This window comes from Lactuca serriola, chromosome 9 (genome assembly GCF_051521515.1).
Source record: "Lactuca serriola cultivar US96UC23 chromosome 9, Lser_US96UC23_V15, whole genome shotgun sequence".
Classification (NCBI taxonomy): Eukaryota; Viridiplantae; Streptophyta; class Magnoliopsida; order Asterales; family Asteraceae; genus Lactuca; species Lactuca serriola.
In genome coordinates this window covers 195828549-195899783 of record NC_136416.1, presented here as the reverse complement: position 1 = coordinate 195899783, position 71235 = coordinate 195828549, and the positions used below count along the sequence as shown (strand labels likewise).

General features: G+C 36.3%; 4 protein-coding genes, 2 non-coding genes and 1 pseudogene across 10 annotated transcripts; 2 read left to right on the top strand and 5 right to left on the bottom strand.

Moving 5' to 3' along the window:
- Positions 1-1332: 1332 nt before the first annotated feature.
- Positions 1333-3927, top strand: LOC145077017 (serine/threonine-protein kinase SRK2E-like). Its single transcript, XM_079022801.1, has 9 exons — positions 1333-1932; positions 2023-2097; positions 2180-2281; positions 2372-2425; positions 2521-2613; positions 2691-2783; positions 2878-2982; positions 3077-3175; positions 3391-3927. Exons 1-9 carry the CDS (start codon positions 1756-1758, stop codon positions 3679-3681), a joined length of 1089 nt encoding a protein of 362 aa, XP_078878927.1. The 5' UTR covers positions 1333-1755; the 3' UTR covers positions 3682-3927.
- A 4276-nt stretch (positions 3928-8203) lies between these two features.
- Positions 8204-13165, top strand: CSTF77 (Tetratricopeptide repeat (TPR)-like superfamily protein). Of its 2 annotated transcripts, XM_079019885.1 has the most exons (22): positions 8204-8331; positions 8379-8516; positions 8606-8668; positions 8873-8982; positions 9070-9170; positions 9281-9342; positions 9428-9568; positions 9642-9770; positions 9879-9925; positions 9993-10056; positions 10142-10262; positions 10354-10412; positions 10504-10572; positions 10671-10811; positions 10890-10954; positions 11039-11135; positions 11251-11310; positions 11381-11536; positions 11631-11787; positions 11929-12090; positions 12394-12531; positions 12736-13165. In XM_079019885.1, the coding sequence occupies exons 2-22, from the start codon at positions 8463-8465 to the stop codon at positions 12951-12953; spliced, it is 2214 nt and encodes a 737-aa protein (XP_078876011.1). In that variant the 5' UTR covers positions 8204-8331; positions 8379-8462; the 3' UTR covers positions 12954-13165. The 2 variants fall into 2 exon arrangements, with proteins under 2 accessions (XP_078876011.1, XP_078876010.1); XM_079019884.1 differs by having other exon boundaries at positions 8331-8516.
- Positions 13166-17610: 4445 nt separating this feature from the next.
- On the bottom strand, positions 17611-18453 carry LOC145076429 (uncharacterized; annotated as a pseudogene).
- An 886-nt stretch (positions 18454-19339) lies between these two features.
- On the bottom strand, positions 19340-19411 carry TRNAW-CCA (transfer RNA tryptophan (anticodon CCA)). Its single transcript has one exon. It is a non-coding gene; the product is annotated as a tRNA-Trp (tRNA).
- Positions 19412-49548: 30137 nt separating this feature from the next.
- Positions 49549-49620, bottom strand: TRNAW-CCA (transfer RNA tryptophan (anticodon CCA)). Its single transcript has one exon. It is a non-coding gene; the product is annotated as a tRNA-Trp (tRNA).
- A 492-nt stretch (positions 49621-50112) lies between these two features.
- Positions 50113-53416, bottom strand: LOC145074738 (Putative N-acetyl-gamma-glutamyl-phosphate reductase). 2 transcript variants are annotated; one of them, XM_079021080.1, is made up of 13 exons: positions 53256-53416; positions 52907-53012; positions 52710-52835; positions 52528-52635; positions 52360-52446; positions 52220-52270; positions 52062-52133; positions 51768-51948; positions 51254-51334; positions 50954-51033; positions 50744-50833; positions 50435-50563; positions 50113-50359 (listed from the first exon to the last, which is right to left on the bottom strand). In XM_079021080.1, exons 2-13 carry the CDS (start codon positions 52967-52969, stop codon positions 50252-50254), a joined length of 1176 nt encoding a protein of 391 aa, XP_078877206.1. In that variant the 5' UTR covers positions 52970-53012; positions 53256-53416; the 3' UTR covers positions 50113-50251. The 2 variants fall into 2 exon arrangements, with proteins under 2 accessions (XP_078877206.1, XP_078877205.1); XM_079021079.1 differs by having other exon boundaries at positions 52907-52986; positions 53256-53415.
- Positions 53417-54886: 1470 nt separating this feature from the next.
- Positions 54887-66910, bottom strand: POK2 (phragmoplast orienting kinesin 2). Of its 3 annotated transcripts, none has more exons than XM_079022764.1 (37): positions 66668-66910; positions 65890-66580; positions 65646-65801; positions 65472-65555; positions 65266-65385; positions 65059-65172; positions 64895-64987; positions 64648-64808; positions 64461-64535; positions 64297-64384; positions 64145-64203; positions 63978-64041; positions 63837-63902; positions 63582-63722; positions 63306-63410; positions 62995-63230; positions 62824-62893; positions 62702-62749; positions 62576-62620; positions 62332-62493; positions 61090-62232; positions 60677-60994; positions 58220-60574; positions 58031-58138; positions 57819-57940; positions 57652-57739; positions 57480-57554; positions 57151-57399; positions 56970-57068; positions 56781-56855; positions 56639-56697; positions 56332-56443; positions 56143-56253; positions 55882-56052; positions 55561-55626; positions 55303-55422; positions 54887-55193 (listed from the first exon to the last, which is right to left on the bottom strand). In XM_079022764.1, the coding sequence occupies exons 2-37, from the start codon at positions 66577-66579 to the stop codon at positions 55068-55070; spliced, it is 7974 nt and encodes a 2657-aa protein (XP_078878890.1). In that variant the 5' UTR covers position 66580; positions 66668-66910; the 3' UTR covers positions 54887-55067. The 3 variants fall into 3 exon arrangements, with proteins under 3 accessions (XP_078878890.1, XP_078878891.1, XP_078878892.1); XM_079022765.1 differs by having other exon boundaries at positions 55885-56052; XM_079022766.1 differs by having other exon boundaries at positions 60677-60991.
- Positions 66911-71235: the final 4325 nt, after the last annotated feature.

Sequence of the window (71235 nt, the reverse complement as noted above, 5' to 3'; positions counted from 1 at the left end):
CAAACATACAAACATTCCTCGGGCTTGCCCCAACATCGGACCAAAGTCCAGAAACATATAACTACATCGGGCTAACCCCGACATTGCTAACATACATGAACATGCCGACCTTGGTGCCTTAGACCCGTTCCTACTGGAAGAGGACTCAACAAGAGAAAGTAATGCCATTAGGATTTCCCTCGTTTGTAGAACAATCTGGAAGGCATACCTACCAACACAAAGTCACAAATAATAATGTCATCATAACAAATAAAAAAAAATTACAAGTTTCTCAACATAACATGCATACCGTTTATGTAAGCATTTTTGATTCTTCAAGTCATCCATCATTTTCTTCACAAAATCTAAAGTTACCACATCTCCATCTATTCTTGCTCTAGTATATTGTGGCTCCACATCTACATTTCACAATAAATAAATAAAAACCTCATTATTATAAAAATAAACAAATTTAAGGCGCATAATTTAATCCAAGCCTAAGATAGAAGCTTTTATATGGATGAGGGGAATTGGGAAGGAAGAAAATATAAAAGTCATAACACACAAGTGCATACTAATCATGAGTCTTATATTCTAAGATTTGAATCTTTCATGGGGTTGTTTATATGTGATTAATTTTTAAGTTTTATTTTTTTTATGATCCTTACTAAGTTCAAACCTATGTTAAGTACTTGACTCTTGGTTAAGAAACCAGGAGTGGAGCCATCCTCCCACCAAGTCCAACCAGAGTTGTTGAGTTTGACCACCAAAATAGTTGTGATTGTTGAAAATGTCACCACAGTGGCTGCAATGGGCCCCACCACCAACATCACTACAGTAACGTATTTTTTTGGTGTCAGGGTGCCCTAGAGACGACGATTAAGAGCAAGGAATTCTCCGAAGGATTCAAGAGGCGACAGTTAAGAGTAAGGAATGTGTCACCAACCCTCCTGTGCAGTGTGTTTATGTTCCCTCGGTCTTTGGGTATGTTTGTCCTCAATGGTGCATTGGAATTCTGGTTCGTAGCAGACTTGGCTTTGACAACCTTCAAGATTGTCTTATTACTCTTATAAGTCATTATCTCAAATAAAAATCTACAAACAACTAATTGGATGGTCACCACATAAAATTAAGTTATTTCAAAAAATTCATAAAAATTTAGCTTATTTTATGAAAAACCTTATAAATATATAACTATTTAATATTTTATCAAAAATAAAATAAAAATAAGTTACTAATTTTTATTGTGTGTAGTAGTTGTAGACTATCCTAGCTAAAAAAAGAAAAAGAAAAAGGGGGGACGTATCACAATAAATAAATAAAGGTCCCTTGTGTTTTGTGAACCTTATCCATCCATGTTCCCATGCCCAACGTTAAAGGGTAAATACGTCATTTCACTACTTCCCGGGAAAAAGTCCGTATTTCCCGTTCATCGTCGTCGCCATCCCTCATCACCACCAAAAAAAAAAAAAATTAAGAAATTAAAACCCTAAGCGTTTGTGGTTGAGCGAAGTAAAGATTCACGAGGTTTCAGATTTCAACCCACTTTTGGTATTCAGTCTCTATCTCACTTCACCAACCAAAATCAACTCTCAATCCCCTCCCCAATCCATGTGATCGGTATCTTGCCACGTTGTTCGACGTTCAACTGTTTGATTGTGATGATCTCCTCCTGATCAGATGAAAATCGACTAGTTATTTCTGTGAATGATTACCACGTGGCTGGAGGACTTTTGATTTGGGTTTTTAGGGTTTTGATTGCTGTGGAAGAATAAGATGGATCGATCGGCACTTACGATGGGTCCAGGTATGGATATGCCGATTATGCATGATAGTGATCGATATGAGCTTGTACGAGACATTGGTTCAGGTAATTTTGGCGTCGCGAGGTTGATGAGGGATAAACTGACTAACGAGCTTGTTGCAGTCAAGTATATCGAGAGAGGTGAGAAGGTCAGTCTTCAAATCGAGTTCTTTTACTCCATTTTTAATTTCTTCACTGTTTTTCAAAATCGTTGATACCCTTTACCACGAATCCAACAGATAGACGAAAATGTGCAAAGGGAAATTATCAACCACAGATCACTCAGGCACCCCAACATTGTTAGATTCAAAGAGGTTCTTTCTTCAAACTTTAGAATAATAATTATATCAGGAACCAAAAAGGGCTTTTTAGTAATGATTTTCTATTGATTTCCAGGTCATTTTGACACCAACTCATCTTGCTATTGTAATGGAATATGCATCTGGTGGAGAATTGTTTGAGCGCATATGTAATGCTGGGAGGTTTCCAGAAGATGAGGTTCGTAACTTTGTATATGATGCATTTATTTATAATAACATCTGTATTCATATTTGCTTTAAAGAATTAGTGATAACTGTGTTGTTGCAGGCGCGATTCTTTTTCCAGCAGCTCGTTTCAGGAGTGGGTTATTGTCATAATATGGTATTTTATAAAATTATAACTATTACTATTTTCATATATTTTGTAAATTTAATAGCAGAAAATAATGTAATACCATATGTTCGTGTATTATGTAGCAAGTATGTCATCGCGACTTGAAACTGGAAAACACACTTTTAGATGGCAGCCAAGCTCCCAGGCTCAAAATTTGTGATTTCGGATATTCCAAGGTATAAAATCAATGTAACATTTTTTTAATCCATTAATGTTTTGAAAATTAATATTATGTGGTTCTTGATTGAATCAGTCATCTGTTCTGCATTCACAACCGAAATCAACGGTTGGAACACCTGCATATATTGCTCCTGAAGTCTTACTAAAGAAAGAATATGATGGCAAGGTTAGCGATACTGTAAAAGCAACATTTTTCTTCTTTTATGTATCACATGATTTAGGGCATATAATAAGAAGGGCGTTTGCGTCTTTTTGCACAGATGGCAGATGTGTGGTCATGTGGTGTAACATTATATGTAATGCTTGTGGGAGCTTACCCTTTTGAAGACCCTGAAGAACCTAAGAATTTTCGCAAGACAATACAGGTAATTACTAATTAGTAATTACACAGTAGTTTTTTGGCAGCTTCCCATTTGCAAATACAAATACTTGACTGGAGTGATAGAATTTTTTTTGCAGCGAATTCTTAACGTTCAGTACTCGATTCCAGCCTATGTTCATATTTCCACTGGATGCCGCCATTTGATCTCCAGAATCTTTGTAGCTGAACCTTCTAAGGTTCTCTTCCACCTTTTTGTGTGTTTGAGACAAAAAAAAAAGTTCAATTTTTTTTATCTAATTAACATCAGTCACAAGTCACAATCACACCTTTTTTAGTACACACAGTCAGTCACCTTTTTGTGTGGGACAAAAAAGGTGCAGTTTATGTCCCTTTGACAATGTATGTTTTGTCTTGTGCAACATAACAAATGCGCCTGATTTGTTTATTACAGAGAATAACGATGGATGAGATTAGAAACCATGAATGGTTTATGAGGAACCTTCCGGGAGACCTTATGAATGATAATGCAATAGATCAATTTGGAGGGCCGGAGCAACCCACACAAAGTGTTGATGAAATTATGCAGATAATAGCGGAAGCTACAATTCCCCCAGCTGGGGCCCACAACCTCAACCAGTATCTGACTGGCAGCCTGGACATCGATGATGACATGGACGAGGATCTTGAAAGTGATCCGGATCTTGATATTGACAGCAGTGGGGAGATTGTATACGCCATGTAAGATTATAGATACTTTCATAATCCTTGTAATTTATCATCATCATCATCATATACCACGAAAGACGGGGTTTTATCGTGTTTGGTCAACGTATTGTTGTGAAACATATGATTGTTGTATTGTATGTTTTTGCCCAGTTAATCGGCATATATGTACTCATAAAAAGATTGTAAATTGTTGTATGACAGATTTACACTTGCTTTGTTTGTAAAAAGTTACATCTTAATGGGGAAAGTCTTGTTTTCTTGATTTTCTGCATTAAGTCGAAAAGGAAACACCATGTTATGGAACTCATGTATGGGATCCATTCACTTTTAGTAGTATGTTATGGAACTCAAGTATTTTTTTCGAATTGAAGTCAAATAGTTAGTTTTAAGTTGATACAGTGTTTTGATATGTTGGGTGTTTGGGATTTACTTATTTAAAACGATTTGTCTTTTTGTAAAATTGTTATCTGCATATCTGGTGTCGATAATGTGTATGTAATAGGCTGATAAGTTATGTTTTAGTGTTTATCAAAGTTTATTTATACATGTAAAATAACCAAAAATAACATCTTACATTGCTGTTAACTTTTTTTTTTAAATATAACGATTTATTTCTTTATCATTTATAACAAAAAGTTGATATTTTATATCAATAAATTTAAAAAAGATAATTTCATGAAATGGTCATATGGTTTTTAGACAAAAGTGTCGACTTAAGATGACGTTGTTCAAGATTACATCACTCGTCATGCGGTTTTCAAATCAAACATGTTTTCTCCTCTTCCTTTTTAGCTAATTATGTTTACCTTTAGCTGCCATCTGTTTCGTGATATGATTATTTTTCAAATATTTATTTACAGTTTGATTTTAAGCAAGTGTTTTGATATATGGTCACATAATTTGTAGATTTGAACATTTAAAAACTACTTGCGTCTGTTGACAGTGATTCATGGTGCTCACTCCAAAGGCAAATACATGAGAAATATGTTCTTAGTGGTTGCCATGAATGTAAACAACCAAATCTTACATATGGTTCTCATAGCAAGAAAAATAGAATGTAGATTCATGAGTTTGATTTTAATTGAGGCTAAACAAATGTATTAAATAGATGGGGAATTTAGCCATCATACCAGTTCTAGCCAATTCTATTGACACGAACACATAGACTTTAATGTTGATATTTGCTCATGAATTTGCGATCAAAGATCAGAAAAAAAAAATCAAATAGTGGAAATGGTGTTTTGCGAGACATGCAAGGCATATAGAATGTCTAACTTTCATATGTTCAACCATTCGTTCGTTTACTATGATGCCAAATGATGCACAAACGATCAGATTGAATGACAAAGTACAACCAACAAGAACACAAAGAACAAAGATAACTCCAAAAATGGATTCTTTATAAAATAATCAAAAAAACTCTCTAACAAACAATGAAAACGAGATACTTATAAGGAGGAGATGATAAATTTCATTCCTTAACACTAGCATATCATAATTGATTAGGAAAAGATAAATCTCATTCCTCATCCATGTGTTAGCTCTCATCCATGTGTTAGCTCCGGGTGAATGGGAATACCTATATGAAGTGATCAAAGTTAAATAACCATTAATGTTGATGGATAAACATTGAGTTGGATGCCTAAGAAAGGTTAAGTGTGTTCCATCCCAAGGTCAAGGGAAGGGTCCCATAATCAAAACATGCAATAGTTGTCACAAAATGGGACAAACACACATTATGTATTGCGTGTTGATCCGAGAAAGCCATGATCATAAAGTAGGAGCAAGTCTTGGTCTAAGGTGAATGCTAGTCAACAACATAGTCAAAAATATCATACATTTTATTTAAATAACCCGTAGAATTATACGTTTATCGAATTGAATGTTATTTGGTGTTCACAAAATAAAAAATACCGTGATATTCATCTAAGTATGTATCATACTTCAAACATCATACTCATCATTTAATAAGAAGTAATAAGACAAATGAATATATATATATATATATATATATATATATATATATATATATATATATATATATATATATATATATATATATAAATGGGTGTGTGTGTGTAAGATTTTAGTGATCCGTGTAAGTGATTCTACCTTGAAGCTAAACGTTCGCATTCTTAAACGAAACTTTTGTTTAAATCGATTTTTTTTTGTCAAAAAAAAAAATTGGAAGCTCTCAAACATTTGCTACCAAACGTATCTCGTGAAAAACCATTGTATTGAGCTTTTAAGAAAATGATTATATATAATTCTGGAAGATATGTAGAATATTTTCGTTTATGTATTTATGTAATAAATTTTGTTTAGCCGAGTGATGCTAAATACTTATCTTATATCTTATACTATATATAAAACATATTAGTCATATCTTGAATTTTAAGAGGTACAAGATACAACGTTTTTTTGTACAAATCAATTATCCATAGCAAAACCATTAATACTTGCCAAAACTTTAAAGGCTTGAATTAAGGAAGATTATTAAAAAAATTAATTTGAAGCAAAATAACAATTTTAAAATATTAAATCCATCAATATAAGTTAATTTACATTTCTTAAACTAGATACCAATAATAATTAATTTACATCAAATGTATTAAGATACAATATAAATAAAAGTTCTAAACATAATTATTTTAATTAAAAATGGTAATTTTCTTATTACAAAATCTAATAATTATTTTCCCGTAAGAAAACTATTCTCCATAAAAAATTATTTATCGCCGCTACTTTGCGCGGGCACACATCTAGTATTTAGTTAAGATTTTTGGTGTTAAATTTATGATTTAATTTTGTAACAATTTATTAGCATTCACTATAGTCGATTCTTGGATTTTGACAGCGTTTTTTTTTCTTCAATAAATGACTTCAAAACTTAATTTGAATGTGATTATCATATAATTTTTCTGTAACAACGGTTTAAATTAGCAACATTTGTTGCATTAGAATTTAATTGGTGTATTCTAATAATTATTCTAAAAATATTTGACATCTTGATATGTATGAAAGAAAACATCTCTATTCTAATAAATGAATAATTTTTTATTTATTTTTTTTTTTTTTTGAAAAGAGGGCAATGCCTCCGGCAAATGCATTAAAAAGAAATTGAAGAACAAATACAATACAAGCTAGAAGGAAAGACCGACTAGCAAAGAGTTAGTCCAAACCCCAAACCACGACATAATTAAGAAAATTACAAAGAAAAATACTGATACTCATAAAGCCCACAAGCCATAAGATTAGACCGTCGGGAATAAACCACGACCCCTCAACCAAATTAAGTACCATGACCATTTTCATTGACTGGCAGCTAATTGCTAGGCCTAGGAATTTTCCATCTTTTGTATACCTCTTCCATATGAGCCGACCATTTGAAAGGAACACCACAAAACCGAGTTTTCAGAGAGTTGAGAACTTGATTCACCAATTTTGCTTGGGAAGCAGTGCTTCCATTGTGATGACGAGAGTTCCTTTCTCTCCAAATGAAATAGATCGTGGCAGCCAAAGCAAGTTTCTCAAATTCTGTTTGTAAGTGATTGCTTTGAAGGCTAGGAATTTGGTACTCGATTATTTGTTTCAACCTGAAATCCGGGAATTAGATATTACACATATCACATACTTTAGTCCAGGCCTCATGCAAAAACTAACATTCAAAGAATAAATGGGTCGTCGAGTTAGGCACCATCTTACAAAACATACACTTGAGGTTCGTCGCGTTTTGTCATATTTGCATTCGTTCCTGTGTCATCAATCTATCATGAATGGCTAGCCAAAGAATGAAAGCATGGCTTGGAATGTTGAGCTTAAACCAAACCACCTTACACCAAGGAACGACCGGGCTAACTATCCTGATATCCTTCCACACTTGAGTAGGGGAAAACTCAACACTCTTTCCCTCCAAGTCCCGCCAATAAACCCCATCATCTTTATTTATTTCGAGATTAGGAAAACCTTGGAGTTGGGTATTAGGGAACCGAACTCCCCATTCCCAAGGCCATCCCGAGCTATGATTACTACAAAACTGATGCAACGTGAGGTCGTTGGGTAGCCCATGAATAGTTTTAATTTCCTTTTGTCAAGTGTCAATATTATATCATATGTCATGTAGATATATTACACAACTAATTTCAAAATTTAAATTTATATTTTCTAATTATATGTTAAATTTGAAGTTATAATAACTTTAAAAATTTAATATATTTTTTAATTAATAATTATAAATTTTTATTATGAAATTTTAATTAATTTTTTAACACGTGGTTACATATGTTATAAACTAATGTAATTATAATTAAAGTCTCTCCTTACTCCCCACACACACACACGAAAAAAAAAATTAAGAAAAAAAAAAAAACTTTAATAAAACAAAAATAGAATACCATGAACTTCCTTAATCAAAAGACGATAAAACTCGCTACCTTGGCTCCTCTTTTCCGCCGCCGCAACACGGCGGATGCACCATCACAACCTTCCTTTTATCGGCCCACATACTTTTCAAGTGTCAAACGTTTACCTACATTGATTCTTAACTTCATGGATTCAATTTAAGCTCGACAATCACTGAAAACCATCACATTCTTGATTAAATTAGTGTGCAGGGTGTCTCTTCCTCTAAACCCTAGTGATTCAATTCCAATTCTCCAAGCACCACCTATTGGGCAGTTTCTAGTGATTCAATTCCAATTCTCCAAGCACCACCTATTGGGCAGTTTTCTTGATTATCAAGACGCACATATAGTTATATACACATAATTACTTCATCGCGGCTTTTTAACCGGGTTTATGGAAGACAAATACAGTGTTGAATCTGCAGAAGCACTTGCGAACGAAGCATTGGTAAGACACATGAAAATTTGCATGAAATTATAAAGTCACTATCTTGTTTTTGTTTTTAATCTCATGAGTTCCCCTTTGTTATTTATCAGCGGTTGCCAATATCGGAGGCAGTGCCTATCTATGAGCAGCTATTGGCCACGTTTCCCACAGCGGTAAGTTCATGATTACTCTTTTCTTAAAAACAATCATATGAATTTCTTAACTTACAACAAGTAACCACGTCAAATCTTGTAAGAAGTGATAAGCAATTATATCCAGAAATTTAAGGGTGTTCAGATTGTAATGCAATCGCCTCAATTTTCATATTAGGGTTTCGTATTAAAAGATCAACTGTTTGATTGTGTGTTGCTTCTTAGGCAAAATATTGGAAGCAATATGTAGAAGCACATATAGCTGTCAATAATGATGATGCAACAAAACAGATATTCAGCAGATGCCTATTGAATTGCTTGCAGATACCTCTTTGGTATGAGTTTTCTCTATAATTTTACTTTCACCATTCAATGTTGCCAATATGGATTATGTTACAAACTTTCAATAATCTATCTTGCAGGCGTTGCTATATAAATTTCATCAGAAAAGCCAATGAGAAAAAGGGGTTAGAGGGTCAAGAGGAAACTAGGAAAGCTTTTGACTTTATGTTGAGTTATGTTGGTATGATTCATGCTTTCATTCTACTATTGTTTACTTAATTGGCTTTCTTTCTTTCTTTCTTTCTTTCTTTCTTTCTTTTTGTTAATGTTTGTTTATTTCTTCATGATCAGGATCTGATATTGCTTCTGGGCCTGTGTGGACTGAATATATTAACTTCTTGAAATCTTTACCGGTTAGTAACTATTCTTGTTTACACAAGAAAAATAAAAACTTTTTAATTTTTTCATCATTATTTCACTTAATTGTCTATGGTGTAGGCTCAAAATCCACAAGAAGAATCACAAAGAATGATTGCTGTAAGAAAAGTATACCAAAAAGCTATTGTGACTCCTACTCATCATGTTGAACAACATTGGAGAGACTATGAGAATTTTGAAAATTCAGTTAGCCGTGCTCTGGTAACTTTCTTGATATATGATTTTTTGTTATAAAAAATATATATATCTTGGCTAATGATATTATATTATATAGGCGAAAGGATTGGTATCTGAGTATCAACCAAAATATAATAGTGCAAGGGCTGTTTATAGAGAGAGAAAGAAGTATGTTGATGAGATTGATTGGAATTTGGTTGCTGTTCCACCTTCTGGTTCTCTTAAGGCAATTTCATATCTCTTTTTTCTTTTTTTATCTTTATTCTTTATATGATTAATGATTTATGATTTTGAATCATTGTATAAAGCTGACTATTTCCTTCATCTGATACAGGAAGAATTGCAATGGACAGCATGGAAAAGATTCTTAGCATTCGAAAAGTAAGAAAAGAAAATGTTTTATATAATTTGTATGCTAATAATATTAACATGACTTATGTGTAATCAGGGAGAATCCTCAAAGGATAGACAGTGTGTCTGCTAACAAGCGCATATCATTTACTTATGAGCAGGTATATTAAGTTAATTATTTTTAATATTATTAGCATTAAACATTTAAACTACAATTATTAGGTTATAATATGCATCAATTTGCAGTGCCTCATGTATCTATATCATTACCCTGATATATGGTTTGATTATGCCACATGGCATGCAAAAAGTGGATCAATAGACTCTGCTATCAAAGTATATCAACGTTCTTTAAAAGCTCTTCCTGGTAATTTTAATTAATTTATCTTCTTCATTTAAATGTACAACTATATTATATATCTTTTATGTAAATTATCCAAAATCCATTGTTTTTTTAGATTGTGCGATGCTAAGGTATGCTTATGCTGAGCTTGAGGAGTCCCGAGGGGCAATTCAGGTATTTTAAAAATGGAATGTTTCCTGATAGCTTGTGTATTCTTTTGTTCATATCCATGTATCTAACTTCATTGACTTTCATTGACTTTTAGGCTGCAAAAAAAGTATACGAAAGCCTTTTAGGAGATGATGCCAATGCAACTGCATTATCACATATACAAGTATGATCATATATTTTAAGAAAGTAAATTGATTTTGTTTATTATTAATATTTTTTTTAATGGGTTATAAATATGTATAATTATATGTTTACATGCAGTTTATTAGATTCTTGAGAAGAACAGAAGGTGTTGAAGCAGCTCGCAAGCATTTTATGGATGCAAGAAAATCTCCAAATTGTACTTACCATGTTTATGTTGCTTATGCAACAATGGCATTTTGTATGGACAAGGACGCAAAGGTAATTTTGTTTAAAGCTAGTGTGTTTCTAGGTTTATCTCAATTGTGTTGATAAGTTTATCTTACTCTTAATTTACAGATTGCACATAATGTGTTTGAAGCAGGGTTGAAAAGATACATGCATGAGCCTGGATACATTCTTGAGTAAGTATGCAATAGTTATAAATCTTTATGCCATTTGTGTAATATTTATAAATCTTCTTACTTTTTTTTCTTCCATATTTGTAGATATGCAGATTTTTTGTCTCGCTTAAATGATGATAGAAACATTAGGGCTTTATTTGAACGTGCATTGAGCTCGCTTCCACCTGAAGAGTCTATCGAGGTATATATATAAAATACTATAAAATAGAATTGTTTAATTATATTTTTTTTTTCAATTCCTAGTTCTTTATTATAGTTTCTAGCTACATGTATAAAATTAATTGATTTTGTTCTAGGTTTGGAAGAGGTTTTCTCAGTTTGAGCAGACATATGGAGATCTCGTTAGCATGTTGAAGGTAATATAGTTTTATAATATTCATACAAAATGAAAATGTGGGTCCCATTGTAAATTTATTTTATAAAAAGGTGGAGCAAAGAAGGAAAGAAGCTCTTGCTAGAACAGGTGAAAATGGGGCATCATTAGCTTTAGAGAATTCTTTACAAGATGTTGTATCAAGATACAGTTTTATGGATTTATGGCCTTGCTCTTCAAAAGAACTCGATCATTTATCTCGCCAAGATGTATGATTTTCTTTTATTATTATTTTTTTTAATCTTTAATATAATTGTTAGATATAAAGTTTATAAATTTGTGAGAGTTTTCGATTCTTTTCAGTGGCTTTCAAGTAATGGAAACAAGAAAGTTGAGAAATCAAGTCTTGTTAATGCAGATAAAAATTCAGGAGGACAAATTTTATTGAATGTATCTTCTAAAGTTATTTATCCAGATACTTCAAGAATGGTGGTATATGATCCTACTAAACAAAAGCCTGGTATGCAACTAACTATATGAATAAAAAAATTTAAAAATACAAAAATATTTTACATTTTTAACAAGGGACAATCAAAATCTATATTAAGGAAAAAAGTTATAAAGTAGGGTGTTATTTATTATATTTATAATCTTCCCACAGGTGTAAGTATAAGCACTCCTGTTCTTCCTTCTATATCTACCACATTGCTTAGTTCTAGTGTGTTAGCCACTGGAGGGGCGCCAAGTGTCCCTATTGTCATCCCAAAACCCCTCCCCCCTGCCTTGTCAGCATTTATAGCAAGTTTGCCTCCTGTTGTCGAGGGTAAAATCCGAAACTAGTGTTAATTCTTATTCATCTTTTTTTAAGGATTTATAATTTAGAATAAGTTACGCTTTTGGTCCCCACAAATGTTCTCTTGCAATTTTGGTCCTTATTTGAGGCTCTTGAAACGTTTTTTGGTCCTTGTTCCAACTATTTTTGGCTTCTGATTATAGCCATTAATGAAAAAACGTTACAAAAAACTTGAATAAGGACCAAAATTGCAAGAATCAACTATATCCAGGGACCAAAAGTGTAATTTACTCTATAATTTATTAAAATTACTTATATTGGTTTTGACTTTAGGTCCGGTTCCTGATGTTGACTATGTTCTATCAATATGTTTACAAAGCAATCTACCAATTATGGAACAACCTGCCTCCATTGATGTCAACAAATTTAAACCAAGAGACAGACAACATGGAAAGAGAAAAGATGCTGACAGTATATAGCTTCTTCCTTTTTTTTATCATTTTCGGTCCTTGAATATTTCTGATTTTTTCAACTTTGGTCCCAAAAAGTTTTCTCTTGCAAATTTTGGTCCTCATTTGTTGTTTTTGTAACGTTATGGGACAAAATTGCAAAAATCAGATATACCGAGGGACCAAATTTGTAATTTGTGATTTTTTTTTTCTTTAATGTGTGTAGGACAAGACGAGGATGAGAGTAATACGTTGGTTCAAAGTCAAGTACAAGCGCCTAAAGATGCATTTAAGATAAGACAAATGAGAAAATCACGAGTTGGTGTTGGAGTTGGTGGGGCCCAAAGTGGAAGCGCTGTGTCATATGCTACTGGTAGTGTACAAACTGGATCGGCTTCGTATGGTAGTGGCTTTTCAGGGGAACATTCTGGAAGCTTTGGTTGATGAAATTAAACTATAATAATAATACTAATAATAATGCTATAATTGGATAGATTTTTTTTTTATATAAATGGGAGTTTACCATTTTTACTTTTACTTTGTATATGGTTGTAGGTAAGAGAGTAAGAGAGTGAGAGTCAAGTTGTAACATATAATATGATCCTGCTTGCTTGTTACTATTAAGAAAAGAAAGAAAGCTTCTTCTAATTCAAAAATCTCTTACTCAGCATTTTTTTTTGTCTTATTATTGATCGACTACTTCTTGCTTCTTATTGTGTGAGTAATTCTTCTAGGTTTTTTAAGCTGAAGTATTATTTGATGGAACTTGTGTGTGCCTTCAATTTTGTGTTAATTATGTTGACACCTTCTTTAGTTGTTCAAAAAACCTAAACAAATGGAATCGGTATGCTTTTACAGCTTTGAGTTTTAGTGAAGAAGTGGAGAGCGACACCAGACACAAGAGAAAAAATGAGAAGAGTGCGTGAAAGTAATTGAAGGTATTTTTGTAAAAAAGTTTTTGTTCCATCTAGTTCCATCTTTTTGGATGAGACTCAAAATAAGAAATTTAGTCTTTCTTCCATCTAGTCTTTGTTCCATGTATACCAAACAACACCTTAAATTTTTTTGTTCTGTTCTATCCAGTCCAGTACCATCTACCAAACGCTACCTTAGAGAGTTAACTCTACTATTAATGGTTGTCAAAATCACGATCCTGATCGTAGGATCGATCCTACGATCCTAGGTATGAAAAACAATCCAGATCGTAAACGGATCGTATTTGGGGTAGGATCGCAGGTAGGATTGTAAGATCGTAAGTAGGATCATAGGATCGAGATCCGATCCGATCCGATCCTACATTCCCTTGATTTTTTATTTTTATTTATTTATTTATTTATTTTTTTGCAAATGAAGATTATTTTTACCACCTAATAGCTTTTACCATTTACTAATTTACCGTTAATAATTTTTTGTTGTGGCTTATGACTAATATTTTGAAGTTTTTATTACTTTTGAACGAAAAATTAAATGTTTGAAATATTTTTCATGTTTAAAAAGTATAAATTAAAATTATGTTTTATTTTGTGGGATCTTAGGATCCCGATCCCGATCTTCCAAACCCAAAAACAATCTAACCTAGGATCTCGATCTTGACAACCTTGTTACTATCCAAATCAGGCTGGTTCACCCAAATCTTCGATGTAAGAAATTATAACTTTTTCTTGAATCGAATCAAATTGTGACTCCCATAATCACATGTACATCCAAAGCCACATTTACAACATCATCAAAGCATCCATTCCAATCAATGAATAGAGTACGAGATTAATGACGTATATTAAATTATCATATAGATCACATGTTTCGTAAAGGTGATTATACACAATTATGTTATTAATGGTCATATATTCTTCATAATTTCATAGAAAAGTAACTTTGCATAAAACAATTAAACTTTTTGCAAAATCATTTTCTATTTGGGTGTTATTATGTATACCCATCCCTCACTTAAAAAAAAACAAACATGACCACTCACACACTCACGCATGGGTACAACAAGCAATTGGGCCTTAAACAATCAATTTAGATTTAAACATTAAGTTGATTTGAATGTACAAACTTTAATCTTGATGCAGTCCAAAAAAAAAAAGATCATTTCATGTTGTGAAAAAACTGGTACGACTCTCTTTTGTATTAAGTTTTCAAATATATACTTAAAGGCAAACCGTTTATGACTTATGGAATAAGTCATCGTTGGTAAGTGAATAATCTTATGATCATATTAAATTCAAATGCATAACATGTAAGAAAACTATAGGGTTTATGGTGGAGATCTGGATACCAACTTGGATCGTGAAAGCATTTTCCAAACTGATATTTCTACCTTATGCCTAAATTTCAAAAAATTCAGCATAAGATAATCCAAGTGGACACTTACGATTCTAGGCATAGAAATCGTAAGCCCATTTTCTAGAGAGATTTTGTAAGAGTCTAATGAAAATGAGAGCTAAAATTGGTCACCCTCTTCTGAGATTGAAGAGCCGTTTATATATTAAACGAGATTAGGGTTTTATTAGGGTTAGATCGTCATTAGTTGCTTTGGAAGCAAGTCAGGATAATCCAGATTTAATGAAGATTTAGGGTTACCAAAACTAAGGAGTTTCGTTAGTTTTACCATAATCACCCTCAAGAAATTGAAATTTTCACTATGTTCCCATATGTAAATTTCGGTGAGGTTTTGGGGCGCTGCCCCTCGACCCCGTCCGCTGACTTGGCAACGGGACCCCAGCCAGGGGCTCTGCCCCTTTGACCCCACTAGGGGTGCTGCCTCTAGACCCCACCAAAGGGGCGCTGCCCCTTTGGAAACCTCAGACCCAAGGTGTAACGACCCAATTTTCACGTCCAAAAATTTCGTTTTTAAAACATTACTTTAGAAAACATTAATAATTAAAACATTGTTTGATCAAACCACATCACAACGTAAATCATGTCTAAAAGCCAAATCATACAATCCAATCGAAATATCAGAGTATAAATCCAAGAGAAATCTCGTAAATGTGGAAACCAGTGTGTGTGCATGATGTGCCGCTACCGCGCCAGCTCCTTCCCCTTTGATGAAGAGGTACCTGAAACCAAAACTGTAAACTGTAAGCACAAAGCTTAGTGAGTTCGCCCACTGTACCACATACCATATAATCACATAACATACATATATTGTAAGGCATATCTGGGTGCCCGACCTACCCCTTTGGTCCTCTCGACCGGACGTTGCCTAGCATACCTGGGTGCTGGCCTCCCCTTCGGTCCTCTCGACTGGATACTGCCTAGCATATCTGGGTGCTGGCCTCCCCTTCGGTCCTCTCGACCGGATGCTGGGGAACTAGTTCTCCCCTCTTCTACTACCACATAACATGTATCACAATATCGGAATCTATCTAATATGGCTGGGTATGACTACCCCTTCGGCCCTACCGACTGGATATCTCGGGGACTATCTCCCCCTACTGTCACTAGCACATAGCATCATATCATACTAGCACATAAACATAACACAGGTAGTAGTAATCCCTAGATGAATATCACAGAGACAATCATCTACATACAACTCCTACTGGTGGGCCGGCAATGTGGCTGTAGACCCACCGCTACTGGAAGGTAACTCACCTCAAAGTAGCTGCTGATTTGATCGGGAACTGACTGCCTACTGCTGCTGCTGCTGCTCCGGAAATTCTCCAGCTGTAATTCCCACAACATACTCAATCAAACACTGCTAACTGTCCTTTGGGTAAAATGACCATTTTACCCCTGATCATGCCCTAAGTCAAAGTCAGAGTCAACTTTCAGTTGACCCGACTCTCCGAGTTGGCTCGCCAACTCGCTGAGTCCCTGTCCAATCGACTGACCTGGATCTCGTCTCTACTCGTCGATTTAGGCGTTGACTCGACGAGTTCTCCTTCTAAACTGATGTTCAAGGCCTTCATCTTACTTGCCGAGTTGTATGAACAACTCGTCGAGTTCATCTTCATCTGATGAACACTTATGCTGCGACTCGCCGAGTTTGATCTTGATCCAAGGAGATTGCCTTGAACTCGCCGAGTCAGGGCATTGACTCGCCGAGTTCCTTCATGGATGAGTTCGGCTTCCAACTCACTGAGTCACACCCCGTGACTCACTACTCTACTCGACACAACGAAAAGGGGACAAACTCGGAGACTCGCGAGCAGACTCGCCGAGTCGCTACCATGCAGTCTCTATATGGTCGATTTTGCATGAATCCAGCTTATGCTATCCACAGATCTGGGTTCCTAGAGCATGAATAACACGTAAAGTTTCCAACTTTACGTGTAGATACTCACTAATGGGGAGTTTTAGGGCTCAAAATGCACCAAAAAGGGTAGATATAGGGTGTACATGCAACATGGGTCCATAAAGGCAGTAGATCCAAGCTCCTGGAGCTCGATATCACCTAGATCTAGGAGTTACCCAGCTTATTACGAGTCCACAAGCATACATAAGCTTGGAAATGGATCAAAAGGGCTTTAATGGAGTTATAAGGAACAATAAGCATGAAAACAGAGGGGGAAATCGAGTTTTACCTCAAGGGAAACTCTGAGATTGCTCAAAGATGGCTGACCTCCTCCTCTTCTTCTTGATCCACTCTTCTCCCTTCTCCAAAACTTCAAAACACACTAGGAATGCTTCAAACTCTCAAGGAACAAAGCTTTGAACGAGGGTTAGGGCTCTGAGGGCGAATGGGGCGGAGTTGGGGTGCAAATAGTTGTTTAAATAGGGTGCAAACCCTTGGAAATTAGGGTTTCATCAGACAGCGTGGACTCGCCGAGTCGCCAACTTAACCGCGTCCCAAGTCTCGTCTCTACTCGGCGAGTCGGGACTCCAACTCGCCGAGTCCAAGGCCAAAATACAAAATACCCAGATAAATCTTACATACCAGGAACCAGGTGCTACACAAGGGCGCTGCCCTCGGACCCCCGACTAGTCATCGAACCGGTTTCTAATTCGATCTATACATGTGTGCACTCCATACCAACCCGTACATATATTAGAGTACAAACTAAGAAGTCACTTAGCTCACATGTTAGTTCCAGTTACATAAAATGACATGATAACACTAAAATCACCAACATAACAGAATGTAAACATATATGTAAGGAATAATATCCTATATTTTTATTTAAATTTTGTATGCATCGAATAGTTTTACCATATATTATCGTTGTTAGAATACAACGCATATATAGGATAGAAGTTTGATAATTAGTTTATATATAATGATGCTCCAAATGCTTGTAGTTGCACACTTGCACCCTTAAGCTTTGTATTCAGCCCACAGTTGATCAACCGTCTTCCCTAGCAAGTCCACGAAATAACCATCGTTATAGCCATCCCTCATCTTCTTATTAAGTTTAGCCACAAACCCATCTCTAAGACCATTACAATACTCTAGGAATCGAGCTGTCACATCGTAGCCGTGGTCCCATCGGTCGCCTTGTCCTGGCTGAACCCAATGGCTTGGTATATACCCAGCCTTCAACCTCACGTAGTCCGCAATTCCCTCTATCAATTCTACCTTAGCTTGACCATTTCCAAACCATTACCATACGTGTGCCATCTTGTGATAAAGAACTCCATCAAACCCAGTCTTGTCATCACCGGAAATCCCCTCGATTAAATTTGCGCTGACATGGATCTCATTGCCATAAGTGTAGGCAATACCTTCCATGTCGTCGATGAACATGCTTACAAGAGCAACATTCTTTCTGTCAGCATCTGTGTTTTGTTGGAATATGCTCCATGTGAAGCTTGTGGTGGAGCTAAGAGTTTTAGTGGTGTATTCTGCCCCAAATTCGTTATTGAACTTAACACCGTCGGGGGTGGCTGTTGCTTTGTTGGTGATGGTGTACTCGACGGCTGCGGACAGTTGCAGGGCTGCTAAGATTGCAAGGAATGAGAGGAAGGAGATATTGTTAGACCATCTCCAACCCATCTCCATTCCCCCCCCCCCCCCCCCCCCCCCTAAATGGAGTAAAAAATAGAGTAAACAGTGTTTCATCTCCAATCCTATTCCATTTTCTACCCCATTTTTTACCCTACTCCATATATATATATATATATATATATATATATATATATATATATATATATATATATATATATATATATATATATATATATATAGTAAGAGAACAAAATGGCAACTTATAAAATACCAACATTTTCACTTTAAAATTATAAATCATGAAAACTGTCAAAATGGCAACTTATGAATGACCAAAACTGTTATATCAAAATTTCCTTGAAAGGAAAAATATAAATATTAAACTCTTCTATAATTGAAGGCGAGATCTTTATTTTCAAAAAGATTTTACTTCTTGTATATATGCTGGAAAAATTGTAATGCTATACTGCTTTCTCTCTTTGGTCTGGACATAAAGAAGCCTAATGAACATTAACTTACACTAACAAAACCATATTTGCAAATTAATATATATGAAATTTCCATATTTGAATGAATTTTTAATAAGAAGAAATATTTTAATTAATGTTAGAAATCATTATATTACATACATGGATATGAAAATAATATCCTTGGAAAAATTATTTATTCAATTTCTGAATAATTCCAAGACTACAGGAAAAATGTTATTTTTTTTGTTTTCAATATTTACATTCAAAAAATGTCAAATCTTATCATCTTCATATATAAGAATGAAAAGGGTCATGTAAATTTTGTGCTCTAAAAACAATTGAAGTGACTAAAGAGTTTGTTTAGTAGACTAGTATAAGATGGGTCCAAATGTCCAATTACTTTCAAAATCAAACATATAACTAAAAAATTGGCCCAACTACTCCGAATTAAAAATAAAAAAATGTGAACCTGACGTGAATCGAACACGCAACCTTCTGATCTGGAGTCAGACGCGCTACCATTGCGCCACAAATCCTATTGTGGTATCCTCGTATTCTAATTTTCTTTAAATTAAATCAATCGGAGTTGTGAACCATGTTGAAACTGTTTCAAGTCAAATTGGGTAGCATTTATATGGTATTATGTTCAGTCTTCACGTTGAGACATACCTACATTTTTTTAATAAAATAATTAATAGTTATTGATGTATTACATGATTATAAAAACTATATTGTTAAAATAACAAAATCTTAAAGTTTTGAATATTAGAAAACAATAGTAGGTTATAAGTATTTAAATACACATTTGGGTTCTTGACAATCCATTTGACTTCTTACACTCTTAGCTATCTTTATAAATTTACCTCATTTTAGATAATATGACTTAAATAAATCCATTTATAAAAAAAAATTTAATTGTTATCTTTACCATGAAAATTTGTCTAAGTATTAGTATTGTTAATATGATAAATTGAAAGTTTTATGAATACAAAAGGGAGAAGTGGAAGAAGGAGAATATCAGATATCAGATTATTGCTTTTGTTACTGATAGGCGTGAGTTCTTGACTCGGTGTGGTAGGTTTTGAGTTTAACCTGTCGGAAGGTCAAGACCGAGCATCAGAGACCACACGGTAAAGGTACTCGTATGGAAATAGGAGCAGATAACCATGGATTTTATCACCAAGTTACCAAGGACGGCCAAGGGACTTGACGTTATTTAGGTTATTATGGATCGTTTGACCAAGAGTGCCCATTTCCTCGCTATTTGGGAGAGCTCCTCGGCCGAGAAATTGGTCGACATCTGTATTTGAGAGGTTGTGGCTCGTCACGGGGTGCTTATTTCAACAGTCTCAAATTGAGACGTTTGGTTTACTTACATGTTTTGGAAGAGGTTCCATGAGGATTTGGGTACCAGACTGCATTTCAGTACTGTATATCATCCGCAGACAGATGGCCAAAGTGAGAGGACTATTTAGATTCTCTAGGATATGATGAGAGCTTGCATGATTTTGGTGGGAGCTGAGACTCCTACCTTCCTTTGGTGGAGTTTTCCTACAACAACATCCATCATTCCAAGATTAGTATGCCTCCCTATGAGCTTCCCTACAGGAGAAATCGATTGTGATGATCGGTTCGAGGTTTGGAGGGCCTTGCTCAAGGTAGTGTCAGTTGAGTCGTGAGACTCAAAGAGGAAGCGATTATGATGATCGGTTCGAGTATTGAAGCCAAGGCTGAGTGATTGGTAGACGGATTGGGATGTCACTATCATTAACATGGGTTGTGTACTTCCAACTTTCCGCGTTCAGAGGAAAGAGAGAGTAGACATGTGATTTTCATAAGGTTCCAGATTGTGGTTTTCTTTTTCGATAGGTATGGCAATGTAGGAATACACAAAAGGATTTGATTCATCAAGTTCGCAACAGACTTCAAACAACACATAGCCGACAAAAGAGTTACACAGATAGACGTCGATCAGACTTGGAGTTCCAGGTTGGGTACACGGTGCTCCTGAAAGTGTCACCTTAGAAAGGTGTCATCAGATTCAGGAAGCGTGGCAAGCTGGGCCCCATGTATATTGGTCCTTTCAGGGTATTATCCCGGGTGGGTAGGGTTGCGTATCGTTTGGATCTGCCATCGAAGCTCTGTCAGATCCATAACATTTTTCATGTCTCTTAGTTGCGAAAATGTTTGGTTGATGATTCCGCAGTGGTTCCATTGAAGGACATTCAAGTGGATGACCACCTGAATTATATAGAGAGGCCAATGGTGATCCTTGACAGGAGGACGAAGACCATGTGAAACAAGGTGATGGATCTTGTGAAGGTGCAGTGGCAGCACCGAAAGGGTTCATAGTAGATGTGGGAGCATGAGGACAAGATGAAAGGGAATTACCTAGAGTTATTTGCGGTAGCGGACTTCGAGGAAGAAGTCTAATTCAAGTAGGGGATAATTTTAACACCCGATTCAAGGTATTCTTCATTTTGGACCCTTGATGTGTAATTAGTTTTCAATTTTGGTCCTTAGGGGAACTATTGTAATTTTTAGGAGGAGGGTGCATATGTTGGGCATTCCTCTTAAACGTTGCGCATACGCAATCAGGGGACAAACCCTAATATTAGGGTTTGAACCCTATTTAAGCAACCTTATGTCCTAAGGTTCCTAGCCTTTATTGCCCTTTTGAGTCCCATTTCGAAACCCTAGCTCATTTTAAGAGAGAGTTAACATTTGTGTGTGTGTATGTGTGTGTTATGTTGTGTGTTTGGTGTAACTTCAAGAAGATGAAGCTTGGAAAATGAGCCTTAATCAAGGAGGAGCTTGTAGATCTAGATTCCATTCATCATTTCCAACTTTATTGAGGTATAAAGCTTGGACCTTGCTCATTCTATGCTTAGATCTAGTTGTTATGGAGTTTTGATCACTTTTTGGTCCCATGAACGAGATCTAGTGGAATTTTACCACTCAAGAAGTTATGAGTTGCTCCTCTTGATGTTTATGGGATCCCTAGTCCATAAAGTTAACATCTTTATGGTTAAGGATCAACCATGCATGAGTTCATGTCCATTTGGTGAAAGTAGGATGCTAAATCTAGGGATTTAGTTCATTTGAGCAATGCAAATGCTCCAAGTTAGTGACTTTATGGATTAAGACGTTCCCCAAGGATTGGATCTGAAATTTGGACGTTTAGTCTTAAGCATTAAGGACTTAATGGATGAAAAGAGATGAAGGCAGTATATGTTGGGCATTCGAGTGCGTACGTTGCACATACACGTTTGGATCCTCGACTTGGTGTAGCCACCTAGTACGTCGGCGTACTAGGGGAACGCTTAGCATTCGTGACCAGGTGGACTTTTGAATTTTGGGCTGCCTTTGGGTTTTAGGGTGTTGGGACACAATTCGTTCTGATTATGGGCCACTGATAGGGCTTGGCCTTCTTGGATTTGGGTCCATGTTAGGCTTTGGGTGTTCTTTAGGAATTGGGCCATTATTTGGGCTTTTGTGCCATTGAGTGTGGGCCTTGGCTTTTGGGCCAATTGAGGGAAGGGTAAAAGGGTCTTTTGCCATGGGGTTCGAGATTAGTTGATTTGATTCCCGCTTATGGTTTATGACCCAATTATTAATTAGGGCTTTATTTGGCTGGTTAGTACATGGATTCTCCGGTTTAGCAACCCAAGCATTTATTTGTTTGACAACAGACTGAAGTGAGTTTGCTCACTATACTGTAGGACACTAGGGATTGCATGTCCTTGTAGTGTTTGTGACTCCTTCTGTATGTGTTGTATGCATGTGTGCATGTTTGCTATATGTGTGGGGTGAAATAGACCCGGTACAACATTGTGCTGACATATGAGTTGAAATATACTTAGGGGTGAAATAGACCCAGGGGTGAAATAGCCCCAATACAACCTTGTGCTGACATATGAGTTGAAATAGTCTCGGGGGTGAAATAGACCCAGCACAGCCTTGAGCTGGCATATATATATGGTATGCAATATTTTGAGGAACTCATTAAGCTTTGTGCTTACGGTTTCCAGTTTATATTTTAGGCACTTTTGGATCGAAGGGGAAGAGTTCGAGATGATCGCATTGTAGACACCATGACTTTTCACTTATTTGACCCTGATGTATTTTGGGTGATTATGGATAGACTATAAATTCCCTATGGTTTTGATAAACACGTTAGTTGATGTTTATTTAATATAAAAACAAAAAAAAATGGTTATGAGTTTTTGGGACGTTACATTTGGTGCTTTGAAGAAGAAAAATGTGTCTTTGGTCCTTAATCCAGCAAGCAAATCTCTTCCTCATCATCTTGATTGTATTCTTGACTCTTGTAAGTCCTCAATACTCTACCTTTAGTGTTCAAGCATGCAAGATATAGGCTTTTACTCTCTTTTCTCTAAGTTTGGGGTGGTTTGAGTGAATGGATTCCATAAAGTTGGCAACTATATGGATCCTTGAGGTTCCTTTGTGGTCTCTTGTCCCAAGTCTGAAGAGTTATAGAGTGTTGGTACCTCGAATGAGGTTTTTAACCTCTTTTTCACTATTTTGACTTAACTTGAGCTCAAGACATGCATTGGACATGCATGTCTATAAAGCAATGATTTTTATGATGCATTGGGTGTCGTAAAGCCTTTTGAAAAATTTGAGTGTACAACTTGAAGGATTAAGAGCTTTGCGCTTATTGTTGTGGATTTAATTTTGTTTCAGGTACTTCACATTCATCAACAACTTTTGTGATTCCGCATTTTCATGATACTCTAACTTTTAGGATGATTGTATTTTGATACTTATGGTTTTCTTGACTTGGTTTTTACGGAAACAATTTTTTTACCCTATTTAAAAATGAAAATTATGGTTGTAAAAATGGGATGTTACAAGAAATAGAAAGAAATGAAAGTATGATGTTGTGATACACATACCACAAATTTGATTATTTCTCTTCCAGGGATGCGACCAGGGAATACAATTATATGACAAACTTTAGAACCTTGAACATATTTGGTGTGTGGAGCTTGATTATCAAGCAACACAACTACAACTTCTTCATTATACAAAAAAATAACACCAAGAACATAAAATATTATTTTTAGTAATTAAGCGGTATAGTCGGTTTGCAAACACTACAATGTGTGAGTTTCAATTCCAATGTGAATTGAGGTCCTTGTGGGCACTACAAGCAAATTATTGTGTATTATCCAATATAAACGTAGGCCTCTATCTTTTGTGACATGTTTCAGGGGGTTTAGATGCTGGATGATGGATCTGCTTTGAGAGATTTCCTGAGAACACAACACATAGAAGAATCGTTAAAGGACGTCTGGGTGTTCTCCCGGGACGTCGCTCCAACGATCAACTTAGTTTTCTATGAGAGGTAATTTTAGGGTAAAGTTCGTCAGAGAGAAGATGGATCCCTTCCTTGAGGCGGAAGAGATCCTCGTCTCATTTATGATGCCCGTTACATTTAATGGGACCATTTATGGTAACGTTACTAGTCTAACACTGGGGCGGCAGTTCGTTTCCCTCCACGAGGGACGAATATCCCCCGCAATCTTCTCATTCACTCACGACCAATCAGGACGTGACAGAAAGCTTAGGTGACGCCCAGAACTGACATCACCAGACAGTTAGTTATCGTGGGCGTAATCCTCCCGGTCATAGGAGGCCACGTTTCACGCTCATTGGACGAAGTCCCCATGATCCGTTAGAGGCAAGTATAAAAGGATCTATTGCGCCTCAAGGAAGGGATCCATCTTCTCTCTCACGAACTTTACCCTAAAATTACCTCTCTCATAAAACTAACTTGATCGTCGAAGCGACGTCACGGGAGAACACCCGGACGTCCTTTAACGATTCTTCTCTGTGTTGTGTTCTCAGGAAAGCTCTCAAAGCAGATCCATCATCCGACATCTAAACCCCCTAAAACATGACACAAAACTATCCTATATAATTTGAGTCATAAGAATCATGAGGATTCAAATAATAAGATGACTCGACTCCATTACCTTCCCCTTCATCATATTCATCCCCTTCCTCATCTCTAGGATGAAACTCAAAGCTATTATCGATAGGCTCCTCATCAAAATCATCTGAAACAATAACTCTAATTCGGGATTGACCCCTGATGAAATCATATAACAAAAAAAGAACCTTACTCCCATCTACAAAACAAAGAAAAAGACCTAAGCTAAAAAAATAAATGCCCTATACATAAAGAATAAAGCAGTAAAAGGCAACACAAGGGTTACATACATTCTCCCCTAATAAATAAAGACAAAACAACACCAAGTCAAAGCCAATAAGTGTTCAGGTTGTCCCAGGTCAAAACAGTTTAAGGAAATTTCTTAATTGAAACAATCAACAAAAAGTTTATGAAATATCCTCGGCAAGATCTGAAGTCATGATCGATTTATCATCAATGTTGATTCCAAGGGAACAAAGTGTATTGCATAACGAAAAATGATAATCGTTAATCCAAATGAACTCTTTCTTCCACCCCTTGATGGAATCAGGAAGGACATCAATGAAGCTTTTTCCTTAAGATCTAAAGTAAACCCATGCACCTCTATTGCAAATGTGAAAGTAGTATCAGAAAAAATCTATAGTTGGAACCACCAGATCAGCGTGACAAAGCAACTCAAAGCAGATAATCTTTGAGAGCGGGTTAGTTTTCAACCGACACATATTTGTTCCATACACTTAAATAATCTCCCTAAAAAATAGATAAGGGGAAACTATTGGATTAGGTGTCTAAGCCCATAACTATAATTGGTATAAAATTGAATTAATAGTAGTATATCAACATATAACATAACCACTAAGCATGAAAATAATCATATAACACAGGTAGTCGTCCAGATCTACCTAACTCGCATAACCACTCAGCATGCAGATAATCATATATCAACACAGGTAGTCCTACAGATGTACCTAACTGGCATAACCACTGAGCATGCAACATTAACTTCATACTCAACATACTAACACTACTAGGATAACATATTCAATGGGCCGACCTTGGTGCCTTAGACCCCTTAGTATAGTGAGGATAACTCACATTGCAAATGCCGACTCGGTAACTAAACTCCAACTCTCAGATCACGGCCACAAACTCCACCACCTATTATCATAATAGAACCATACTCGTAAGTTCTCAACCTTTCAAGGTGCCCCATAAGTCAACTAGTCAACCCCTGGTCAAAGTCAAAGTCAACAGTCAAGGTCAACGGTCCATGTTGACCCTTACTCGTCGAGTACCCCCGGCTACTCACCGAGTTCCTCGAGATACTCGTCCACTCGCCGAGTCCTCGGAGTGACTCGTCGAGTTCCTAAGGTTCGCGGTCGAAACCCTAAGGCCACTCATCGTGTTTTCCTTCTTGCAACTCGACAGGTTCACACGTATTCATCAATTTGGGGAAACATTAACCGACTCGCCGAGTTGTTCATCCAACTCGTCGAGTCTACGATAATCTTCATTGGACTCGACGAGTTGTTCATCTAACTCATCGAGTTCAATGCCTATCTTCATATGACTCGCCGAGTCGACTATGCGACTCGTTGAGTCCCTCCAGCCTTTTAACCATGCAGACACTTTTTAAGCCATGCCAAGGCGCCAAATTGCAGATCCAACTTCCTTAGGCATACTTATCATGTAAAGTTGCAAACTTTACGTGCATGCAAGGCTTTAAGACCCTAAAATGGCAAAACTAAGCTTGCAAAGAAGTCACATCCTTAAGAGAAGGCTCATACTAGACAAGGTTGATGGCTTTATGAATCTAGAAGCCAATGGGAGTCCAGATCTGAAGTTACAACTTCAGATCTTGGCTTAAACACAAGAACCCTTTCCTAAACTCATGCACAAAAGGGTTTAGGAGAAAATGAGCCAAGGGAAAACGATCTAATCCCTTCTAGAGAGCCCTTTCTGATGCAGAACTTGAAACCCACAAATTCTTGCTTCAACTAGCTTGCTTCCCAAGTGATTCCTTCACCAAAACTTCCCTCCAAGCTTAAACCTCCAAAGAATACACACACACTCGAGTTAGGGCCTTTATGGAATCTCAATGGGCTGTAGAGAGGCCAAAGGAGGCTTGTGCATATTTAAATAGGGTGCAAAACCCTGGGATTTAGGGTTTCATCTGCCAGCTCCTACTCGTCGAGTCCCTGTTTGGACTCGGCGAGTAGGTCACTAAAACACGTGGACCAACCCGCTGCTACTCGATGAGTAGGGCAACCAACTCGTCAATTAGAACTTGGAAACAAAAGAATTCTTATTTAAATCAATACATGAGAATCGGGGCATTACAACTCTCCCCCACTTGAATTACACTTCGCCCTCGAAGTCCAGTGCGATGAACAATGTCGGGTAATGCTCCTGCATTTCTGCCTCCGACTCCCACGTCCACTTAGATCCCTTCCGATGCTCCTACTATACCTTCACAAAAAGGTATTTCCTTATTCCGCAAAACTTTCATCTTCCTCTCAAGTATGGCCGCCGGCCTCTCCACGTAATTCAGGCGCTCATCTACCTGAATATCTTCCAATGGCACCACTGCCTCCTGATCCACAATGCACTTACGCAGCTGCGAAACATGGAAAGTGTTATGGATCCGACTAAGCTCCTCCGGAAGCTCTAACCTGTATGTCACCTTGCCAACCCTGGAAATGACCCTGAACGGCCCAATGTATCGGTGACCCAATTTCCCCGCTTCTTGAAGCGAATCACACCCTTCTAGGGCGAGACCTTCAGCAACACCGTATCATCCACCTGAAACTCTACCTCGGATCGGTGTCTATCGGCATAACTCTTCTGCCGACTCTGAGCGGTCTGCAGTCGCTGCCTAATTTGCTGAATCTTCTCGGTAGTTTGCTGGACTGCCTTCGTCCGCCCCATCACTCGGTGTCCAACCTCACCCCAACAAACTGGGGTGCGAAATATGCGCCCATACAGTAACTCAAACGGCGGGGCGCCAATACTGGAATGGTAGCTGTTGTTGTAAGAAAACTTTGCAAGAGGTAGGTGGGAATCCCAACCCCCACTGAAATCAATGACACACGCCCTCAACATATCCTCGAGGATCTGAATGGTCTGCTCACTTTGACCATCTGTCTGTGGATGAAAAACTGTGCTAAAGTGCAAGCGTGTGCCCAGTTCCTCATGGAACTTCTGCCAGAAACGGGAGGTAAATCTGACATCTCGATCTGAGACAATGGAGACCGGAATCTCGTGGCGAGCAACGATCTCGCGCACATATATGTCGGCCAACCTCTCGGCCGAAGAACTCTCCCGTATCGCCAAGAAATGAGCACTCTTGGTCAATCGATCCACGATGACCCATATAGCGTCGAACCCTTTCTCCGTCCTTGGCAGCTTCTTGATGAAGTCCATCGTGATCTATTCCCACTTCCACATGGGGATCTCTAGAGGCTGCAGCTTACCATGCGGCCTCTGATGCTCGTCCTTGACTATCCTACAGGTCAAGCACCTCTCGACATACCAAACGATTTCTCGCTTCATACATGGTCACCAGTAACTCAAAGTCAAGTCTCGGTACATCTTGGTGGCCCCCGAGTGTATGGAAAAATGAGACTTATGAGCCTCCTCCATCACTGTCTGCCTGACTCCACCAGTCATCGGAACCCAAACTCGGCCACATCGGGTCAATAACCCCCGACTATCCTAAACAAACCGATCGCTTTCGCCCTTGATCCTTTCCAGCTTCCAGTTCTCTGGTCGTATGCCCTCGACCTGGGCATCTCTGATCAAACTCATCAGCGGGGAGTCCACCGTTATCCTCATACACCTTGCTGGGGTGGAAGACCTAGCTGACTTGCGGCTCAATGCGTCCGCAACCACATTCGCTTTACCAGGGTGGTAAAGGATCTCACAATCGTAGTCCTTGAATACATGCAGCTACCTGCGCCGCCTCATGTTCAGGTTCGGCTAGTCCATGATATGCCTCAAGCTCTTATGATCCGTATAAATGGTATAACGGACCCCATAAAGGTAATGCCTCCAAATCTGGAGAGCGAATACCACCGCTCCTAGCTCCAGATCATGTGTAGGGTATCTCGTCTCATGCGGCTTCAGCTGTCGCGGTGCATAGGCTATCACTCGTCCTCTCTGCATGAGGACCGCCCCTAATCCTGTGATCAATGCATCACAGAACACCATGAAATCCTCAACTCCCTCCGGGTGTGTCAAAACTGGAGCCTCACACATCCGCTGACGGAGGGTCTTGAACGCCCTCTGCTGCTCGAGGGCCCACCGGAAATCCACCCCTTCCTCGTTAGATGAGTGAGGGGTACTGCAATCTTAGAGAAGTCTCGAATGAATCTCCGGTAGTACCTCGCCAGTCCCAGAAAACTCCTGATGTCCGAAGGAGACCTCGGCACCTCCCACTGCATAACTGCCTCGATCTTGGCCGGATCGACCAAAATCTCATCCTAGTTAACGAGGTGCCCAAGGAACTGGACCTCTCATAACCAAAACTCGCACTTCAAGAATTTGGCATACAGTCATTCCCGTCTCAGAACCTCCAACAGCTCTCTGAGGTGCTCCTCGTACTGCTCTCGGGTCTTGGAATACACTAAGATATCATTTATGAACACGATGACCGAGCGATCAAGCATTGGTCTGCAGACCCGATTCATCAGGTCCATGAATAATGTCGGTGGGTTGGTGAGCCCAAACGACATCACCATGAACTCATATTTGCCCATAACACGTCCGAAACGCGGTCTTCTCCACGTCCTCCTCTCTAACCCAGACCTGATGATACCACGATCTCAAGTCAATCTTGGAGAACCAAGATGCACCCTGTAACTGGTCAAATAGATCGTCTATCCTTAGGAGTGGATAACGGTTCTTCACCGTCAACTTGTTCAACTCCCTATAGTCAATGCACATCCGGTGCGATCTATCCTTCTTCCTGACGAAGAGGATCGGTGCTCCCCATGGAGAACTGCTAGGTCGAATGAACTGCTTGCCCAACAGTTCCTGCAGCTATGAAGACAACTCCTGCATCTCGGGTGGCACCAAACGGTAAGGCGCCTTGGCAATAGGAGCCGCACCCGACACTAGGTCGATCCAAAACTCGACCTGCCTCTCTGTAGGTATCCCTGGCAACTCCGGAAACACGTCGGAAAAATCCCTGCCCACGGGAACCTCTGAAACTGAAGTCTGGTCTCAAACTCGCGTATCCACCACGTACGCTAAGTAACCCGCACATCCGTGCTGAATATACTGCCGAGCTCTGGCGGCTGAACAGAACCCTGACCCCACTCTTGTGCCCTCGCCATATACAATCAGTTGTCGCCCACTTGGGGTTCGAACTACCACTATCTGGCCCTCTCAATCTATCATGGCATTGAAACGACTAAGGCAATCCATACCCACAATCATGCATACTTCCCCCATGGGAATCAGAATCAAATATATCAGAAAGATCACTCTGAAGATCTCCAACCGGCATCCTCGGTAGACCGAAGAAGCAGAAACTCCATGTTCGTTGGCAATAGAAACTCGCAACGAACACTCTAGCTCGTCAACTGGCACACCAAACTCCCTACTAAACGTCTGATAAATGAAAGACCGACTCATCCCCAAGTCAAATAATACCAAAGCAAGCAAGGAGTTCAGTAAAAATGTACCTAAGCAAAGGTACCACATATAAGCATAACATATATATAATAAAAGAGGTAAAGGAGAGGAACATACCAACAACCACATTCGGTGCTGCTCTGGCCTCCTCTGTCGTAAGCTGGAAAGCACACCCCTTAGCCTTTGGGGGCTCGGCCTTAACAGGCCTCCCATCAATGATCCTCAAGGTAGCTAGCGTTGGACCTGCGCCGCCTTGGCAGCTAACAATGGGCAATTCGCCTTCACATGGCCAACCTAATCATAGTGGTAGCATAACCTCATACCCGAAACCGGGGCGCCCTGGTGGCAATCCTTCACATAATGTCCCTCCTTGCCACACCTGTGGCACCCACTACCTTCTCGACACACTGCAGAATGACTCCTACCGCACTTCCCACATGTGCGGCTCTGCTGACCCCCAACCCTAGAATCAACAGTCTTAGACCGCTTCGGCGCCGGCTGAGACTGTGTCCGGGCCGGACACTGCTCTCTCAACTACAACTCGATCTCCAACTCATGCCGCCTAGCAGCCTCCTGCAACTCCAACAGAGTATCACATCGTTGGGTAGACATAAACTGATGGATGTCAGTCTTGAGCATGCTCAAATAATGAGTCATCTGAGCATACTCGAAAGCAAACTCTGGGCAGAACATCTCCCTCTCTGTGAACATACGGGTGATCTCCATCACCGAATCTCCATCCTGTCTCAAACTCAAAAACTCTTGAGCCAACCGCTTCCGCTCCACCCGTGGAACATAGCGGGCGCGAAACATCTCCCTGAACTGCTCCCAAGTAACAACAGCTCTCTAATCATCAGTGTAAAATACGGTCGTCAGTCTCCACCAATCCTTGGCCCCTAGCCTCAGCAGGTTCAGGGCACATCTGACCTTCTGGTTAGTAGGGCATGAACACGTGAAGAAACAGCCCTCCACGTCAGACAACCACCTCATAGCTCTAATCGTATCCTGTGTACCATCAAAAGTCGGGGACTTCGTGTTATCGAAGTCTCGGTACTGGAAACCCCATCCAGCTCCACCTCATCCTGCCGTTGTTATAGCTGATGCAGCTACGGCGGCAGCCGTCTCTGCAAGGGCTGCATAACGCTCGTCAAAGTACTCAACCATATCGGTCTTAATAGACCCAAACATCTCCGGTAGTTGTGCCCGGAAAAAAGTGGCAACCTCATCATGCAGGACCTCTCGAATCCTGGCGTCTAGCTCATCCGTCCCCATCTGTACCACAGGCTTAGGTGCTACCGGCACCTCCTGACCTCTGTCCCCTGATCCTGATCCCGACCCGGATGCAGTCACAAAACGTCTCGTCATCACCATGCTGAAAACACACCAACAAATATCAGAGGGTCTCATAACAATAGGGGACCAACTCCCGACTAAACCCTAGGGGTTGTGACTTCCTTGCTACGCGTATGGGTCCTGTGCTTTCAATAGTACGGGCCAATACTACCTTCCACACCTATCCATATTTTTCTCAAGTATCACCACAACACCCTAACAACATATATATCATAGCTAGCGTCCAACACTCATTCCTAAAGGAATGCTAAACTATCGCACGACTGGCCTCTGGGCCTCTCACTACCCACCCATCCATGAAACTTCCATCAACCCTGCAGTGCTAGTATATGCTAGCCATACATATCGCTAGACCCTATAGACTTTCGAATATCTGATCCTACCCTAAGGTCGAATTAAACATTCTTAGGCTATAAGATCTTGATTATATACAGTCGTGATGCATACACAAGTAACTACAGTAATGATGTCAATCTCATACAAGGAAAACCCTATGCTAGCAGGCATCATGTAATCAGACAATTCTATCATGCAACTCCTGGAGATCCCTAGCCTAGTACTACCATGCTGCTCTAACATATCACATAATCAAATAGTTGTATGGTATTTTGGGATCTACTTACTGGCTCCGGCTGATCGTACACCTTGCATCCTCCTTCACTTATTTTGAAAACCGTTTTAGAAATCATTTGAAAACCTTTCACATGAATGTTCCTCCAATTCACTCAAACCAAGGCTCTGATACCAACATGTAACACCCACAAAAATTCAAGCCAATTTAAACTTTTAAAACATTTCAAATCCATTAACCATTACAAACTTGTTTTCAAAATGTATCATATCAGAGTATCCCAAAAACAAATTCATAAAAAGTGAGGAGTTGTACGATCACGGCTTTGCCTTTCCCCGATCCCCTGAAGTACCTGAAACAATAAACTGAAACTGTAAGCCCGAAAGCTTAGTGAGTTCCCCCAAAATACCGATAGACATATAGTCCACATAACCATGTCAGCAACATCATAACACAACAAACTGAACAGAATGCAACGGGTCCACAACTTTGCAGATTGGATTACCCCCTGAGCCCATAGTGTGAGTTTGGATTGCCTTGCGGGCCCACAACATCATTAGAGGCACGACACTTGTGGTGCTTGCTCTCTAAGCTTCAAGAACACTAAGGATTTGAATTATTATTGCTATATAACAATTAAGGTATGTTTTTCTTAACTTTAATTATGATTTTGAAAACATACTAGTAGGATTAGGGTTTCCCAATTGATGTTCAAAGTTGTATGTTCAATTAGAGAAAACATAGATCTTCAAATTAGGGTTGCATGCACACATAGGTTTTAGTTTGTTATGCTCAAAACCCATCAGTAGTATCAGTGCCTTGACTTGTTTTCTATTGAATTGATTACAATTGTTTGAATTTGATCAATTAGGGTTTATGGCAATTAAACCCTTTTGGACTTAGGGATTTATGAAATTAGGGTTTCCTTTAGCCCTAAGTTTCGAAAATTAGGAAAGGGTTTAAACCCTTTCCCTTGCCCTACAATTTCGAAATTAGGGTTTCCTTAACCCTCAAGAATTTCGAAAATGGGTGTCTCGAAAGTTATCGTTGATTAATGGATCATGCGTGGTTAAACGACACATTAAAAATAGATGATAAATGACAACGAGAGTACCAAGCTAATTTGCATGGTTATTCACATTTTGTTTGTGATCCTCGACATCCCAGTCACAAAAGTGAGAGCATAATCGAGATTAAACATGCCATTGATTAGATTCAATGAATCTCACGTGATCTAGGAGTTTCATGAGATTGAAATTGCTAAATGCTTTACCTACCTAAAATAGATTCGAATTTGATTACAACATCCCTCTTCAAAGTTTGAATCAAAAATATGGATCCTAGACTTAATTAAAATTTATGGGTTAATAATTAAGGATTAAAATCAACTTACTTGAATTCTCCTTTCTCCTATTAAAGATGTCAAGTTCAGACAACAATGGTCTTCCTCGTTCTTTTGGAAATGTTTTTCCTCTACCTTCTAAAGTTGATCTTCCACATTTTGGTCAAGGTGAATGTGTGTTCCCTTCTTCGAGCAATGGTGGAAGTATATGTCATGTTTTTTCAGCTCTTCCTCCTCCTCCTCCAAAGACTCTCCCTAAGTCATGCTTTCTTCAAGTTGAAAAATATGAAATTACTCAAGCCCTGTTGGCATGTAAACATCAAGCTGGAAAATCTGTGTGTGCGCATGTTCTGGAAATGAAATCACACATTGACAAATTAGATAGGATGGGTGTCGGTTTCCTAAGGGAGCAGGCCATTGATTTGGTTCTACTTTCGCTTCCTAAGTCATATAGTCAGTTCGTTGAGAGCTTTTATATGAGCAACCACGACCTGACCCTAATCAATCTGACATATATGTTGATAGTTACTAAAGCAGAAATGCTTAAGAGCACAAGTGAAGCAAAAGTGTTTGAAGGATCTGAGTCCAAAATTTCCATAGACATTGACAATAGTAACAATGGTAGTCCAGAAAAGGTTTCTCTTCCCAATGGAAAGGGATCGGCCAAGGTCAAACCGTTTGACCATATGGTAAAGAGAAAGGCTAGTTATGAGATAGTTCCATGTGCTAATCCTAAAAGGACTATATGTTTCTAATGCGAATTGGAGGGGCATTGGTTGCGAAGCTTCCGTGACTACCTGAAAGATCTCAGAGATGGTAAAATCAAGTCGTATGACTCCACTTCAGGTACATCCATTATCTAACTCCATAAGTTCCTATTAGTAGATTCTTAATACATTATGTGATGATCACATTTTGATGTTTTGCAGGATCTAAAAAAAGAAGGAAGCTTAAGAAGAGTGAGTTGAATCTGATCACGAGAAATGAACTTTGGTCGCATGGTTTATTGATCAGAGTTTGGAAGCTGTTGTTTAGGAGTTATGATAATTTAATAGATTGTTTAGAAGATGTTTAGAAAAATAATTTTCATTTTTGCATTGTAAGGACAAGTTCCAAAAAATTTCGTTCATTATTAATAAAAGTGAATTTTTGATTTATCTAGTTTTCTTTATATTTACTTGCAATGGCATTTATGAAAATTGGTGGTTACATTTCTATTATTAGCAATGTTAATTGGGATTTGGTTCTTATTATATCACTTGTGATATTGTCATAATTAACCAAGTGAAAAGGAATTCTCATCATCCAAGTTCCAATGGATAGAAACTTGGAGTCATGCAATTTGAATAGTGTGATGTATGAGAATCTTGATCGTTGGAAGATTATGACTAATTCGTTGATCACATGTTTATGTGAGTCAAGTGAAGGACTAATGGATCTAGTACACATTTATGTGGACTATTCAGATCCACCACAAAGGATGATAACTTTATTCGTCATGATTTACTGATGTTTTCAGTAAATATGGTTGTGTTTATAAGATTAAGCATAATTCTAATATTTTGAAAAGTTTCAAAGAGTAATAGAACGAATATGAAGAATCTATTAGGCAGAAAGATTAAAGTTTCTCCAATCTGAAAGGAAAGGAGAGTAATTTAGTACCGTGTTTTATGATCATCCTAATGATTGTGAAACTTTATCGCAATTGATCCTCGAAAAACATATTGGTGCAATTGTTTAACTAAGAAGAGGAATCAAATATTGTTGAAATGGTTCAATCGAGAGATGAGTCATACTTCGTTTCCAATCAAGTTTTAGAATCATACTCTTGCTACTACACATCGTATCTTGAAGCTTATTTCATACTAAGTAGGTTTTTAACACCTCATGAAATGTGGAGTAATAATATTTTCATACTCTAGCACATTTGGAATTGGAAGTTCTGATGTTTTAGTTAAAACAAAGGATAAACCTAGACCAATTCCATGAAGTGTTTTCCTGTCGAAAATCCATACTAACTTTCAATTATGTGTTTTTTCTCGTCAAAGATTGTTCCTTGAGAGAGAATCTCATATGTCAAGAGGTCAGTGGGAGTCTTATTGATCTTGAAGAGTTTCAGGAATCAATCAAGAATAAACCTTTTAGTTATCACTAGCACATGATCTGAGGTTGATAACCTATCGTGTTAAGTTGACACAATATTCTTGTTTCTCTACACTTTCCAGTTGAATTGGCAATGCTTATGAGTTTTGTGGTTCTCATTTGACTGCAAAAGGCAAAACACCTTGGTCAGTGATAGTACATTGATTAATATGGGTAAGCTTCTTAACAACATGGAAGAACTGGTAGGCCCTTGTGCTACCAGAGGAAAGGAAATTAAGAAACGGGCAAAGTTCAGTGCATGAAAGCTAAATTAGAATTTGAATTTGTCATAAACCTTGTCTTATGATTGTATGTTGGAATTGATAGGTTCACATGGATGGGAACATGTACACCATAAAATCTAGATGTCAAAGGTTTTGCTCTAATTCATGAAAATGGTTATGAGGAATTACTTTTTCTAGTAGATTTTAGAAAGGAAGATAAATATCATTATGGTTAGTAGTTGTGCTAATTGCGTCCTCAAATTCGCAATATGATTGTGGCATCCCTTTTCATAGTTCGAATTGTGAGAAATGACAAGGAACTGTTTGAACTTTCGGGACATATAGCTATAATTTCTAAAAGAGTATTGTAACATCCCAAGTTCAGTAATATAAGTTTGGGGTCTTATGTGAAAATAAAGGAGTTGACTCCACGAGTAGGTATCTTGACTCATCGAGTCATAATGGGTTTTTGGCCACGTGTTAAGTGACCAACTCGCCGAGTCGGCGACATGACTCGACGAGTTGGTGCTGGAAAGAGAAAACCCTAAAATTTAGGGTTTGCACCCTGTTTAAAGGATCTTATGTTCTCACCTCAGCCTCTTTGTTACCCCTTGAGAGTTAGTGAACCCTAAAATCGTGTGTGAGCCATTGGTGAGAGTTTTTGAGCTTTGGAAGGTGATTCTAGTGAAGGAAACTTGTAGATCAAGAGGCTAGCATCAAGGAATTCGTGTAGATCTAGAATCTACTTCATCTTGGGCACATTTTGGAGGTAACATGTCGTTGCCTTGAGCTCTTTCCTTATATATGTATTCTTGGATGATGATTTGGGGGATATTAAGCATGTTTGGGATCCATTTCGGATTTTGGGACTAGATCTGGGGTTGCAACTTCAGATCTAGACTTATCTTGGTCCATGGAGGCATAAAGTATCAGCCTTTTTGCTTGTTTGTGAGCATTCTTGTCTTGAACCTTCTCTCTAACTTGTATTGAGCCAAAATCACCTTGAATTCACGTAAAGTTGGAAACTTTACGTGTAAAACTAGCCCTACGAGTCCAGATCTATGAGTTGGAAGTAGTGGGATGGACTGAAATTGTCTGAATAAGGATGACTTAAGTGAACTTGGCGAGTCTGTTCTTGGACTCGACGAGTCGGGTCGCAAACCCTAACCCATTTGGTTATGATAAGGGTCAGTGAGTTGAGTGGTGACTCAGTAAGTTGGACAAGCTAGGACTCGGGGATTGATGAACTCAACGAGTCATGGGGTGACTCGGCGAGTTGAGTCGTGATATGAGGATGTTCGGAGTACAGGAACTCGGCGAGTTAATAGGCTGACTCGGCGAGTAGGGTCAATCAGGAAGGCTGACTTTGACCATGACTTTAACTTTGACCAAGAGTTGACCAGTTTGACTTCCAAGGGTATTGTGGTAATTTGGGCACTTATAGATATGGTTTCATCAAGTGTTAGGTGGTGGAGTTCATGGCCGTGAGCAGAGGACTTGATCTTACCTCTTCAGTTCATCATTTCAAGGTGAGTTATCCTCATTGTACCCAAGGGTCTAAGGCACCAAGGCTGGCCCTTTGCTCTGTTATTTGGAATGGTTTCTATTATGATATGTTAGTACGGTATTATGGTAGATAGGATGATTATATGCTAGTATGATCGGTTAGATTAGTATCCTGGTAGATCAGATGTGGTTATGTTTAGTAACCTATAGTTAGGTCTGACTGTCTTTATGTTGGTAGGAGATTACCTGTTATATGTGCACATGCTTGTTATGGTAGATGAGGGTATTCCATCCCGAGGATGATAGGGCCCTAGTATGTTGTCTGGAAGACTATTATATGATTATCTGATATAGGTGCACATGTTTGATTGATTATGTGGGCAATCCAACCCGATGGTTGTGGGCCACGAGTATTCCATCCTGAGGATAATTGGACTCATAGTGTGGGGGAAATCCAACCCGATGGTTGTGGGCCGGGAGTATTCCATCCCGAGGATGATTGGACTCATAGTATGTGGGCATTCCAACCCGATGGTTGAGGGCTTGGGGTATTCCATCCCGACGGATGATTAGAATCGTACTATGTTGGCATTCCAACCCGATGGTTGAGGGCTAGGGGTATTCCAACCCGAGGGTTGACTAGACTTATAGTATGCTGTTCATTTTTGTATGTGTATGGGTATCTTGGGGGTAACTCACTAAGCTTTCGGGCTTACAGTTTCAGTTTATTGTTTCTGGTACATCAGGAGATTGTGGCAAGGCAAAGGCGTGATCGTACCGCTCCTCACTTTTATGATCTTGTTTCTGGGATACTCTGATAATAAACTATTTGGAAACCTTTTTGTAATAACTAATGGAATTGGGTTGTTTTCAAAAAGTTTAAATTGGGTTGAAATTTTTTGGATGTTACAAGTATAAACGCACACACACATATATACTATATAATGAAAGGTGTAAAAGCTTGAGAAGTCTAGCTGAAGACTTATCGAAGCATCACATATCAGAAGTCTACACTTTAGTAAGAAAGCCAAGAGTATTGATTTCTAGAAATACAGCTGATTTATGGGTACATGTCAAAGCTAGTGGGAGCGTAATTGTTATTCTAAGTATTGAAAGTTGGCAATACTAATTGTAGGAAACAAATGCAAGTTTACAAATTGCAAAGTTTGGGAATTATTTCGCTATACAAAGATTTAAAGGAGATGGCACTCATACTTCTTTTCAAATCTAAAGGTTTAGATTGAAGGGTTTATATGAATATCGTGTTGAAATAATTCAACATAGGAAGATCGATATATGAAAATATTATAACAAGAGGCTGAACAAATATCAAGTCTTTATGTAAGACATTATGAATCAAGTCTTATATGCTTCAGATATAGGATCAATCACATATGCTATAATATTCACATGTTATGATTTTCCAAATGTCTTGGGCATTGAGAAGGAAACAAGGACTAGAACTTGGTGTGACTAAAGTTGTTAAACAACTGTCGGGAACATTCTGAGGTTATACCAAAAGATTGGTTGCTTGCAGACAACTGGATGTATGGTATTGGTTAGAAGGACCATGGTGACATGTTTTGGACTGGGATGATTCTTGGATAAAATTAATGATCATATGGGAATATGGAAATGTTTACATTGAATTTGAAACTTCATTACTTTGGAATTGTTTTAGTAACAAAGCTCCAATGGAACATTCTGTATGTAACACCCTTAAAAATACAACCCAAAAATTTCATTTTTAAGTTGATCAATCATAAAATAAACCATATTGTTTTTACCAAAACCATAAAATAGTTTAGTTGTGCAACCAAACAATACATATAAAATCATCATCAAATTCATAATCCCAAAATCACTAATGCGGAAAATCATGGTGTGATGCGATGCGATCAAGTCGACCCTTTCCCCTTCGAGCTGGAAGTACCTGAAACCAAAAATAAAAACCATAAGCACGAAGCTTAGTGAGTTTCCCCCACCATACCACATACAAATCATAAACAAACTATCAGGCATATCTAGGTGCCCGACCTACCCTGCTGAGCATACTTGGGTGCTCAACCTACCCATCGGTTTTATTCCAACCGATTACGGGGTCTATTTCACCTCTACCACTACCACATAAATCATGTAAATCACACATAAGAATCAAATAATACATACCACCTTAATAATTATCACAAAGACAATTACTAATTCATATCAATACTAGTGGGCTAGCATTGGTGCCTTCGAACCACGATTTCTATGGAGGGAGACTCTCCTCACTGCGTATACCGAAATCGTACTCCTCGGCTGGCTCGTAACTGCTCTCCCTAAAGCATAATAAATTCACTAGTTAGTCATTGGGTCCAAATAGAACTCCCTTATGGCCCAACTTCTAATTCATGTCCCAAGGCAAGGTTTCCTAATCCTTGGCCTATTAGTCATCTTTCTCTAAAGGCCCAACTCCTAATTAAATTAAGGCCCAAGTCCATTCATTTAAGTTTCAAGGCCCTTTAAGTCCCAATACCACATATCATAGGTCTACGCCTAAAAGCCTTACTCCACAGTGGGTCATGAGGCCCAACATCCTAAGGCCCAAATGCCCATTTATCCATTATGCATGCATATGCGCAGCATACCTGGCACGTACACCCAGCGTATGCTGGTCTTGATCACTTCGGGGAGGTTGACCCAGTACGCGCAATGTACCAGGGGTACGCCCAACGTACTGGCCAGTTTCCTTAGAACTCCTTTTGCTACTTAATTCATTAAGTCCTAACGTCCAAAACATAGATCCATGTCCTTTAAGACGTCCTAAACCATAAAGTTACAAACTTTATGTCCTTACATGCATAGATGGGGGTTAAGACATGATTTAAGTCCTTAAACGCACTTTGTGACCATCTAACACTTGCATGGTTGTGGCTTAACCATCAAGGCCCGATTTTTATGACTCTAACTGGTTCCAAGAGCTCAAAAGGATAGCTCTTATGGTTTGGAACTACCAGAACACAAGAAATCTCAACTATGGAGTCAAAATGTCACATAAAACACCCCAAAACTACAACTAAGCATGCAATGGTCAAGTTTGAAGCTTGATACCTCAAATAAGTCGGAAAAGATGCTAAACTCTTGGATCTACAAGCTCCTCCCACGTTCTTGCTCCTTCTTCTAACTTTTTGTTCTTCAAAACCACCAAAAATCATCCAAAAGGGCAACAAATTAGCTCACAAAGCATGCAAGAGGTTTAGGGTTCGATTTCTACTCTTTAGGGATAGTGGAGGCTAAGGGAATTAAGTTTGGGACGGAGTTAATGTCTTTATATATGGTAAAACCCTAAAATTTAGGGTTTTCAACTGGACATGTTACGTTCAACGTACGTGAGCCCCCTCCCCCCCCCCCCCACTTCGCGCCTCCATCATGTACACCGCGTGTACACTATGTATGCCCGACGTACTACCTTTCACGAAGTTTCCATATTTAAACACTTAAATAAATCAAGGGAAATACATGTTGACTTGGATGTTACTGGGACCAGATAATTCTTCGAATGAGAGGTCTCTCCCTACAACGATTGGACTCAAACAAGAGTTGCGCAATAGGGCTAAACCTAACCTTCTGAAATCATTTAGTCATCGCAATATGTAACTTAGCGTATTCGGTTACTAGTTAGTTAGAGATAACTAGAACTCTTAATAGCACAAAGCAAGTAGCATTCGAGCATTGAGTAACCAAAACCAATCATATCCTAATTAGGCCATTGTATCACTAATAATTAGTACCAGCATGCAGTTCAAGAGACACATATAGTAGGAATACAATGCATCCTTCCTAGATCTTTATCCCTAATCTAGCATGAAATTCTCATACACATACAGTAGGCATACACAACATCCTTCCTAGATCCTTAGCCCTAATCTAGCATGTAATTCTCATAATCATAGCATATATCATAATGAACATGTATGGTATCTTGAGGAAAACTTACTTGAGCTCGGCCGATTGCATGCATCACACTCCTTGTTCTTTATCTAAAACCCTTATTTTAAATTTTGGAAAAATTATTTTTCTTGTAAAAATCTCTCAAACCCTCAATTTGAGTCCAGACACCCCTGAAGGTGTGTCCGAATCCCTCAAACCAAGACTCTGATACCAACTTGTAACACCCTTAAAAATACAATCCGAAAATTTCAATTTTAAGTAGATCAGTCATAAAATAAACCATATTGTTTTTCTCAAAACCATAAAATAGTTTAGTTGTGAAATCCAACAATACATATAAAATCATCATCAGAGTCATAATCCTAAAATCACTAATGCGGAAAATCATGGTGTAATGCGATGCGATCAAGTCGGCCCTTTACCCTTTCAAGCTGGAAATACCTGAAACCAAAACTGAAACTGTAAGCACAAAGCTTAGTGAGTTTCCCCCACAATGCCACATACAAATCATTAAGGATGAGCATGGGACGGAACCGGTACCGACCCGTACCGTTCCCGATTTCTCGAAAACTGAATTTGGTCAAAAGTCAATCCCGAGAACGGAACCGAATTAACATCACCGGTACCGGGAATGGTACCGATTTTCGTTACTAGTACCGATACCGGCGGTACCGATTCCCGAATTTCATGTATTTTGAGTGCCAAGTACCGTCCCATATTTTTAAATTCGGTACGGTTTGGTACCGGTTTCGGTACGGGATCGGGATTTGGGAAAAACTGTTCATCCCTACAAATCATAAACATACTGTCATACATATATGGGTGCCCGGCCTACCCTGCTGAGCATACCTGGGTGCTCAACCTACCCATGTCAGACATATCGAGGTGTCCGACCTACCCTTGTCACGCATACCTGGGTGCCCGACCTACCCATCGATTTTATTCCAACCGATTACGGGGTCTATTTCACCATTACCACTACCACATAAATCATGTATATGACACATAAGCATCAAACAATACATAACACCTTAATAATTATGACAAAGACAATTACTAAGTCATATCAATACTAGTGGGTTGGCATTGGTGCCTTCGACCCACAGTTTCTAGGCCCAAAAGCCTTACTCCACAGTGGGTCATAAGGCCCAACTATTTTCAGGCCCAACATCCTAAGGCCTAAATACCCATTTATCCATTCTGCATGCGTACGTGCGGTGTACCTGGCACGTACGCCCAGGGTACGCTAGTCTTGACCACTTCGGGGAGGTTAACCCAGTACGTGCAGCGTACCGGGGGTACACCCAACGTACTGGCCAGTTTCCTTAGAACTCCTTTTGTGACTTAATCCATTAAGTCCTAATGTGACATCCCCATTTTCACGGCCAGAAAAGACTGATTTTGTTTATGCTTTATAAAAATTTGAGTACTTCTTTTAACAAAAACGTTGCGGAATTTGTTCCCAGAAAAACATGATAAATACGTTAATAAAACATTTTCGAAGAAACGTATTTATTTCATTTTAAAACGTTTGGGATGTCATCGTTAATACAGAAACATAAGCATAAACAGAACTTACAATTATTTACACTAGTGATCTACATCTCTTTAAATCTCTCAGTGTAATGTCACTTCATATCGTCACCTGTGATATAAATAAACTGAGTGGGTCAGGTTGGGAAACCTAGTGAGTACATAGGGTTTTCAACCCACAATAATATAATTATTATGTTTAAACAATCAAACAATCAACCCAATTACCCATCCCCATTATCTTTTTTACTCTTAAGGATTTAACCTAAGAGTCATCTATCCTACATTCGTTTATTCCGAAGTCCCTTACTTCTAGGGTTATAGGACTGGCACTAAATCCATAGCTGTCAATGTTCGTTCGTAAAGCACTAATTCCATAGCTGCTATATCCTACTCATCGAGTACTAAATCCATAGCTACTAGTGTTCAAGAGGTACTAAGTCCATAGCTACCAATTCCTAACAGGTACTAAATCCATAGCTACCAACGTCTAACAGGTACTAAGTCCATAGCTACCGGTGTTCGTCCCATAGGCACTAAGTCTATAGCTGCCAATGTATACTCACATCATCTTATATCTCTCATCATTCATCTACCCATCTCATACCCAACATATTCGTATATATAAAATACGTATACAGTTTAAATCCTTTAAAACATGTATAAAACGTTCAACCAGCATAAACAGCAAGTATTCAGATAATATGCACACATAGCACGTAGTTTATATAAAATACTTCATATCTATGTGAAAGATGAAAGGGACTATGCACTCACCTGAAAGGTGATGACTCAGCACTCGGACAGTGCTTCGATACTCTCAAAACATTTTCCTTCGATAAAACCTAGTACCAATACCACTAGGGTTTAGTCTAACGACAACCGCGACAAATTAATTAGTCTGACTATTATTATTATTATACAAGCATTAATAACACTCAATATAACTCATAATAATAGCCCAAATAATTATTTTAAGGACCTAATAACATTCCTATAATTATTTTAAAGCTATATTAAAAATTGCGTAAGCGTAGCACACTTACAACGAATTTTATCGAAAACCGGAACTTAATTGGAGCAGCATTTCGAAACCGAAAGGCTCTTTTTCTCGGGACTCCGGGAGCCTCGGGGCTTCCCTCGGGAGCTAAGGGGTTTAACTTGGGCTTAGGGGGGTTTAGATGAGCTAGAGAGAGAAACTAGTGAGAGAAAGATATGAGAAATGTGTGTGAAATCCGGAGCACTTCGCACCTCTATTTATAGTGCCAGGCTTCGGTCATTACGCTGGGCGTACTCCTCGGATAAGACCACCAGCTCGGACCCAACTGTCTTGCACCCATCGGACGGATAAGAACCGAAGTACGCGGGGCGTACTTGGCCTCGGACGCGGGGCGTAATGCGAAGGCTTCGTGGCATGATCCGAAGCGAGGTCTGATCACCGATGGAGGGTCCAGATGTTGCCACGTCATCTCAGTTTCGCAATTTTCCTTCTCGACTTCTAAAAATCATATCTTTCGCATACGAGCTCCGTTTTCGACGTTCTTTATATCCACGCGAAGGTGGGAACGTACTCTACAACTTTCGTTTAAACTCCGTCGGCTTATTTTGGCTCGATTTTAAATTTTATATTATTAACGGGCGGGGCAGGATTGGTCCGTTAAATCCTCATAACTTCTTCATCCGACATCCGTTTTCGCCCATCTTTTTCTCGTTATGTTAATCTTAATGAGCTCTTCAATACTCGTTTAGGTCGTGTCAGCTAAAAATCACTCGATCTAATATTCGAATTTCGGGTTGTACACTGCTAATCCGAAACTTCGAAAAATCATAACTTCTTCATACAAAGTCAGATTTTGGCGTTCTTTTTATCGATGTTCTTAGTTTGACATAGTCTACGACTTTCGTTTAGATCACTAAGGCTAAATCTCGCTCTATCGTAAATTCACTATTTACGCTTCCCGGTGTCGTGCCGGTTCCGTCGCAAAACTTTAACGGGTCATAACTTCTTCGTTATAACTCGGATTTCGGCGTTCTTTATATGTACGAAAACCTTGTGACATATTCTACAACTTGGTTAAGATTATTTATTCTAAATAATCTTTTGTCAAAAAGTCGTTTTCGACCCCTATTGCCTCTAATTTGACTAGCCCGGATTTGCGAGCGTTACACCTAACGTCCAAAACATAGATCCATGCCCTTTAAGACGTCCTAAACCTAAAGTTACAAACTTTATGTCTTTGCATGCATGGATGGGGGTTAAGACATGATTTAAGTCCTTAAACACGCTTTATGGCCATCTAACACTTACATGGTTGTGGCTTAACCATCAAGGCCCGATTTTTATGACTCTAAATGCTTCCAAGAGCTCAAAAGGACAGCTCTTATGGGCTGGAACTACCAGAACACAAGAAATCTCAACTATGGAGTCAAAATGTCACATAAAACACCCTAAAACTACAACTAAGCATGCAATGGTCAGGTTTGAAGCTTGATACCACAAATGAGTTAGAAAAGATGCTAAACTCCTAGATCTAAAAGCTCCTCCAACGTTCTTGCTCCTTCTTCTAACTTCTTCTTCTTCAAAACCACTAAAAATCACCCAAAAGTGCACCAAATTAGCTCACAAAGCATGCAAGAAGTTTAAGGTTCGATTTCTACTCTTTAGGGATAGTGGAGGCTGAGGGAATGACGTTTAGGATGGAGTTAATGTCTTTATATATGGTTCCCCCCCCCCCACCCCGCCTCCCCCGCTTCGCGCCTCCATCATGTACGTCGCGTGTACACTATGTACGCCCAACATACTGCCTTTCACAAAGTTTCCATATTTAAACACTTAAATAAATCAAGGGAAATACTTGGTGACTCGGATGTTACACTATAATATCATTAGCTAAGTCTCTGTGACCTTGAAGCTTCGACATCATAGAACGAAAATGCATATAAGGTTGGAATTCTAACACATTTAGTAGTGACAAGAATATGGAATTGTAAAATGAGCATCATTGGAATAGTGTCCAATCGATCTGTTCACTAAGGAAGGACCATAGAGAAACATAGTATGCATGTTTATAACATGGCATGAATGGTGTTTAATTAAAGTGTTTAGTTGATTACTCGAAACATTATACAATGAATAAAGTTTAATTAATATGGTGATTAAATAATAAGAGTTTTATTTTATTCAATAGTTTTGAGACCATAGTTATTTAGGTTATTATTGTGTTTCACTTTGCATGTTTTACTTCCTGAATGATTGGATTATTCAAAACTCCACAGTCGATCGTACTTTTGGAAGTAAGTAGCGAATTAAGACTGTCATGAATTGAATTGTAGATTTTCTATGGAGATTAGACATAGCAATTGTTTCCTTCAATGTTCATGAATACATGGAAAATAGGGATTTTGAGTACTAGACAAACCCACACTCAGAGAATTACTTCATGGATTTTATCGCAAGTAATTCTGAGATGATAACATCTTATATTCTTGAAACGGATATATATGAGTTGTTGTTTACAAGTCAGTTGTGCATTGATAATAAGTAAATGCATCAGTAACTTGATGTTATAAAACGTATTGCTGTGTATGATTTGATGAGTGGATAGTGCAAGCATATAAGTCAAAGTTTATCTGTTCCTTTTGCCATAACGGGAAAAGCGATGTATGTGGCCCCCTTGATGATTTGATGTCGACATCTAAAGCGTTTGACCAAGCCTGGACTGAATTGATGTGTTCAATTGGTAGTCTAATTTCAGTCATCATAAATCAGAAATCGGGAAACAAAACTTGGACAATGAGATTGATTATAATCCATGTTTCACGTCCTTAAGATATCTTGTATAACGGAGGAATATTTGATCACTTATCTTATGACACATAACTGACTGGGTTAGAGTTAGACAACAGCTTTTGAGAGCTACAAGTTGCTAATCAATTTTGGAAGTAATACTAGAAACTATAGTTATTAGAATTATCCAAGTAGGAGACTGTTGGATTAGGTGTCTAAGCTCATGACTATAATTGGTATAAACTTGAATTGATAGTACCACAGTCCTTTTGGGTTGCCCTCAAAATTAGCAATTGAATAAGATAAGTTTTAGAGAGAGACTGGTTTATTAATTTAAGACTTGGTTAATAAATTAATTTGAAATGAAATAAATGATTTGTAAATATATTATGAGAATACTATATTAATTAGAAATAGTAATATTTAATTAAGAATTAATCAGAAATTAATTGAGATTTTTTTTTGGGAATAAATGGATTAATTAAAAGTACAGGGTTTGAAGTGTAATTGTTTAATAGTTGAACAAGAGGCATTCTAGAACTATCCTAGAGTCGTGGACATTTTTCTATGGTTCTAGAGGATCTAGAATATCTAGAATATCCAGAATTATCCTTGGAGGATAATTAGGAAACCAGATAAATACTAAAAGTAAGATAATGCTATTTTATTGTTTTGTGACTTATCTAGGGTTTCTGGGTACACTATATAAAGACCCTTAAGCCTCATATTTTCGTCCAAGCATTCTTAGAGTATCTAGGGCCGAAATTCTATCTCTCCCCTCTCTTTTCTCTCTCTCTCTCTTTCTATCTCTCTCTCTCTTTCTCTCTCTCTCTCTCTTTCTTTCTTTCTTTCTTTCTCTCTCTCCAAGCTCCTTGGTCGCTAGTGTTGGGTGTGAACCATTAGAGGCACGACACTTGTGGTGCTTGCTCTCTAAGCTTCAACAACACTAAGGATTTGAATTGTTATTGCTATATAACAATTAAGGTATGTTTTTCTTAAATTTAATTATGATTTTGAAAATATACTAGTAGGATTAGGGTTTCCTAATTGATGTTCAAATGGTGTATGTTCAACTAGAGAAAACATAGATCTTCAAATTAGGGTTGCATGCACACATAGGCTTTTATTTGTTATGCTCAAAACCCATCAGAAACATGTAGTCCACCCTCGAAGAAATAGACATAAAACCCTTCCTTTCCCATCGGCGGTCTTATCACCATCTTCGTCCACCAAGTGGTATGTCTCGATGATTTTTTCAAAACGAGTGGGTGAAATAGTAGAATGGATGATGGGCATGGCTAATCGAGACATTTTCATCGGAGAAGAAGCAATTTGCAAGAAACTATAAGAAAACGGAACAAAGGAAGAAAGAGGAAGAAGAAGGAGGGATGGGACGGTTATTAAATATGAAGTGAAAGAGCGGGAGACGATGATATGATACATTGACAACATGCATAACTACCTACATCATACGCTTTAAACCAGACGTGTGTATCCTAGATGATGTTTTGTTACCATTCGAGCAAATTAAACTTAATTATTGAAGCCCGATTGCAACTCGTCTTCAATAATTGGTATAGGACGCATAATGGGGTATGACATCAACCCATCTACACCTGCTAGGGTTGGCAAAAGAGGCACTATCCAACCCATGGATTCAAAAAATACACGAGGAAAACTATACAAGCAATATCATTACTGCCTACAAAAGTACCCGATAATATATACTCGAATAAAATACTCTCTTGGTACAAAAGCAATATCCCAGGAAATCGGGGGAAATTACCCAAAAATATTATTCTATAAAAACAGTAGTAACTAACTAATGGATGACAATGTCGTTTTCTGAAAATATGAAGCAACCAAAGTCCCCTTTAAAAATATAAATACCTCTCTATATTGAATAAGTTGGTATGCAACAACAAAAAAAATACAAAAAGAAATTTTGATAGTAGAAATCACAGGTTGTTAGTAAATCAAAGAATTCAATTTGATTATTCATTCTTATTATTAAGCATTTGAATCATGGATTGTCTTCTTATGACTCATCAGTAGATAGATTCGTTTTTTGAAAGACCCATTCAAGGAAAAACAACCTTCTCGCCCACTATCGGTTAATCCTCAAGTCTGTCCCCCTTCTTCTTCCATCAACTAAATAGATTCTTAAATCTTGTTCATCAGATTAAGAAAAAGAATTGTCTTTCTAAATTCTTCTAATTTTTATGTTATGTACTTTTGTGATTTCATAAAAAAAATAAAAAATATATAAATAATGTATTTGATTAAATTTGTAATTTTCACTTAAAATTATTATCGTAAATTTTACCTATTTAAATGAAATTTTTCATAATTTAATGAACTTTAACAAAAAAATATATTTTAAATAATGTGTGAAATCATTTTATTTCGTCCATATATATATATATATATATATATATATATATATATATCGTCATATAAGAAAAACAAAAATATGAACCTGACGTCTTGGACCGATTCGTATTTTGAATCAAAAAGGCCCGTGACTGAAAAGTTTAAGTGCCGACGACTTGGACCGATTCGTATTTTGAATTAAATTATTGAACAAACTACACGACAAAAATCTTATTTTTATTTTCATTTTCAACATTTAGTTTCAAAAAATGTCAGATCTTCATATCATCGTCATATAAGAAAAACAAAAATATGAACCTGACGTGAATCGAACACGCAACCTTCTGATCTGGAGTCAGACGCGCTACCATTGCGCCACAGATCCATTTGTGTTATTCTTGTATTCTAATTTAATTTATCATGAATCTGTAGAACGACTTTTGAGATTATACTGAAACTGTTTCAAGACAAATTGATAGCATCTATTTGGTTTTACTGGTCTGTTCAGCGTTCACTTTGAAGCATACCAACATTTTTGGTTTATTTTTTATAGAATAATTATGTATTATAAATGATTACAAAAACTATATTGTTAGAATAACAAAATCTTAAAGTTTCGAATAAAAGAATTAGTATGTTATAAGCATTTAAATACACATTGGGTTTTTGACTTGTTACACTCTTAGCTAAGTTTTTATATTTTACTCATCTGAGAGAAAATATGACTTAAATCAATCCATTAAAAGAAAAAAAAAAGTAGAAACTGTTACCACTGATAAATTTGTCAGTATGAGTATTGTTAAACTGATAAATTGAAAGTTTTCTGGATTCAATCTTGAATGATAGGTTTAAAGAAATAACATAAACAGATTACACATTATACAAAGATTCCATCAAATAAAATAACAAAAAAGAATCTGTAAATTTACCTGAATGATTCAAATTCCAATCTAAATAAATATAAATCTAAACCCTCCAAAAAAAAGTAATAATACAGATTACACATAAAATGAAGATTAAGGAAATAAAGGCATGCATTTGAGGCCAGTGTTTTCTGGAATTCCCATCATCAAGTTAAGATTCTGTAAAGCTTGACCAGAAGCTCCCTTTACAAGATTATCAATCTGCAACATAATTTATTTTTTTTATATATAAAATCACCACATCAAAAAAAAAATGAAAGTATAATAAACACATACCACAGATATGATTATTGCTCTTCCAGGGATGCGATCAGGGAAGACATTTATATGACAAGCATTAGAACCTTGAACATATTTGGTGTGTGGAGCTTGATTATCAGGCAACACAGCTACAAATTCTTCATTCTACAAAATAATAAAAAATAAATTACTTTTAGTAAAATTAAGCGGTATAATAGGTTTGCAGAGGCTCCTTGCGGACACTGCTAGCAAACTATTGTGTATCTGATTTACATCTGACAGTGTTGTGGGCCCACTTAGAGGTTGTTGGAAGAATAACCAGTGTAAATTAAAAATAAAAATTACCTCATAGAAGCGCGACAACTGTTGTTTCAAATCTTCAACCGAAACTCCAGGAGCCATTTGTATGTTTATAGTTGACTGCATGCCTCGGCTCTAGAATTTGATGGAAAATTAGATGTTTGATTTACCAATTTTGATTAAATAAAATAAAATATAAGATAAGATTAGCCAATTTTATATATAATTTAATGAAAAAGCGAGAGTAACAATTACCATTGGCATTAAAGTAGGAGTAAAGCTGATGGTCACATTTGAATTTGCAGCATTCGATAGCTCTTGTTCAATTTCAGGCACTAAATTTAAACCACAAGTATAAAACAGATTAAAATATGATAGAACAGATTGTACTGTGTTTGACATGCATTGGACTGCAGGTGATGTGATTGGAACAATAATTGTTACTTTTTTGTTCCATCCAAAAAGGTGGGACAAGGACTAAATGAATCTTGATACTTTGTCTGTGCAAAAAGACATGAATGCCCTCCTAATCCTCATCATTGAAAATAGCCCTACCATGACGATGCCTTGTGATACCATAAGAGAATATTCCTTCTGATATTTCTGTGTATAAATTTGCCTCTTTTGCACTACGTCCTGCAAGGCTCACCAAATATTTACATAAATACTCTACTACAATTATTTCGTTTTTGAATTGATACAAAAAGAACGACTTAATAGAGAAATATTCCTTCACATATTTTTGTATATATGGGTGATTCTTTTTCCCTTGACACATAAAGAACGACTTAATAGATGAAGTCAGGGAAATAAAGATTTTCCCTATTAAGTCTTAACCTTTAACAAATTTTCCCTCTTTTTACAAATAAACCGTATGAATGAGACTAAGTAATCATTTTATCCTTGCATTCCAACAAAAAGATTTCACAATACATTGTTTTTGGCTTAACCTATTAAGTCATTTTGTCTAGATTAACTCAAAAAAGAAACAGCCATATATAGTTGTCATGATTAAGTGCTTAACGCATAAAGCTCATTAAGTAAAAAAAGAAACAGTTATATAAGTAACCTGCTCCACTAACTCCAGAGTTTGAGACAATAACAATATTCTCCAATGCAATAAGACTAGCATTCATCAAAGGAACAAGAGGGAGCAAAACAGTAGTAGGATAACATCCAGGATTTGCAACAAGACGTGCATTTTGAATCTTCTTTCTATATATCTCACTCAAACCATAAACAGCTTCTTTCTGCAAACATATCAACAAAAAGACTCTATAACAAAAGGAAACTTTTTTTTTAAGAAATTGATTGATTTAGTAGTTAAGAGTTTAGGTATACAAATATAATGAAGAACTTAGACCTGCAATTCTGTTGCTTTATGAGGCTGACCATACCATTCTCCATAGTCATTAATATCTCTTAATCTAAAATCCTGCAAAGATTGCTTGTTACATGTTTTGTTGAATACTCGAAATGCTGAAAAAAATTAAGAAAAAACTAGAAGTTTATAGAATGTACAGCAGAAAGATCAACAATCTTTAAGTTGGATGGAAGGCCTTTGATGATTTCCTGCAATAAGATTATTTATAAAATATCATTAAAAAAAAAGGTGATCAATGATGGAATTGAAATTAGGATATTGTACAATTGAAGACAACCTGAGTGGTGCCATGTGGCAAACAACAAAACACAGCATCTACAGTTGAAAAGTCTGCATCTTTTACAGCAACCAAATCAGGTAAATCCTGCAAAATATAGAAGCAACAATGCAAGATAAATGAAGCTTCTTTGAACTACATGGTAAATTAATTTGACCAATTGAATACCTGTGTGATTAGATGTGGAAATACTGATCCGATTGATTGACCAGCTTTTCTATCAGCGGTCATTAGAGAAATGTCAAAGTAAGGATGGTTTGCAAGGAATCTAATCAACTGGAAAAAAAGGGTGGATTTTTGTAGTCAATTTATGAAAAAATGATGAGTAGATGTATAAATGAACGATTTACCTCTACACCAGTGTAACCACTAGCTCCAAGAATACCAACTTTAATGGACTTATCTGATTTCTGAGCAGCTGATACCACTGAAAACCTCGTGGGCATTTTCCTGATTTTTAGCGATTTGGATTCTTCCTGTAATTCAATTCAAATTATTATTTGTAGTTATTTCACTAAGGATTTGAGCAGTATTGATTGATACAAACCTGGAACCTAGAAAAGCACCCTCCATCCATGAAAATTGAACGCAGAGCAGCCATGGAACTCATTTTCTACTCAAATAGCACTACAATATGGCAACAAAAAGATGAACTGAAGCTGAACAGTCAATAACAACAAACAGATTATCGGAATCATGCACAAACGTTTTAAATTTGCCTGATTTACTAAAATGTGGGTCGATTATGGAAAGAAAAATGGTTAATGATTATTATATCCTAAACAGAAAGCATAACCGAGAATACCCATCCTCCTACTCCGTCTATCTGATGAGAAAGTTGAAGCAATCGGAAAAAATGAGTAATTACGAACAATGTAATGTGTATTTGGACATACCTTTGGGAATTACAGTATAGCTGATACTGAAATTGCTCTTGTTTTTGCCGGATTTCGAAGAGCAGCTTCCAACTTCAGTTGAGTATGCGAATGCGAGACACGATAGAATGGTGGAGCAAAAGGAGGCGGAGGAAGGGTTTATTAATTAACTCCAATTAACTGTTATGAACCCCCGAAGGGTTTATTAAGTTTATTTCTTGGGTTAATACAGAAAAAGACATATCTTTTCGGATTCGAACTTTTTTTTTTCTAAAACTTTATAGTTTCTTTATTTTTATTTTTTTAATTTGACCGTTTTAACATTTTTTTTTAATGAAAAATTTTAGAAAATGTTAGAGAATCTTCAATAAAATAAAAAGTTAAGTGTTTTCCCAAAAAAAATATGCAATTTTTTTTTCGTATTTTGGCTTTATTGACAAAAAAAAAAAACCATCCCTTAATTTATTTATTTATTTAATTTTTTGCATATTAACCATCCAAACCAGTTAACACTTGTAAAATAACTCATGTACCCGACTAGTATCGGTTTGAAGAGTTCAATTGAAAAAAAAAAAAAAAAAAAAAAAAAAAAAAAAAAAAACATGGATGACTTTTTCGTTAACAACGCTAAAGTTTTCTAAAAATATTCTTTTATATATATATATATATATATATATATATATATATATATATATATATATATATATATTAAATTTATTTGAAGAAAACTTATATTATTTATTAAAAACATAAAATGCAGATATCATCTACATCTCTTTCATTGAAAAAACTCATGTTTTTTATTAAAAAAACACAATAATGATAATTTATATATGATTTTTGGATTTTTTTTTTTTTTTGTGATTCTCTTTAATAAATTTCATTACTATAATCATAAAGATATTATCTAAAATTCCTACATAGAGCCCCATGATATATTTGGCCTAGAACCCATTCTTTGTGACAAATCAACAAAAAAAACTTATTAATTGTATTTAACATATGTTTTTATAACTATTGTAGCTTCTATATTAAGGTTATTGTCATAAAAGTCTCATATTTACATGAAATGTGTGGTTATTTCCTAAGTATCGATTTTTTTAATAATTATTTGACATCTTGTCGATTTTTTGCAAATAAGCATAGGACCTTCCATATTCGACATGTGCATATGGTCTGATGCTTTCCCTTCTTCCCCGAGAACAGAGGTTGAAGTGATGGTTCGTGGATTTACGTCTTTGATTAGAACCGGCTTGTTTAGCTTTGTCTTAGGAATCCATTGAAGGTAACTGAACGAATTAAGCGAAATATAAAATTTCTCAAAGTAAACACATTAGAATTGAGTGAAATGTGGAGTATTCATCTTCATAAATTTATACAAAATTGTATTTAAAAAAAAAAAGATAAAGAAAGGCACAGATCTTGAATGAAAAAGATAAAGATGGCAAGGGGAATCCATTTGCCCTAACAATTAATTATAAACCATAAAGGTTGATTGCCTCTACAATAACCAAACCACAATATCTTTAAAATGGTTATTTTCTATTATTTTAATAATGGGTTTTCTCTACATACTTTTTTATGTTCAAAATACCATTAAAAATAAAAATAATAAATACTAGTAATTAGGTATAATTTGCATCTCATATAAATTGCATCAACATATAACTTATATAAAATGTGTAGTAGTAGTAAGCTGACAAAAATTGTGCTTTTGGTTTTACACACGTGCTATAACTATACAAATTTGTGCTTATGGTTTTAAAAACTATACAACAACAATTTCAAGAAATCTTGAAATGTTAAAACTTTAAAGTAATGAAACCATCTTTTTCACCGATCTAAACTAGTAAGAAACGGACTTCTGAATGTTCTTCTACTGTTGTTGATTGGTCTGTTTTCCTCAACCCTTTGTGGCATCATTTCAGACAACCGTACTCTTTCGTTACTGATCCTATTCTGTTAAGAAAACATTCAAATACATATGAGTGAGTATTTTCTTTTCTTTTGACTTAATGTAGATAGAATAAACGATTTAATAGAAAAAATATATGTATATCTTTAATACCTTATGTTGTAGATCTTGTAATTCTCTTTCGAGGGAGGCCACACGTCCCTGCAACTGTTCTAATGCTTCTTCCGCCATGGAAATGCTGACATCAGATGTTGGCCTTGTTATGCCAGCTACCTGTTTTGCACAAATCAAAAAAAAAATGTTGTATTGTGTTTGGTGCAAAAGACAAAAGTGCCCTCATGAACAAAAGACTTCCAAAAAAGCATGGGGTGTTTTTATATAACAATAGTAATAATAAAACTCGACACAAACCTTTAAAATACTGGTGCACAAGGCTGCCAACTTCTGTGCTAATAGATCCCTCTCTTCTTCTGTTCCCTGTGAATAAAGTAGATAAAAAAATATAAAGTCAAAACTTTCATAGCACGGTCAACCCTTTTTTTTTCATTAAGTTTTGTCTGGATGTTTACAAAAAGTCTTTGAATAAATAGCGGCAGGCACATATTAGAGTAAATTACATTTTTGGTCCTTGAAGAAAACTGATTTTTCAGATTTGTTCTTATCAAATTTTGGTTCATATTTGAGGTTTTTGATCACTGTTGCATGTAATTTACTCAAGGAAAAGAGTACTACTACCTTAAGTTTTTCATGAATTTGTAGCTCAGTTTCCACATCAGAAAATTCGTTCCCACTTTTTGCACGTAAATTAGCAAGTTCTTCCTTAACACGACAAAGTATTTCATCTGATCTTCTCAGCTTACGAATTAATTCATCATTCTGATTTTTTAAACTATTATTCTCCTCCTGTTATATAAAAAAATATATCATCTTTAACAACATTTTGTCCAACCAATATGAAAAAAAAAATTGATTTGGATTATTATTATATCTTGCCTTTATTTTCATATGATGATGAATTCTTTGTTGAATATTTTGCTGGCCTGATAATTTCTTGACTTCAGCTTCAAGCTCAAGGACTTTCATCTTGTGATTAGCAATTTCCGTCTATAAAACACAAAGGCAAGTTAGCAAAATAATTAAAAAAAATAATAAAGTGCAAAAAGGTTATTTAGGATTTTAAACCTTGAACATTTCATTTTCGGTTTTGAGTAAACGATCTCTTTGACGAAGTTGTTCTAATGCAACTTCTGCTGTGATCAATTCAGATTGTTTTCTTTCTATTTCCTCCAGCCACCTAATAAATAATATTATTAAAAAACATAATAATAATAAGAAGAATTTCACTCATATCACCATTGCATGGATACGTTTGGTTGGATGGAATGAAATGATTAAGCAATGGAATGGATAATTCCATTCCTTCCATGATTCCATCATACCAAACACTACTTAAAGTCTAAAATTAAAACTTGGATGTCTATTTGTTTACCCCTTTCGCTCCAAAACTAACTCATTCAGTTGCTCCTTTAGCTTAATAACCTCCTCTTCCTGCAAAAAGAAACATACATCATTTTTATATATTATATAATAACATTTTGTTGGGTCCCACAAGATGAAATTGTTTACATTACCTGAAAATGTGCTTCAGCATTATGAATTCGAGCCTTTTCGGTTATTTCCTCAATTTGGTTGCCATCAATCAACGACTGCCATTAAAACAAACACATTGATTATTAAAGATTAAAAAAAAAATCAACCTACAAACTTCTAAAAACACATTAAAATCAATAAAAGAAACAAAGTTTATAATAGTTTTTTACCGAATAAGTTGTCATATCCATCTTTATGCCCAACAAATCACGCAACACATCATGAGTCATGCTCCCTGACATAGCTAACTTTGCATTCAATGCAAATATCTGAAAATAAAAATTCATGTAAGACATGATATTCCTTCAGAAAAAGATAAATTTTATCTATAAAAAGATTTGAAAATTATGCCTCTTTTTGGCGACTTGCAGCCAATGCTTCAAGCTCTTCAATTCGCTTTCTTGCAGTAGTAAGCTCTTCATCTCTCTCAGACTTCATTTGTTGTGCTAATCCTATTCCTATGCATTTAAAAGGGGAACCAGATCCTCTTGTTCTTGATCCATTCTTTTCTAGTTTCTTTGATGGTGAATTTGAGATATGGGAAACAGAAACATCTGATTTGACTTGGTCAGCAACAGCCATTGCCTCCAATGCTTTAAACTGTTTTTTGAAGTTAAGATTGTAAAAACAAAAAAGTAGCAAGAATTTAATCAAAAAAGAAAAATCTAACTATTGTTTACCGTTTGTTTGTACTCTCTAGCTTGAGCTTCAGCATGCAGATTAAGCTCGGAAATGTGAGCTTTATGTTGGCCAATCTGAGAAAAAAATTAAAAAAGAATAAAAATACAGGTTATAGTAGTTAACTTACATATGGGTTTAATCAGATACAAGAACAAAGAGAAGAACTTGCACCTCTTTATCCTTGTTGGCAATCTCTTTTTCAAGAAGTTCAACCCGCTGAAGGGACTCTTGAAGACTTTTCTCTTTTTCATTCAAAGCTCTGTAGAAAAAAAGAGTCATGTGTCAACAAAAATGCACAATCATTTCAACGTTTCTGTGATGAGTTATGGTTATCAAACCTTTTCATGTCTGAATCACTAGTTTTGACTTGGTTGATTTGTTGTTTAAAAGCATGAAACTCCAGTTCTAGCTCTTCCCTTTGCAGTCGTTGCCTTTCTGCATCTCCTTTGACCATGTCAACCTTAAATATACAACAAAAATTAAAAATACATCTAAAGTTTTACAATATAATGCTAATTTCCAATTAAAAAAAAAAAAAGAAGAAGCTAACCTGGTTTTCAAGGACAGTCACCATACAATCCAGCTCTTCAACAGATTTCTCATATAATTTCACCTCCTCTTCTTTCTCTTCAGCATACAGTCTACTTGTTTCAGCAATCTATATTCAAAAAAAAAGAATTAACAATGTTGTAGAAACGAGATTTCATTAAGTAAATACAAAACAATAACATTCAACTACCTGTTTGGATTCGGTAGCAATTGCCTCATTTTCTTCAGCAACAGCTTGTGCCATCTCTAACTCCTTTCTTACTTCAAGAAGCTCACAAGTTCTTGATTCAACCAATGTTTCCATTTCAACAAGATTAGTTCCCAATTCAACCAATTCCATTTCCATGCTCTCATTAGCCTCCTTGACCTTTGCCAATTCCATTCCGGTCGTCTCATGTGCTTTTAAGGCATCTTTCAGTGTTTGGATTTCAGAAAATAGTGATTTTACCAACTCACGCTCTCTTGAAACATCTGCTTCAAGTGCATTGATCATGGCAACCTTCTCCTTCACTTGACCTTCAAGAACTTGACCTTTTACAATGTTTTCATCAAGCTCTTCTGCTAAAGCCTCCAGAGAAGCTTCTAATTCTTCAATTTCGTCTTTCTGATCTTGAGTTTTGGAAGAGGATTCCTGTAACAACTGTAAATCAAATACTAACCCTTCAACAACTTCATCCTTTCTTTCCAACTCACTGTGAACATACATGTTTTCAGAAATCACCTCGTTCAAGATGGAATCTTTCAATTGCATATCCACATTAGTTATAATCATGTTTTCTTCAAACTTCTCAAGAACCATAAACATGCTGTTATTCTCATTTTCAAGAATCTTTCTTTGTGAATCGATTTGCTTTAGTTTTGATGACACATTAAGCAGCTCAATTTCTTTTGCCTTAACATCTTTCTGCAAAAAGGCAACCTCAGCTTCTTTCTCCATCAAGATAGAATCTTTCAGTTGTATATCCATATTGGCATAAATCATGTTTTCTTTAAACTTTTCAAGAACCAAAAACATGCTGTTATTCTCATTTTCAAGAATCTTTCTTCGTGAATCGATTTGCTTTAGTTTTGATGACACATTAAGCAGCTCAATTTCTTTTGCCTTAACATCTTTCTGCAAAAAGGCAACCTCAGCTTCTTTCTCCAACAAGATAGAATCTTTCAGTTGTATATCCATATTGGCATAAATCATGTTTTCTTTAAATTTTTCAAGAACCATTAACATTCTGTTATTCTCATTCTCAAGATCCTTTCTTTGTGAATCCAATTGTTCTAGTCTTGATGACACAATAAGCAGCTCATTTTCTTTTTCCTTCACATCTTTATTCAAAAAGGCAACCTCAGCTTCTTTTTCCAACAAAATGGAATCTTTTGATTGCATATTCACATTAGCCATAACCATGTTTTCTTTAAACTTCTCAAGAACCATAAACATCTTGTTATTCTCATTCTCAAGATCCTTTCTTTTTAAATCCATTTGGCTTAGCCCTGATGACACGATAAGCAGCTCGGCTTCTTTGTCCAACAAGATTGCATCTTTGAATTGCATATCCACACTAACCATAATCATGTTTTCTTTAAACTTCTCAAGAACCATAAACATATTGTTATTCTCATGCTCAAGATCCATTCTTTGTGAATCCATTTGGTTTAGTGCTGATGACACAATAAGCAATTCAATTTCTTTTACAAACAAATCTACCATGAACTTCTCTTCAAGATCTCTCAGCTCTTCATCTTTATCCATGGCATTCATTTCCTTCACTAAAGCAGAAAGCTCGGATCCCATGTAATTTGATCTTTCCACCATTGCTTCCTCTTGAAGCTGTAAGCTTAGTATCCTCTTTTCAAAACTGGCTAGCTTCATGGAAAGCACTCCAGTTTCTTCTGTACTCTTGCTGACATGATCAAAACTATTTTTGATGTCAGCAAGTAACTTCCCTTGAACCACTCTACACATTTCCAGCTCTTTTCTTGATTTCAAGTTATGGTCCTTTAGTTGTGACACTAGAGAATTCGATTCACATAAACCATGTTGAAGCAAACCGTTTTCTGCATTCAGTCCAGTTACTGTTTGCAAGAGTATTCCCATGTGACACACATGTAGCACTGACACAGCACAATCTTTCATAATAATCTCAGACCATATGTCTTCAAGCCATGAATGAATTAACTTACTTGAATCATGAAGGTGAGACTTCATGGAAAACAAATCAGACACTGTTGGCATCAAATCCTTATCTACCAAAGACTGGATTTCCATAATCATACCCTCGAGCTCCCTTACTTCTTTCTTCATTCCCATAATATCTTCTTCATAATTTTCCTTAAGGGTGTCCCTCTCATTGACTAAAGCAACCTCCTTTTTCTTCAAAGCTTCAATGTCAAGCTTCATGGTTTCATTTGCAATCACAAGCTCATTGATCATAACATCTGCTTCTTTGATTGTGTAATGAGCCTCTTCAAACTTAGCAAGAACACAAGAAGATTTTGCTGCATGCTCTGCTGCATTTACCTTCGCATCCATAAGTTCAAGCTCGTAAAGCTGTGTAGTTAAAGAAAAATGTCAATTATAAGATACCCTTTCGACAATTTCCTAAAAGGAGAACTTTTTTATGTTCAATCATAGAGGAGATGCATAGCATACCTTTCTTTTGTAAGAGCATGATTTGCATGATTCTTGTAAAAGTTCTTCAACAGTTTGTATCTTGTGATCCAAAAAACCCATTGCTCCTCCAACTTGATTTTCAAAATAATCAACAACAGATTGCAAAGCCATAACCTGATGCATTAGGGTTTCAATACTTTTGTGATTCTGTTTTTCAGAAAGTCGTACTGATTCTTTCTCAGAATGTAGTCTGGCCATCTCACTTTTCACTCCATTAAGACTCCCAAGGGCAGTCTCTAGCTCTTTCTTCAAAAGTGAAATCGTATCATCCCTGCGACTCATATTCAAGTCTTTCTTCTGAAACAACAATAATCAATGAATTACAATGTTTTAAAAACAGAAACCAAATCCTGAAATTTGACAAAAGTGTATAATCCATTTTCAAAAGTTACCTTTTTTGCTTCACAAATGTCCACAATGTGACTTCTTTTCAGTTCCTCAAGCTCAGCTTCTTTCTGTGTCAGTGCTTCAAGACAACTATCTTTCATCTCAGAAAACCTGTTTACGATCACAAATGCAACTGTTGCACATGCAGATGCCTTCTTTATCTGCTCCTCCCTTTGTTTATTTTGCTTGATCAATTGACTGATTATTCTGTCCTTTTTACTGCAGTCTTCTTGATGAGCTTCTGTCATTACCATAGTCGCCCCTCTTAATGACCTCAGCAATCCCTCCATTTCATTCCCTCTGTTTTTTGCATCTTCCAAACACGCATTAAGTTCCTTTATTCGTGACTCCTTTTCAAATATGCTTCTTGTGATCATCTGTAATTGGTCAAAAATCGTAACATCATCAAGATCATGTGAGATGTCCTCAAGTGTCTCATGGCCTGTAGTAAGAACACCATGTATCTCATCACTTAATAATTGCCACTCTTCAGATAAGCTGCTCAATTGTCTTTCTTTCTCTTCATACTTTGATTTGATCTCTCTTTCTTTCATGATACTGTCATCTAATTGCTGTTGAAGGCTGCAAACTTCTTCCTGCAAACAAACTATAACTTCAGCAGTTTCAGCCTCGACTTGCTTCCTCACTTCATCCATTTCTTCTTCATTTGATGCCTGAAATGCCTTATCAGTTTTGTACCAGTTATTCGTTCTCCTAGCTTTTTCAAGAGAATCTTTCATCTTGTTCAACCTGTCTTGTGATTCTTGACTGAGAATCGTATCTTTTTTAAGCTCTTTTTCATGAAGTATTTGAGCATACCGATCATTACTGTTTCTAAGAGCTTCCACCTCATTGATAGATACAAGTTGTTGAATCTCAAGAGCCTCAATGACAGATTTTGCTTCCTCAAGCTCCTCCTTTAAGTCTGTATATTGTTTTGTTATCAACATATACTTCTCTTCAGTTGACTTCAAATTTTCTACTATTTCCCCACGGGATGAACTCTCTTCCTTGAGAAGTGTCTTTAAAATGTCTACTTCCAGTTGAAGATTCATAACTTCTTCAATGTAATTCACATGAGTTTCCTCCCTCTTTTGGATTGTATGTAAAGACTGATCGCCTACAGAAGCAGCTTCTATTATGGGGTCCTGAAAAGAGCATCATAATGAACCTAAATTGCTGGGAATGTATATTATAATAATTTATCTTTGTACAATTATTATTTCTTATAATAACCATAAGTTTACCTTTATGACCTCAGTAGTAGCACCATGGTCATGTGCTATAGATTTCTGGTTTTCCAGTAAAGCATTAAGGTCTGCAATCTCCCTGCATAGTTTTTCATTTCTCTCTAAGCAAGAATTTAGGTTATTTCTGCACATCTCCAATTCTTCTTGGCTCTTTTGCAACTGAAAAATGTAACATTTAAACTTAGACTGATAATAAGTTTTTTGTATTTTACTGAGAAAAGGTAAAAGACCAAGTGCAAACCTCTAATCTAACAGAATTGTTTTCTTTATTGTCCTGTGCAGCTTCCTATTGCCATTTTCAAGAAGTTACTTCATAAAAAGATTGGTAAAATAGGAAAGCTTAAATACCAAAACTTGCATATCTTACCTTTTGGATCTGATCATGTTGTTTGTTCTCATCAAGAAAGAGAACCAACTGTTAAAAAAAGATTTTGGTTATAAAAGTTTCTACAGCAAGAAACCAAGTTCCAGTTAGGTTTTCATGAGTACCTGATTCCTCATTTCAGATACTTCCTTCAATAACATTTCTCTCTCCCCTTCTTCATAAAAGTCTTGAAATCTAGACCATGAACATAACAAGTATTAAGACAAGATCAAAGTGTTTTTCACATTATAAAACCCTAAACCATTCTTAATAAAATCCTTTTTGATGAAATATACCTTCTAAGTTGTTCAAGAAGCCTAATGTTTTCCAAAGCAAAGCGTGTCACTTCTGGGTTCCTATCAACTTTTGCACGAAGCATCTGAATTTCTTCAATGAGCATGTTATTCTCTTCAAGCATATAAGAGTCTGCAGGCATTGATCCAGCAAGAAGAGACTTCATTCGATGAATCTTGTCTTCTCTAAACTTCAACATCATCTTTGTGCACTTATTGTCATCCTCTCTTTGACGAACCTAAAAGTAAATTTCAGTTTTAAATACAATATGCCAGTAATGTCCTATTATATACCAAATTGGATAACAATTTACCAGTCGATTTAACTGTTCTATTTCTGCTTCAAGCTGTTTAATAGAAGCTTCCGACATTTGCTCTCTCCTCAAGGCTCCAGTCAATGAAGTCTCTAAAGATTTCAGCTGAGAAACAGAATGAATACAAGTAAATGAGACCCAAAATGGTAAAATCATCTAACAATAAGGCTTTGTAGTATCCAGTTGAAAAACAAGTATAAATAGCAGCTAATCATTATAACTTCTTGTAAATTAGCACACTGAAATAGTAGGTAAAACAATAAACCCCCTAAATACCTGTTTAGAGGAAACCTTCAGGATTTTGTTATCATGTCCATTGCAATCATTCTCTTGTTCTTGTGTAGCCTCTTCAATGACTTTTGGACCAAATGCTAAAGACCTGGATATATTGTTCCTCTTAAGGATAGCAAGCTCCTCCTGATTAAATAAAAAGATGGTTACTTTACCATAAATTTAGGTACATGCTTATTATAGAATATGGAAACAATTTTATTGGGTTTGAAAAATAACAATAGAAAAGAAAAGAATTACCTTTAGAAGTTGTATCTGCTGTTGAAGCACCATGATATCTCCGGAGGCATCTTCATTTACAACAGCCTTGGAAACAGAAAACAAGATGAAAGGTTTCAAAATGGTGCTTTGAATAATATCAAAATTATGTAACTTGCTTACATTGTTCTGAATAAGTTTTGCACGCTGAGCAAACTTGAGAGTGTTTAACGTTTCAGTAGCAGAACTGACATAGAAAGACAAGATAAGATGGTTGGTTTATCATTAAAAAACAGGAAGAAAACAAGAAAGTTGGATTATTAAATAAAAGTAAAAATATATGAACATACCATATCGAGGGACTAACATTAGCAATTATCATTGTTTTCGAATTACCACCCAACGAGTCCTGCATAACAAGTTGTAACTTGTAAACATAAGAAAATGAAAAATCATGCTGAATTTCACAGCAAACAAAAAATTAAAAGTTTGAAGTATTCACCTGTAGAAGAAATGTCAATCTGGAATCTCTATAAGGAACATGACGTGTCCTTGCATTAGCACCATCTACTAGGACCATTATCACATGACTAGAAAGATAGATTCCATGTTACAAATATGGGAACACAAAACAAGAAAAAATACAGCAAATAAAGCTGTTCATACCCTAGTGTAGATAATGATTTGTTTATATTTGCAGCTTCCTTTAATCGTTCACCTTCAGCACCCGAAGTTTTTTGTCTATTAAGACAAAAGGAAAAGATTTGATGAGTAACAAAACAAGAAACTACAAAAAAAAAAAAAATATATATATATATATATATATATATATATTTGTAATCAAATGCAGCACCTTTCTGAACCAGCTAGATCAACAAGATTCAGCCTTGCAAATCTAAGGTTTGATGTCGAGTCTTTCTCCCACCTACTTTCAATCACACATGTGAAAACACTGTGGGAACGACTGCTTTCTCTATTCATATTTGTTGCAGCAACTCTCCTATTTGCAGAACCCTATGTCAAGAAGCACAACAATGATGAGAATAAAGGTAAAATAAGTAATGCCATTTTACCATGAGATAGTTAATAGTAGTAATTACCCGACTCAGAAGCCTAAGGATATCACCCACAGTGTGAACTTCACATTCTGTAAGATTTTCCACATACACACCCTTCTTGACATCCTCCCTTAGCTGAAAACTAGAGAAAGTTAGATAACTGTAGTACTTGTAAGGTACTAAGGTTATTAAACTACTAAACTTACTTGCAAATTTGTAGATGAAGGGTCAAGAAGATCAGTAATTTGTTCATTGTAGATTTCTAGAAAAGAACACTTGCAATTGTATGTCAATCTTTCATCCATTCGACTCTCTTCTTCCTGTACATTGGAATGAAATTTGCATTTTTCAAGGTGAAGAACTAAAAGAGTGTGAGCTAGAAAATAAAGATACATATATTATGCTGTATTTACCGCAATGATTCTAGCAAATAAAAACTCAAACATTCGTGGAGTCATTCCCCGTTGTGGACTTGGTTTTAATTCAAGTTCATTTATCTCACCAAGCATTGTGTGTGTCTTTCCACTTCCAGTCTACATAAGTAAACAAGAAAATTAAAACATGTGTATAATAGTATTTTAAAGATAATGAAATGCAGAAATGCATGTAGTAAAGTTACCTGCCCATATGCAAAGATACAACTATTATATCCAGACAAACAATTCTCCACCATTGGCAGACCAACCATCCTAAAAAGAGTTTCCTGCACAAATTCATACTTCTTGTAACTCATTGCAATTAAAAGAATCAAGTTCATGTACAAACAGAACTCAGTATTGTTCCTTTCTGGTACCTGGTCAATTGTTTCACAAGCAACATGGTCAAAAGTAAATCGTGTTTCTGGATGCCCTAACCAGGTCAGGCATTGTGCACTTTCTTGTTTTAAACACCTGTTGTAACCTTGAGCACTAAGCTCCATGTTGTTGAGTGGACGAATTCGTATCAAAACCTAAAAAAAGCAAACCCCATAAGCTAAACCTTTTGAAGTTGAATAATTGTGGAAATAGTATAAATGTTATGTCAAAAAGTGAACTTACTTGTACATTATGATCCATCCAGAATGATGGATCTTCTTTGAGGTCAATATGTGGTACCTCCACAGTATTTACAGTAGTGTAGGTGTTCTGAAGTCCTCTAGATAACGCTGCAAAGCTTCCATTGCTGCGCACACCTCCACTGATAGGAGGCCTTGAACTAACTCCCTGAGACAGTCCTGGATTTGGAGGTTTATTCACACTCTTTGTAGGTGTATTCTGTGTAGAATTAGACTGTGTATTCTGGGTAGAATTACACTCGGAATAACCTGAACTTAAAGCTCTTCCAACTGTTCTGCATGACCTAGGAGTGTTTGTATTCATGTTCATATTCATAGTCCCGCTTTTCCCCTCCATCCTTGAATCCGAACCCCATCCATATCTATTCCTAGCTAGACCTCCTTGTTTTTCTGGAGTTTTCATTGGCATCCCCGATTCTGAATGCTTACTGGCACTGACCTTAGTGGGCGTTCTATCCAGTTTCGAGCTTTTAAACCCTAATTCCTGATCACGCTTACCAGGGTTTTGCACAGGGTCTCGAATTGCATTCAATGGTGGCCTGGAGGACGAGTCGGTACCCATCTGAGATGCTGATGATTCATGAAACTTGCCATTTACAGGCATATTTTCAGGTTCATCGAAATCAGTACTTCTACCAGAATTCCGACGCAAGAACTTAAGATCTCTCAACATTCTGGTTAACAAAGGAAATAAGAATTTGAAAAGAGAATTGGAATATTATAAGTAAAAAAACGATCGAGAACAATAATAGAATGCATACCTGAAAGATGAAGTGAGAAATATTATTCCAAATCTACGACCAACCCCTGAAATTGTTCTTAAAAACAATCAATACAAACTGTAGTATGACATATGTTTTTAGCTCTACATGAAAAACGATGAATGCTGATTCAAAATCTCTCAATCTCCCTCTCACTCTCACCCTCACTCTCTCCCACGCACATCAAGAATCCATTAATGATGGAGTTGAGTTTGAATTTGAGGAGAAATTTGAAATGGGGTAGAAAACATGTATGGCGCTTTTAATTATTTAAATATGGAATAGGGTTTGTTTTGTCAAAAGAAATAAATAAAGGGGAGAATTAAAAAATAAAGGGTATTTCTTGTAGAGGGCTACTTAACGGCTATGCATCCAAGGGGACCTCTAAATTTTGAATTTAAACTTAGAGAAAATACGAATCATATCTATCCCACCGATTACTTTCTCATAAATAGCTAATGATTAACAAAGTAACCAATTTAAAAAATATTTATCAAACTAACGTTTTTCTTTTATTTTATTTTTCAGTTTTTCTTGTTATTTATTTTATTTTCATTATTTTTTTATTTCAGCTTATTATTTTCTTTTTTATTTTGTTTTTTAAATATCAAATTTTTTTGTTTTTTTTTTATATCAGTTTCTTATTTGTTATTTTATTTTAGTATTTTACTTTTTTTATTTACGAGTTTAACATGAATGTTTTGATGTTACTTATATAAATTATACAAACCATCTTGAACATTAAACTTTAGTCATCTTAAATCAAAACTATTAAATTAAAACTATGATTACAATGTTCTTTAAGATACAAAAATTCAAATAGTATTATACAATGTGTTTTTTAAGGTAAATAAAATTTAAAAAGAAAAAAAAAATCTTAATCACCGTATAAACAATAAAAAATAAAAAAAAAAATAGGCATCTAATGAACCAAAATAGCAAAGCTCTTTTTGCACTAAATTAGTTATTACTCTAACGAAACTCTTTGTGGATCAAATAGACATTAAATGAACAACCATTTAATATATATTGACATTTATTATGGGTGTTGATCGGATATAACTTTTGGGTTTTGGGTGGTTCGGATCGAGTAGATCGGTTATTGTCTAATAAAAAAAATAGTTGATAACTGAACATAATAGAAATTTGGATAATCGTGACGTAATTTGGGTATCACCCGAAAAAAAAAAAATTAAAGTTTTTGATTAATTTGATCCTTTAGTTTTACCATGAAAACATATATTTTAACATTAGTCATAGATCAAGTTGTTTTTCTACTGATATTTCTTTGAAATTTAAGGATTCCAAGAAAACATTTATAATTTTTAACATTTTTGTTTGGTAATGGCAAGAGTGAATCGGTGGTTCACTTTCACATTTCGATGTACATGATCTCAAGTTTTCGATTGTCTTTTATCTTAAGTACCATCAAAGGTGGTGATAAAGAGAAATAACGTATATCAAATGAAAAGAATTTACTTGTCAAAATTCAAGAAAGATAGTAAAAAACTGAAATAAAAAAATAAAAAAAAAAAAAAAAAAAAAAAAAAAAAAAAAAACCTACACAATTAAGTGGGGAGAACTCGGATGTATAATGATAGTTTTAATTTTGGATGGCTAAAATTTGATGTTTAAAATAACTTTTATATATTTTATAAATAATCTCAAAGCATTTATGTTAAATGTATATTTAAAAAAAAAAGTAAAAAACTAAAATATAAAAATAAAAATAAAATAAAATTGATATTTAAAAAAAATAGTAAAAAGCTTAAATAAAAGAAATGGTAAAAAAATGTATACTAAATAAATAAAAAAAAAACATTAAGCAAAACTGAAATGAAAAAAGACATTACTTTGATAAAAAGAAAAATCAAACTACACTAGATTAGTAAATATTTTTTGCAAGAGCCCTATTTTGGTCAAAAACTCAAGAATATGATATAAAAATTTTGTTTCAAATTCTAATTTCATTTTAATTTTTTACACACGTCAAATAGGATTTTTATAACTTTTGAATAAAAAAAATGTATGAATCATGTGTAAGACACGATATCATCACAATATCTGTTTACAGCAACAATCTGCTTAATATCACGTTTTTATCTAATATCACAATATTTGTTTACAACAACAAATAAAAATTATATTCAACATTGCAATATCTAAGTAATCTATTACTCCGATCATGTCTAACAACATGATGACTACGACTCTCGTAGTTTGGACAAGAGATGTTTAAAAGGTGTAACTGAGGTATGTATGATATAGGGTGTTGTATCCTAAAAGGTGCATGAATGGTGATGGTGATCGATCATATGATTTGGTTTTGGGGGCGCCAATTGTAACGTTTGTTTTCTAGGTATGTATATTTATTAATATTATGGAAATACGAAAGAGGGTTTTGGGAGGGAAATGAATTCGCGATACGACCATGTGTTGGTTGCAGCGCATAGAGAACACGTGGGGTCGCGATGCGACCTTATGTTAGTCGTGATGTGTCGTCGCCAACAATCCAAAAGCCTAGGTCTCGGGGTTTCAACATTATTTAAAGACAATAACTCCTAGTGTTTTCTCCTATTTTGGATGTAAATGTCTAGAAACCTTAGAAGTTTTAAACCATATCCTCCGTTCCTTGATTCTTGAGCTTTGGTGTCATTGGAGTGAAGATTGAAGGTGAATCAAGTGTTTTGGGGTGCAAAGGAAGTAAGATCCAAAGAGTTTAAGCCTTCTTATCAGCTCACCATCCCATGTAAGTGTTAAAGTTGGCATCTTTATGGTTTGTTACTTTTAGATCTAGAGTTTTTGTCATTTTTGGTCCCTTTTGTTTTTGTTATGATGTTCTTGGAGTTTGGAAAACTCCTAGTTTGTGTGTTGTTTTGGATGACTTATGTACTTTTTGAGGTGAAAATAGTGCATGTTAAGCCCTTTATGGTCCATTCATGAAAGCCCTAGCCTCTTCAGCATTGTTTTTGGATCTAGGGTTAGTGTTTAGAATGTTAGGGATTTGCATTTTAGTAAAGTTTGGATTTTTATCCGTTAGAAACCTCCCAAGAGGGTGTCTATAAAGTTAATCCACGTTTTTCCTGCTAGATTAGTCATTGTTCGTAATCACCTTGGTCAACTATTGTAATCTTTTTATGAACAAATAATAAATAATTGTTCTTATATTTATGTGCTTATGTGTTTTATACGGTATTTTTGCAAATTATATAAGTATTTATTAATAAAATAAAAATATGCGTCGAAAATAAAAGGTTATTTAGGACAAATAATCTTAACCTAGTTATAGTATATGTAATAAGGATTCCGAAGATATAAGGAATGTTCGAATCCGATTTAGAACGAAGAAGTTATGGTAAGTTGAAGTTTCGCGTTAAATTCGATTCAATTGCGGATGTCCCAAAATAGTGAATCGGATATAAATCGCTTATTATCCTAATATATCTAAAACAAAGTCATAGTAGTCATTAAACCGAGAGTGTGCGTATAGAGGACATCCAGACCTGACTTCATAAGATGAAGTTATGGTTTTTCGAAGTTTTAGACACAATTCAATATTGTAGTGTACAACACATAAACCAAAATAGAAATCAGTCGGTTGTTAGGAAAAAACAATCTAAACGAGAGTTGAAGATCTCGTTCATACCTATCTGTCGATATAAAGACAGTCAAGAACGAATAACGTATGAGATAGTAATGATTTTTACAACGACTTTAACAGTTTAAACCTGTAAAAATATAATTTTAAAAATAAAGTCAAAATTAGCTAACGGAGTCCAAACGAAAGTCGTAGATCTCATCAATATCTACGCATGGATATAAAACTCGTCAAAAACGGAGCTCATAAGAAGAAGATATGAATTTTCTAAGAAATAAAAAAAATTACGCGAGCAGCTGCGTGCACAAACAAGATGCACGATGCACATATGACACCCCACCCAAATTGCGACACGTGTCACCACTCAGGAATTGCTACGTCACCCGGTTCGACCAAATGCACGTCGTGCACTTTGGATGTGCGCCACACAAATAAAATTTGTTCCCTATAAATAGCTATCCATGGATGCTCTTTAGATCTCACCCTACAACCTTTATCTCTCAGTTCTCCCTGCTGTAGCCCATTTTCCTTAAGTTTTCTAGCATCCCGGTGAATCCTTGCGATACCTAAAGTACCCGAAAAGTAGTAGCTATCTAGTAGAAGCTCCTGGGTCAGAGTTATGCCCACATAATTCCTGGTTTCCATTAGATTACTCTGTAAGTCAAGTTGCGCTTATTTATTTTAAGTGTAATTTTTATTTATAGTCATAGTCATTATTATGAACCTATATTTAAGATTTATCAGTGATTCAAGGTCATTATACTGATTGATCTACTTATGGGAGTGATGTCTATGTTGGATTTAGTGAGGTGTTTAAAGTGGGATTTCCAAATAATATATTTTGTATACCAAACGGACCCTACCTCCGATATGATCCTACCCGGTTATTCCTTACTTGATAGATCTTGATGTATACATTGGGATTGTTGAGGAATCTAGACTATTAATATGTAGTCGCCAGAGTTATGAA

Bases quoted from the DNA above. Each gene is read 5' to 3' on its own strand.
- LOC145077017 (XM_079022801.1), top strand. From the start codon at position 1,756: ATGGATCGATCGGCACTTACGATGGGTCCAGGTATGGATATGCCGATT. The intron at 1,933-2,022 runs GTCAGTCTTCAA...CGAATCCAACAG, and splicing joins ATATCGAGAGAGGTGAGAAG to ATAGACGAAAATGTGCAAAG. The intron at 2,983-3,076 runs GTAATTACTAAT...TTTTTTTTGCAG, and splicing joins ATTTTCGCAAGACAATACAG to CGAATTCTTAACGTTCAGTA.
- CSTF77 (XM_079019885.1), top strand. From the start codon at position 8,463: ATGGAAGACAAATACAGTGTTGAATCTGCAGAAGCACTTGCGAACGAA. The intron at 8,669-8,872 runs GTAAGTTCATGA...GTTGCTTCTTAG, and splicing joins TGGCCACGTTTCCCACAGCG to GCAAAATATTGGAAGCAATA. The intron at 11,537-11,630 runs GTATGATTTTCT...GATTCTTTTCAG, and splicing joins ATCATTTATCTCGCCAAGAT to TGGCTTTCAAGTAATGGAAA.
- LOC145074738 (XM_079021080.1), bottom strand. From the start codon at position 52,969: ATGAGTTCCATGGCTGCTCTGCGTTCAATTTTCATGGATGGAGGGTGC. The intron at 52,447-52,527 runs GTATTCAATTGG...TATATTTTGCAG, and splicing joins TTCCACATCTAATCACACAG to GATTTACCTGATTTGGTTGC. The intron at 50,834-50,953 runs GTAATTGTTACT...ATCAAATTCTAG, and splicing joins CTCCTACTTTAATGCCAATG to AGCCGAGGCATGCAGTCAAC.
- POK2 (XM_079022764.1), bottom strand. From the start codon at position 66,579: ATGTTGAGAGATCTTAAGTTCTTGCGTCGGAATTCTGGTAGAAGTACT. The intron at 60,575-60,676 runs GTATGCTATGCA...TTAACTACACAG, and splicing joins CATGCTCTTACAAAAGAAAG to CTTTACGAGCTTGAACTTAT. The intron at 57,400-57,479 runs GTAAACAATAGT...TTCAAAAAACAG, and splicing joins CTAGAGAGTACAAACAAACG to TTTAAAGCATTGGAGGCAAT.